Here is a 72,089-nt window from a genome sequence, read left to right on the forward strand (position 1 = left end):
CGACGGATGAACCCTCTGGAAAGATTTTCTCGTTAAATTTGAGGTAGTCTCGGAACTCCATGGCCGGAGCCCGCTTTCGATGGCATTGAACCTGGCAGCAAATCTGAGAGGGCCAGCTCGAGCGCTACTGGCAGATCTCCCTGAAGAGTATCGGAGAAATTACCAGGCTCCAGCTAAAGGTGTTGCACAGTCTCGATGGCTTTACAGCCCACATGGGGACAAATCCCATCACCTAATCGCCACCTGACTAGGCGAAAATGGTTAGTGATGAGGACCCTATGTGCAATCCTCCACGCCAAGTCCCGGAGACGACTATCTAGTGACTTACAACACACATACCACCACACATCTGGAGAGATGGCGGTTTGGCTAGTCGACGCTGCAGAACATGTTGCCCACCCTCCTCTTTGATCCCCGAAGGGCGTGTCGCCTTTGGCCGGTTATTGGAAAAGGATCCGGGCCAGTGGTGGCGAAAAAGAAACCCACCCCAGAACCTAACAAAAAAGGCAAAGGGAAACGAAGGATTCTCAAAAGCAACGAAAACACCTTTCAAAAGGAGAAGGCGCAGTTTAGTATGTAGGTGGACCAAATCAAGCCCACCGCTCAAGGGGGGTCTTATACAGAACGGTCCTTTTGACAAGGTTTGGTTTGCGCTTTCCCCAAATGAAATAAAAAATGATCCTCTCCAATCGCACCAAGGCATGATCCGGTGCAGAGATAACCGTCCCAGAGATAACCGTTCCAGGATACTAAAGGAGAGGAACAATAAAATAAAACGATTAACAACTGTAACCTTCCCAGGGAGGGAGAGCCACCTCCGACTGAATGTGTCGAGCCTTGCCTCCACCTGATCAGCCTTCTCGGCCCAAGTGGTGGCCTCCGGGGCACTATAACCTAGCCAGATGCCATTTACCCTGATCATGACATCTGACCAAGTAGCATCGAACGGGAGGATTGGCCGCGCCAACTCTTGGTCTTGGACTTGTTAAGGCTGGCACCAGTAGCCTCTTGAGAGGTGGCCAAAACTTTCGATAACGGCTTGAAGGAGGCGAGGTCCGACACAATACAAGTGACGTCTCGGCATACTGCACGCATTTAAATGTAGCCCCACCCGGTACATTGCAGGGTTCAAAACCCAAGCATCTGTCCAGCGAGGTACTGAGCGTTTCGCTGAAGAGAACATACAACAACGGGGAGAGGGGACAACCCTGACGGACTCCCCTTCGAACCGGGAAGGGACCAGAAGTTAATCCGTTAACAGTGACAATGCTCGTGACGTCCTTGTATAGGAACGAGACCCAACGAATAATCACTGAGTTCAATCCGAAGGTCTCTGAACAGGAAGTCGCGATCTACCATGTCAAAGGCCTTCTCCTGGTCCAAGGAGACCAGTGCACATAGCAAATCACGAGCTTTAACAAACTCGATCAAGTCTCTCGTGAACCACAGGTTATGCTGAATACACTTGCCTCGCACAGCACAAGTCTGGAGAGGACCTACAATATCCGGCATCACATCCGCTAAGCGATTTCCTTAAACTTTGGCCAGGATTTTGTAGTCCACATTTAACAGCGTTATTGGACGCCTATTTTTGGGTCCAAAGGGTCTCCCGACTTCGGGAGGAGAACAATATTTCCAACCCGCTGTGTTTGGCTCATGTAATTAAACTGGAAAGCGGTAGCGAAGACATCTCTCAAGTCCCCACCGACTGCCTCCCAGAAGGTCCCTATACAACTCTGCAGGGAGGCCATCGGGACCGGGGGACTTTCCCTTCTGCATCGCTGCTACCGCTGTACAGAGCTCACCAACGGAGAGATTCGAACCCAAGCTTATCGTTTTTACTATCAGGGGGGGGGGGGGGCTTGTCTATACCAGATAACAAGTCTTCCTGGAGATCCTCGCTAACAGCAGCCCTGGAGTACAGGTTCGAAAAGAACGACCTAAATACCTCTAAGACTGCCTGCGGGCTCTCCACGACGACCCCACCAGTATGACGCACTGCCCTTATTCTGCGGTCAACCACAGACTTGGTGTCGTTCCCGTAAAAACAAATAGTGAGCTTCTCGTCCGCATCAAGAAACTGGATTCTGGCACGCAGAAACACCCCAAATGCATGCAGATCAGACGATGAAGAACCATCCCTTGCGCTATTGCACAGGGAATGGAACTTTAATCTCCGTTGGTAAGCTCTCTGAAAACAATACCTGATTGCGAACTGCTTGATGAGGGACTTGACCTCGTCCCACCAGACTAACGTATTGGGAAAAGCAGGCTTGAGGGACTGCCATCCTCTGTACTCCTCGACAAATTGCTCCTTGAAATTTTGCTCTTTGACAATTTCCGTGTTCAGCCGCCAAAGTCCCTTTTCCACATGAAAGGACTCCGGCAGCTGCAAGCGCAAAACAACTGCGTCATGATCAGACAAAGGACATGGAATAATCGAACACCGAGATCGAGGAAACTTGCGCGGGGCATAAAACCTGTCGAGTCTGGATGAAACTCATCCATCTGGTTTATGCCACGTACAAGCAACCACCTGGGGATTTTGGGACCTCCAAACATCCAAAAGATCTCGGTGCTTGACAATCGAGCCTACCTCAATCATACCGGTGGTACAATTGGGGGACCCTTTCCTCAAACGCCTATCTAAAGCAGAATGAGGGACACAGTTGAAGTCCCCCGCCCAGGATACACTTTTCCCAAAGAATGAAAAAGTTTTGGGGACACCAAAATTACAGTCCCGCCAGATGCCCCTGATCCAAAGGAGGCATAAAGACCCCCCCCCCCCCCACACCAAGGACCAAAGATGAACATCACTCTCACAAGATATGTGGGTCTCCTGCAAAAGGACCACACACACTTGGAGCAACTTGCAGAACTGTAAAATCCGCCGCCTTTTGGGGTACCCCTCATCCATTCACATTAAGGGTGACGAGGGATAAGGTGTCTGGTGTCATAACCTGAGATGTTTTGATAATACGGGTCTTTCCAGGCCCTTTGCGGTGTTCCCCCTTTCCTCCGAGCGAGCAGAGTTGTTAGCTCCTCGTCAACATTGATCGACCTCCCTGTCAGTAACAGGAGGTCCACTAACGACCATCGTGTCCGGTATAGCGGAAGTGACTGCGGGCAGGGTGGAAGGGCCGCTCGAGTCAATGAGATCAGTGGCCTGTTTCGTCTCGTCTCGTCAAACCAATCGGAGGCTGTAGTGCAGTCCCCAATTGGCGAGTCCGAATCTGGGCCACTTAATGTCTCTTGCGCCGGTTGACTCGGGGCCCGACTAGTATCACCGATAGCGGGCGTAGCTACCGGTGAACCAGTACAAGCGGCATCCTGCTCCGCATGCCACTCCGCTAGTACCATCTCCGCCGTTTTGCTCCGGCAACTTCGATCAGGGACGAAGTGGGACACCGGGGCTCTAGTGTCGCACACTGGGGCGATGAAAGGAGCAGCAGGTGGTACGGTGTCAGAGGCCGGGACGGGGTCTGCTTCAACCACGCCAGTAGCCACTTCTGCGGCGTATGAGCGGTCAGGGCATAAACGGGCGAGATGGGCCGTTTTCACACACGAGTTGCATACGATATCCCCTTTACACTCGGCCAGGGTATGCCCAACCTGTAAACAGCGGCTACACCGATTGTTCGGGCACAACCTGGCCTCATGCCCTTCCAGCCCACACCTCCAACAATTGCGAGGCTGGCCCGCATATGCAATGTGGGCCCTGCAATGTGGGAAGTACAGTTTCTTGTCTTCACAGAAATCCACATGGACTCTCTGAGAAGGACGGGTTGGCCAAACCCACGGATGAAGTGGTAATTTTGTAGGAGCCACCCTCACCTGTTGACAGACTGAACACCCCCTTACCCTTTGTTCAATATTAGCATCCAACTTAGGCCAGCATAAAAAACTGCGAGCCAAGGCTTTCATGCTGCAAACCCCTGGATGTTCCCAATGGAGCTCATTTAGGACCTGCTCATGAAACTGCTTTGGAATTACAACCCTTGTTACCCCATAGCACACACCCTTGTTGACAAGATAACTGATCCCTTCTTTGAAATATGGCTTAAATGCCTCTGTCAACTGGTCACTCTTTTCTGGCCAACCAGTTAAAACCAAGTGATGAACTTTGCTCAAAACTGGATCGAGCCTAGTAGCTTTTGACAAATCCTCAGCTAATACTGGGAAGTTGTCATCTATTACATTTACAGCAAATACTTTACCCTCAATTTCTTCATTGCTAGTTTCCTTACTAGGTAACCCAGACAATGCGTCACAATTGGCATGTGAGGCAGACTCTCTATACTCAATTTCATAATCATATGCAGATAATACTAAGGCCCACCTTTGCATTCTAGCTGCGACAATAATGGGTACACCTGTTTTTGGTCCAAGAATAGCCAGTAACGGCTTGTGATCTCTAACGAAAAAAATTTTCTGCCATAAAGGAAATCATGAAATTTATTCACAACAAAGATAACAGACAAGGCTTCCCCGCTCTATATGGGAATAGTTTTTCTCACTAGGATTCATGGTTCTGGAAGCATAAGAAATTGGTTTTTTCGTCACCATTTTCAAACTCGTGAGAAAAAACAGCCCCAGGCCATACGATGAAGCATCGCATGCTTGTTTTAGTTTCTGATTTGGATCATAATGTTCAAGTAACTTTTCACTTGTGAGGCCTACTTTACATGCTTCTTCACACTTGTACAATTCCACTGAATACCCTTTTTCAACAGATGATGTAATGGACTAAGTAGTGTTGACAAGTTTGGCAAGAACTGATTATAATACTGGACCATACCTAACCATGATCTAAGCTGTGTTACATTGATTGGATGTGGGGCCCTGTTTGCTACAACCGAAGCCTCTACTTGTCTCAGACCCTCCCCCACTATACTCCAAACCTAAGTACACAGTAGTGGTCTTTAGGAACTCACATTTAGGCAATTTCAAATGAACATTGTCTGTACTAAACCTCTCTAGTACCATCTCTACGATGTGAAGGTTTTCATTTTCATTTTGACCACCAATTAGGATGTCGTCTTGTTTACAAAATTGCTTCCTTGCTTGCAAAATATTTTGGGCGCTGATTTAACACCATGGGGCAGTTTTAAGTAGGAGTACAGACCCTTGTGTGTGTTTATCGTGAGAAACTCTCGACTCTGCTCATTAACCTGTAGCTGAGCATAAGCATTTGACAAATCGAGTTTTGAGAACACCTTTGAACCAGATAATTGTACATACAAATCTTGGGTAGTGCTTTTTACGTGACCCGTCGTACGGGATACAAAACGTCACGGCCAAACGGCACTACCAAACCATCCCATTCTTACAAACGAACCTCAGGTCAAGCGAGCCAAAAAAAACTACATACGCTCACCGACCTGCAGAGACAAAACGCCCAACCCCCCACTGAAATATTAAAAAACTACAAAAGGACGACCAGCACGCAGCGAAACAAAACACCCTTCCCCAGCACACCACCGTCCAAAAAAGGCAGCCCTAGATAAACGGCGAAAATCGCCTTCAACCTGAAGGCGAATGTCAGACTTCACCGCCTCCAGGACTGCCTGCCAACTGGCAAATTTCCCCCTAAAAACAGCATCACATCTATTCCTCCAAATAAGTTTTTTTACAACAGAACAAACATAAATAATACGCTGCAACACAGCAACGGAACAAACTGGAGGATCTAATCCATACAAGACAAAACCCTGTCCTACCGACCAGGAACGGTCTCCCGTTAAACGGTCGGTCCAGGACTGAAACCACTCCCACAAGTTCAAAACAAAGGGGCAATGCCAAAAAACATGGGCAGTACTCTCTAAGCTGTCACAGCCGGTCCTCGGGCACAGTCCATCACCCAATCGCCAGTGATACCTTTTCAGATTGGTCACCAAGGCACCGTGTGCAATTCTCCATGCAAGGTCACGGAGCCTGCAACCATTCAGCCTTGAATGCACCGAACGCCATACTTCGACAGGATGACGTCCCTGTACAAAAATTGCATTCAAGGCCCTATCCCGCAATCTTGGGTAGTAGGTAATGTAGTTTGCTCATCCTCTACTGAAGGATTAATACTAACCTTATAGTCACCGCATATTCTTACAGATTTATCAGCTTTCGCTACAACCACAATTGGACTCGCCCATGTAGATCTATCAACTTTGCCAATAACCCAATTTTCCTCTAGTTTTTGCAATTCAGCTTGAACTGGATCTCTCAGTGCATAAGGCACTCTACGGGGCTTATGAAACACAGGTTTAGCATCAGGCTTAATTCCGATATGCGCTTCGTGACCTTTCAAACCATCATAGCTATCCTGGCATAAATAACTATGTTTACGTAAATCAGATCTAACCTATGCTTTGCACCAGACTCACTAGATGGTACTTTGTTGACACTGAAAACTTCATTCCAATTCAACTTAAATTTGCCTAGCCAATTTCTACCTAGGAGTGCTTTTGATTCCCATAGTCAACAACAAGAGGTTCTCTTGTATAAGTACACAACTTTAACTTTTGAATTTACAAGCAAAATGTGACTAAAATCTCTGTCATACATAGACTTCTACAAGGTTTACCATTTAACAACATAGTTTCAAAATAACCTCCTTTTGAAAGAACTAGACAAGGACATTATACTGTAAACACCCAAAAAGTCATCGTCTAATTGACTAGAGTTCCCCTCACCAACTGACTTCACAACACCAGGTTGTTTCGAGTGAGAGTCCTTTGGTAACTTAGACTTACAATACTTCGCAAAATGTCCTGCTTTCTTACACTTATGGCAGATGACACCCTTACGAGGACAGTCCTTGGCGTAGTGGCTGTCTCCACAACGATAACATGACACAGCTTTATTCATGCCTCTTGTCTCCCTGTCACATTGGTAATGCTTCTTGACAAATGTCCCAACTTTGTTCACTGATCCTCCATTGCTCTGACCAGGGCGCATCTCTTGAGCCTGTTTAGACGGCCATTTCCATAGCTGTTGCAAATGCGACAGGCATCCACAAAAGTCAGGTCTGCAGTGTTCAAAACTTTCTTCTTGCCAGATAAAACATTTCCAGTCTCTCGGTATACGAAGCAAACGTTTCCTTCGCATGGTCAAACTGGCCTACACCTCCAATAAATCCACTAGCGTTAGCCATACTGTTTATCGTAGGTCTAGTTGCACGTCCATAACAATACTAGAGAGCCGACGTATACGTACTCTGGGTACTACATACGTAATCACTGCGATGACTTCCGTCAACGTCCATCGACAAACGTCTTCCAGGACAATTGTAGAGGAATTATTCCATTGTTCTGTGGGGTTTTTAATCCCATTTTCGTCGCCAGTGTAACATATTTGGTGGCCCTTAATGAACTGGAAGAATCTTTTATTTACAATATGGAACGCCAATAAGGACAAATATATTACAGTATCATTGGCAATTAGGTGATGGACTGTGCCCGAGGACCGGCTACGACAGATTAGAGAGAGCTTTGAGAGGCCATCTCGCCCGTTTAATGCCCAGACCGCTCATACGCCACGAGAGTGGCTACGGGCGTGGTTGAAGCGGTCCCCGTCCCGGCCTCTGACACCGTATCACCTGAACGAAGTTGCCGCTCCGGCCGAGACTGCCATTCTGCCCACTGAGGCGGAGCTGGACAAAACGGCGGAGATGGTACTAGCGGAGTGGCATGCGGAGCAGGATGCCGCTTGAACTGGTGCTTTTTACGTGGTTCACCGATAGCTGCGCCCGCTATCGGTGATACTAGTCGGGCCCCGAGTCAACTGGCCCAAGAGACATTGAGTGGCCCAGATTCGGACTCGCCAATGGAAGACTGCGCTACAGCCTTAGTAGTTGCGGCTAAGGAATCCTCCGATTGGTTTGATGAGACAACAACAGGCCACTAATCTCTTTGACTCGAGCGGCCCTTCCACCCTGCCAGCAGTCGCTTCCGCTTTACCGGACACGATGGTCGCTAGTGGACCTCCTGTTCCTGACGAGGAGCTAAGAACTCTGCTCGCTCGTAGGAAAAGGGGAACACGGCTAGGTGCCTGAAAAGACCCGTATTGGGAAAACATCGCAGGTAATGGCACCGGACACCTTATCCCTCGTCACCCTTAGTGTGAATGCGATGAAGGGTACCCCAAAGGGCCTGTCGTCTACTATCGGGACGGCGTTCCCCGGATGAAATTAGGAGTGAGTTAGTTGTTAGGTGTGGGGTTGTGTGGTCGTTACATAATATGGGTTGGTTTTTTTTTCTCTTTGTGGTTTGGAGTTGGCTTTTTTGGGTTTGTAGTGTTTGTTTTTGTTTTGCTTCTGTTGGCCTTTGGGTCCGTGTCCTTTTCACGTCACGTTAAACGCTACGTTAGTGAGAGATTTGTCTTTGTGGGTGTCAGTTGGGTTTTTGCTGGTTGTTTTACAGGTGGTTGTTTGTGCTGGTTGTTTTACAGACTGGTCGGATTGTTTTTGGTTCCGTTGACCTTTGGTCCGTGTCCGTTTTCTTTGCACGCAAAAAGCACAGAGAGTACTGGCCATGTTTTTTGGCATTGTTCCTTTGTCTTAAGCTTGTGGGAGTGGTTTCAGACCTGGACCGACCGTTTAACGGGAGACCGTTCCGAGGTAGGACAGGGTTTTGTTTCATATGGGGTAGATCCTCCAGTTTGTTCTGTTGCTGTGTTGCAGCGTATTATTTGTGTTTGTTCTGTTGTGGAAAAACTTGTTTGGAGGAATAGATGTGATGTTGGTTTTAGGGGGAAATTTGCCAGTTGGCAGGCAGTCCTGGAGGCTGTGAAGTCTGACATTCGGCTTCAAATTGAAGGAGCTTTTCGCCGTTTATCTGGGCCGCCTTTTTTGGACGGTGGTGTGCTGGGGATATGTGTTTCGTTTCTCTGCGTGCTGTTCGTCCTTTTGTGGTTCTTTGATTGTTTGAGTGGGTGGTCTCTGCATGTATTTTTGGCTCTCTTGACCCGAGTTTCGTTTGTCAGAAGGTGGCATACTCCTATTAGAGGCTATATCAATCCGCTCGATTGTTCTCAAGAAAAGTGCCAAAAAGCAGCGGGAGAACATCTTTTGTGACCTGTTATCAATCATAATCTATTTTCTTGTGGCTTGCATGTTGAAGAGCATGTGGTGAGAAAATTTGGTCAATTGAGCCAATTTTAACACCATTAGGCCTCCCGGGAGCAGCGTACGAAATTTGTTTACCACTGAGTGAAGAGGTTTGTTTACAAGTGACGAAAGTTTCCGGATCGGATAGCAAAAAATCTTCACGGTCATGGTATGGAAAATTGATGGTGACATGAAAGGCCAATTTGTCAGCTATCCGGTGATGGGTAGCGTTTAGCTAGTGAAAACTTATCTAGACCACGTTACTTTAGTGATGATTCAGTGTGTAAGTCAGTGGGGCTTTTAATGGGCGTATGCTACCAGAATGGGCCGTGACGTTTTGTATCCCGCATGGCGGGGTCACGTAAAAAGCACAAAATGGACAATATAAACACGATACTGAAATATAACAAATGGATAAATGCGATGAAATCCTAACATGACTTCCCCTTGCTGTGACCCAACACGGGCGGTAGCTCACTATACCCACCGGACTAACAGTGCATGCTACCCTAGGCACGGTCACTTCGAACAGTAAATACCATGTACGGTGAATTGCGTGATAAAATGTTACACGTAAAGACACCCAGGGCGAAGAAGTGTTTACGAGGAGAGATTTTAGGCGTCACACTTAAATGGTCAATTTCACTCGGAAAGCTAAAAAAGCTGATGCTTTTATATGCTAAGGTATTTCTACAACCTCCAACTAGACAGAATTCTGACATTTGGTAAAAAAGGAGTGATATCGTTGATGTTTCTCGCAGCTCATTCGTGGTATACAACTTCACTAACTGAGGGACAAATCATTGTTTTGATTGGGAGTATACTAACAATGACGTGACATGGTCACCTGATGTCTGAGGAATTTTTCAGGAATGTCTGATATAGTTTTCCTAAAAGGCTGACTTTACCCATTTTTTCACGCATTTAACGAGTTAATTGCAGCAAAGTAATTGGAATCCGATAATTTCTCACATATACTGCATGTTGGACTTGGGGAAATGTATGATCCCTATTGTTTTGGGTCATATGAATATTTACAAAATATGACTTAATCTTGATATGCCAATATCTTTCAATCCATTCTTTAATTGGATAAACATTGCCAAATTTTACGACTTGATCAGTGTTTTGGGTATCCACACCTTATCTTTCAACATGATTCATTCATTACTACCTTTACAACAGTATACTTGTATACTATACTATAATAACACTACACATCTATAGTGAGGAAAATGTAGTCACAATTAAGGGTGCCCCATGGGCATATGTAATGTTTTGATATACTATTTTAATTATACTTGTATAATTGCATTTAAGGTGCTTTTTTTCTTAGCTCATCTGCATTATATTTTTTATCAGCTATATACCAGTTCATTATTATATCTACCGTTCATTATCTACATGTGACCAATTCCTTATTTTCAGTTTTGCATATACTTTTACCTTGCCATGATAACTCTAATTTGCCATTCTCAATACACTTGTTTCAACAGAAATAAAACTTCGATTTTCCATGTTCGGTGCTTTCAGTCCAGATTTTGCATTTCATCCTAATTGTTTGTTAACAAGTCTATTATTCACATTTCTTGTAAGTAGTCTATTCTTAACCAGTATTTGATTTAATGTTACCTTATTTCTAAGCATTGCCTCATTTGCGAGACTTATTTTATGCATAAATTTGCAATCTTGCTGCAGATCCTGCCAAAAACTTGTCACAATTCAATCCTTGGATTTTCACGGATTTTTCTACAAATACTATTAACACACAAATCAGTTGTCGTCATCCATATACAGCCATGTAATTAGTATTTCAATCAATTAACTTTCAATGTAACATTCAATATTTGTTTCTAAAAGTGTGTCATTACATCAAAATTTAAAAACATGTTTACAGCATGTATTTGTCACACAAAGCAACCAAAACTATAATGTTTAAAAACATGTCCTCATTTCCTTTGCATTAGTGCATGCAATGGATTTAAAAACATGCTTCAAGCATGAATTGTTTAAAATCCGACACAAAAAAAAAATGCTTCAAGCATGTACATGTATGAAACATTTCAAATATATGCTTCACGCATGCCATAGTGCACGTGAGGGCATTTCATACATGTATTGTTTCAAACCCCTCGCAAAAAACATGCTTTAAGCATGTACATGTATGAAACATTGAGTAATACATGCTTTAAACATGTATTTTCTGGAGCATGTAACGTAGCTCATTTACATGCATGTATTTTTCAAATACATGCTTCACGCATGCCATAGTGCATGTAAGAAGGGCATTTTCATACATGTATTGTTTCAAACCCCGCGCAAAAAACATGCTCAAAAATACGCATGCATGTAAAGGGTACTATCAATTTGTGTAAGGGTAGCCAACCCTAAACACATCACGAGTCTTGATTTATTCCCTAGCAAGTCCCTACATCTTTCTTATTATTACCACTGAACTGGAAACAACATAAACATACCTGATTAAAAAGATATGGGCGGAGAAAGTACACGACAGTTGTTGTTGGTATATGCAATGGCTTGATAAGAAAGCATGGGTGGTACATGAATAACTTCTCAACCCATCGGCAAAGAAACCAGAAAAAAAGGGGGCGCCGAATAACAATGACGGTTTGTGCCCCTGCACACTCCCCTCCCGAAGAGAATGTTGTCCCCAACAAATGAATCAAGTTGTGGTTTAATACAAAAACAATGTCTCAATCCACCGTAATCAAACCAAGCAAGACCAACTAATCTCACCTGAAATCAACACTGAATACTACAAGGGCGGGTACTCTAAAAGTAGGAAAACTATCCCTGAAACATAGTATCGCTGACTTTCAGAATTTATCCCTGAAATGTTGGTGAACCCAATCTATCATACTCCACACCCATGGGGGTGCCGTGCCCTCTGCCGAACAGGATACCTATGCTCATTTTCGCTGTTACTACTCATGGTGAGCAAAGGGACCCCAGACCCCTGATCAGACTGGATGGGACAGTGTCCTGGACATCCAGAAGTGGTATTGCATGGTATACACGTCAGTTCCTCCTGGTTGTTCTCATCGTTCTCATCCTGCTGATCAAGTTGTCTTGGGCAATCTTCCCCTGGCACATCTGGCTGCTCCAGATCCACGTTCTCATCTAAAGTCTATTGGGACTTCTGGTTGAATGTCTTCATTCAGAACCTCAGTGATAGGGACAAGAACAGCGTCTTCCACAATTCCAGACTTACCTCGTAAACCCAAGGGTAAGATCTCATCTCTTGCAAGATAGTCGCATGGGAGTAGCAGGGTTCTATGGACTACTCTTGACTTTCCAGAGTTGTTCTTCTCTCTGGATCTGGTAACTCGCCCTTCCTTTCTATCACAATATATGGTTGCTCCTTCCAATAGGGCCTGAGCTTGCCTGGGCCTTCATGTGCTCCCATATTCCGTAACAGTACTGGTTGCAGGACAGTGGCCCTTGCCCTCTTGTCATATTATTTCTTACTTGAGGCAGCTGCCTTCTCCACATGTGTGCTTTTTACGTGCAAAGAAACGGACACGGACCAAAGGTCAACAAAACCAAAAACAATCCCAGTCTGTTTAACAACCACCAAAAACCCAACTGAAAACCCACAAACAGAAATCTCTCACTAACCCACAAATGTATAAAATATAGCGTTTAACGTGACGTGAAAAGGACACGGACCCAAAGGCTAACAGAACCAAAACAATAAAGCTCCACAAACCAGCCCCGAAAAGCCAACACCAAACCACAAACAGAAAACCCCCAACCCATATTATGTAAGGACCACACAAACCCCCCACCCCACACATAACGAGTAACTAACTCCAAAATGCATCCGGGGTACGCCGTCCCGATAGCAGACGACAGGCTTGCGCATTACCTGCGAAATTTTCCCAATACGGGTCTTTTCAAGCCCCTAACAGTATTGCCCCTTTTCTTACGAGGGAGCAGAGTTCTTAACTCCTCGTCAACCTTGATCGAGTGGACCTCCCTGTCAGGAACAGGAGGTCCACTAGCGACCATCGTGTCCGGTATAGCGGAAGCGGCTGCGGGTAGGGTGGAAGGGCCACTCGAGTCAATGAGATCAGTGGCCTGTTTAGTCTCATCAAACCAATCGGAGGACTCCTTAGCCACAACTAATAAGGCTGTAGTGCAGTCCTCCATTAGCGAGTCAGAATCTGGGCCACTTAATGTCTCTTGGGCCGGTTGACTCGGGGCCCGACTAGTAACACCGATAGCGGGCGTAGCTACCGGTGAACCAGTACAAGCGGCATCCTGCGCCGCGTGCCACTCCGCTAGTACCATCTCCGCCTGAGTGGGCAGGCTGGCAGTCTCGGCAAGTTCGATCAGGGGAGAGGTCGGACACGAAAGGGGGAACAAAGCCTCCATCGGGGCGCTAGTGTCGGACACTGGGGCGATGACAGGAGCATCATGTGGTACGGTGTCAGAGGCCGGGACAGAGACCGCTTCAACCACGCCCGTAGCCACTCTCGCGGCGTATGAGCGGTCTGGGCATAAACGAGCGAGATGGCCCGTTTTCCCACACGAGTTGCAAACGATATCCCCTTTACACTCGGCCAGGGTATGCCCAACCTGTAAACAGCGGCTACACCGCTTGTTCGGGCACAACCTGGCCTCATGCCCTTCCAGCCCACACCTCCAACAAGTGCGAGGCTGGCCCGGGTATGCAATGTGGGCCCTGTGCCCATTAGCCCACAAGGTAGAGGGGATATCGGACTTGAGTTCAACTCTAACTCGTCTAGTCCCGGTCTTGACACCCATACATTCAAGGAATTCCGGCTCCTCGTAGCCGGTCACTTTCCCAAAACGCCCCAGTGTCCGCACAACAACCTGTTCAGACATGTCCAGAGGGAGATGGAGGACTGTCACCCACACCGAACTGTCATACGGTGTGACCTTCAGTCCCTCAACTCCCTCCAACACATGGACGCCTCGGACGCGGGCAGCCTCCGAGGTAAACCGTACATCAAATCAATTCATACCCCGGAGAGGTTTACGCTGAAGCGCGTCAACCTCTCCAGGGACCTTTAAACCAACAGAACGCAAAAGTGAAAAAAACTTGTACGGGGACAACCTTAGCCTCCCCCGAAAAATCAACAATACGATTTTGCTGTCACGGCGAGCCGCCATGACAGCTAGGGGTGTGGCAAAGCCACGCACCTATACACAAACCAAAACAAACCCAAAACACACAAACTACACTAAAACAAACTGTAAACTAATGAAGGGCCAACGTAAAAACACAATAAAGGTGTGGTCAACGAAAGGTGGAGAGCAGCCGAAAACACGTCCGCACTCCACGAGAACTCCACTGAACTGAACTCCACTGAACTGAACCTTCTCCACATTATGTGATGCCAATGAGTAAGCTTCAGTCATCTGTTCCTGCCATTGCTTGACAATCTCTGGGTAGCTTGAGGGAACTCCTTGAGTTGATGAATTCAGGGAAAACGCCAAATCAATCGGCAGTCTTGGGGATCGTCCAAAGAGAAGGAGAAAAGGTGAATAACCCGTTCACTCATGTTTCGTGCAGTTATAAGCATGGACTACTTTTTCAGTGAGTCTTTCCATCTCAACTTTTGTTCCTCAGGAAGTGATCGCAACATCTGGAGGAGGGTTCGGTTAAATCTCTTTACTTAACCATTACCCTAGGGATGATAAGGTGTTGTGCGGGAGGATGCCATGCTGGACAGCTGTTGGAGTCGTGCAAAGAACTTATTTACTGACTGTTTGACTTTCGTGGAGTGCGGACGTGTTTTCGGCTGCTCTCCACTTTTCGTTGCCCACACATTTGTGTTTTTTTACGTTGGCCTTTCAATAGTTTGTGGTTTGTTTATTGTAGTTTTGGCTGTGTTTCGTGCTTTTTACGTGCTAAGAAACGGACACGGACCAAAGGTCAACAAAACCAAAAAGAAACCCAGTCTGTAAAGCAACAACTGAAACCCATCAATCTCTCACTAACGCAGCGTTTAACATGACGTGAAAAGGGCACGGACCCAAAGGCCAACAGAAGCAAAACAAATAAAACACTACAAACAGGCCCCAAAAAGCCAACCCCAAACCACAAAGAGAAAAATTAAACCAACCTATAATATGTAACGACCACACAGCCCCCACACCTACCAACTGACTCACTCCAAATTTCATCCGGGGAACGCCGTCCCGATAGTAGACGACAGGTTTGCTCCAGCGTCTACGGAAGGCAGTGTCGGGAAGCCGTGCATGGTCCGCCTCCATGCGCAACCTGATGTCACTTTGCACGAGGGGGACAACATCCTCTGCCCTCCAGACGTCCCCATCGAAGACTAGGCGGCATCTGCTGTTCCAGATGTGTCTCCTGATGACAGCGGCAAACAACAGCGGATCCCTAACCCAGGTTGGGCACACAGGGGGCAACAAACCATACAAAACAAAATCACTACTAATGGCCCACTGTGTGCAACCAACAATACTAATAACGAAGGCGTGAAACCAATCCCACCCCAACCGGACAAAGGGACACTCCAGCAAAAGGTGTTGCATAGTCTCGATGGCTTTACAGCCCACACGGGGACAAATCCCATCACCTAATCGCCACCTGACTAGGCGAAAATGATTAGTGATGAGGACCCCATGTGCAATCCTCCACGCCAAGTCCCTGAGACGGCTGTCTAGTGACTTGCAACACACAGACCGCCACACATCTGGAGAGATGGCGGCCCGGCAAGCCGACGGGCACACAGGCGCGAGCATTGAACGAAACAATGGTGGGTATAACACAGAGGGGGCCACGTTCAGCAGAACATGTGGCCCACCCTCTTCTTTGATTCTACGAAGAGAGTCACCAATCTGAGTATAGACCCCAGAAGGGCGTGTCGCCTTTGGCCGGTTATTGGAAAATGATCCGGGCCAGTGGTGTCGCAAAAGAAACCCACCCCAGTACCTAAGAAAAAAAGCAAAGGGAAACGAAGGATTTTCAAAAGCAACAAAAACACCTTTCAAGGGGAGAAAGCGCAGTTTAGATGGTAGGTGGACCAAACCAAGTCCACCGCTCAAGGGGGTCTTATACAGAACGGTCCTTTTGACAAGGTTTGGTTTGCGCTTTCCCCAAATGAAATCAAAAATGATCCTCTCCAGTCGCACCAAGGCATGATCCGGTGTGGCGATCACCGTACCAGGATACCAAAGGAGAGGAACAATAAACCTATTTACAACTGTAACCTTCCCAGGGAGGGAGAGCCACCTGTGACTGAATGTGTCGAGCCTTGCCTCCACCTGATCAGCCTTCTCGGCCCAAGTGGTGGCCTCCGGGGCACCATAACCTAGCCAGATGCCATTTACCTTGATCATGACATCTGACCAAGTAGCATCGAACGGGAGGGACTGGCCGCGCCAACCTCCCAAATCGCAGCCCTTTGGTCTTGGACTTGTTCAGTCTGGCACCAGTAGCCTCTTGGAAGGTGGTCAAAATCTTCGATAAAGGCTTGAAGGAGGCGAGGTCCGACAAAATGTATTACCTACTCACCAAGGGCCATATAGATGGCCCTTGGTGAGTAGGTAATACATTTTGTTAATCATGAAGGTCATTTTCAGGACAATAGTTCATATCCCAAGAAGTGAAAGTTGGTTTCACGTCAAATGTTGATAACACTCGGTGGGTAGATACTCCCATTGTTATGCTTATGGCCATTAGCGCTAATGCCATATCTCAAGAAGAGAAGTTGGTTAACTGTTACATTTTAGTATGTGTATGAGTAATTGATTGCTATAGCTTTCCATATGTCAATTTGAAGCAATATTAGATGTTGTCACTATTTCCTTCACTTAATCATTCGCTCGTATTCAGGTCTGTATTTCTTGCCAAATATAGACTTGTTTTCACTATCATGTAAGATTAAAGACATGTTATTTGTATTACATTTTCTTTCTGTGAAAGACGTCATCAGTTTTTCTCTATTTTTGGGTCTTCCTTGACTTTACCGTTCAGGGCTTTGAATAAACACTGTTTCTTTCACTGCTGTTCTTACTTCAATCTGCAAAATCTTCCAATATAAGGTGCTAATTTATATTGAAACATAGACATTAATAAGCTTGAATACACATAACAAGTTCAATTAAGTCCTCCTTTTTTGGGGTTGCATGTGCTTAGAATAAGTCTGTTGATCTTTACAACAACAAAAAAGAATTAAAAAAAAAAGAGGAATAGTTCTTCGAATCCAAACCTGATTCCAAACTAGTACATTCATTATGTTTTATCTCAATTGGCATTACTGATGACTTTGAGAAAAGAACCCCCCCACCCCACCCTACCACTTTTTAAATTACTGCAAATTTGTAGGAGACATGCAGGTTTCAATCACTTCAACCCCCCTCCCCCACTGCCCCCAAATAATGTTACTTGCTGAAGCGAGGAAGACTAATTAATATATTTTCACTTATTACAAAGTAAATCTTGGTCTAATCCTACTCTGATGGCTTGCAACAACTGTGCAACTGATGGAGGTTGGCTCGGGCAAATTGTGCCAGAGATGCGCCTTGGGTCATCCTCGGCAAGAACAACATGTGCTCTCGTTGAGACTTGTCATCATCAAGCCCCCGTCTAAATATGTCCTTCATCAGCTCCTATTCATATGCTTCTTCTGCACTTTCCTTTGAAGCCAAACTACATTTGCTGATGTTTTATACTTACACAGGTTCCCCCTTCTCTTTCAGTTTGCTGTCGCCCTTTGCTTCTTCTGCACTTTCCTTTGAAGCCAAACTACATTTGCTGATGTTTTATACTTACACAGGTTCCCCCTTCTCTTTCAGTTTGCTGTCGCCCTTTGTGGTGTTGGTAAGTTTCTGGCCTTGTATGACAGAGGCCTGAAAGAAATAAAAATGAATCATAGGTTCAAAACATTACACGATGCACAGAATTTACCTAAATAGATGTCCATGAGTCAGTATCATCCATAAGATACAGTTACTCGCCCATATGCAAATCGCTTGGCTGCATAAACAAACACATGGCTGTGAAAGTTTTCTAGGGCTGATGTATGTCTCAAAGGCAGCATAAGGGATAAGTTCATGAATAATTGTGAATCTTAAAGGCCAGATTTCGTCTCTCAAACGACCATGTATTTTTATTTTCAATTTTTTGATTGGTTGAAAAAATTGCTAACCGAAATGGTTTTCCTTTTACATGGGTCATGGGCAAAAGTTACTAAAACATACATTTTTCATTTCTCATGATTTTCCTGTTAAAATTGTTAAATTAATATTTATATTAAGGCAAAAATATTAGAAGATTTTTTGTAACCGAACATTTGATTTCAAACTTTAAAAAAAATTCTCTTTAATCAGCATCATTTGCACCTGGCATTACCATTTACCGTAAATATCGCGTATTGAGCGCTATAACCGTATCGTTACCGAGAAACCGTTGATGAAACACTGTACCATGTATGTGCATATGTATATGTAGGACAGCACATTACGACATATGCAGCACAACGATCAGTTCGAATTCAACCATCACTTAGCGTACAACAGCAACAGTATTTTTCACTGAGGACGGTTTAAACGTTGCATTATTACCCAAAGATTCCAGTTTCTTGGATTCTCGAATAGAATCTGAGCCGATGTCTTGCAAGTGCCGTGGCACTTGTCAACGGGGTAAACCTACCAGGCGAGCCGGAGTTGGATGCCCGTGTAAATCGTTTGGTTCGTTTTGCAATTATCATTGCAAATGTGGCACGAAAAAAAAGACCGTGTCTCATCAAAGCACTTGAGGTAGGTGTTATTAAACTGTTTGTGTATTGATTCACAAACGCTTAAAGTCTCTACATAACTCCCTGCAATTTTGTACTAAAGAAAGATCTATTAAAAGTTAAAATTTGAGCTTATGAAACAATTCATTCAGCCATCGGTACTGGCATATAGGGTAGCCTGTAAGTATAACGGTCGTATATTGCAGTACACGAGTAATGCACGGTGACCAACGGATTCAAAGCCTGTGGAAATTGAGTTTGAGTTGTACCAGGGAGTTGTTATGTAACAACTCCCTGGTTGTACTGACTGGCTAGGCTATGCTACCAGGGAGTTGTTATGGAACTCCCCGATGCTACCCCTGAGGCCGTAGTCTGTGACATTATGAAAATTACGGGCATCCTTTCACGCACCAGTGATGTAAGCATAACGACATGCCATTTCCCCTCTAAATTTCGTATTAGGCTGTCGACTGACGTAACTGTGTTTTAATAATATAGGCCTAAGTGCTTGGACCACAAAACTAGCTGCGCTGGATTAAAGGCAATATTGTTGAATTTGTAACCTTGCAGTAGATTGCCGACCATACCCAAATTACAGTTTGTCAATGATTTTAGTCGGTGAAGTATGAAGTATACTTCATATGCCTAGGCTATAGGCATGTAACACAACAGTATGTACTGATTATAACTTTGAAACAGCTGCTAATCTTGAACAGCTTACACATTTTTTATGCAATCACTCTACAGGGTTTAATGAGGTTTAATTGCAGTCATCAGTAGTGTAATGATATGTTATTTAGATATCCCTAATACTGTTGTATTGCATCTTGACACTTACACGTACAGAAGCGTAACCATGCATTTCATTAAATTTTAAATGGTTTTACGTTTAGTTTTTTTCTTGTTAATTAAAGCCCAATTAGGCGAGTGTTATGTCAACAAACTTCAACATACCAAAAACTTTCTCTTACATGCCGATAGGTACTGTAGCCTGGTTTCAAAGCACATCTGATGAGGGAAGGACTGAAGAAGTTCAAGGGTCAGTTGAAGAAGCCATGGTTGAAAGCGCAGGCTCCATTTGCCATGAAGCGAATATTCAGGTAATAAATTATATTCATTAATATACATTAAACATTCACACACTGTACTCGCAAGTAAGAATCATATTTACAGTCTTCTGAACAAAATTTATAGAACAAGCCAGATCTGCTGGTGAAAGTCATATTGTCTTTTAAGGAGTAATTTATCCAGTATGACATAGCAACTTGGTATGCAAAATGGACAAAAGTGCAGGATTGTAAACCTGTATTGTACTTGAATACACACTGAAACATACAGTACTATTTGCAGTAGCATAGATAGGGCCAAGATTCATAAATCTTCAAATAGCTGCAAACAAAAATGAACACAAAACATTTATTTTCAGTATCCTATGAGATCCCCTTACTCTGTATTTCACTGCTTGCAGTAAACAATGTGTATCTCTGGTCATTGTTCACGTGTGGTACCTACATAGCCCAATTGTTTGCAATATATTATCCAAATTCTGTGATGTGTACTCTGTGGTGAATTGCACTAGCTGGTGATATTTAAAGTTACATTTTTGTTTACCAACAGAGGTATGTGAAAGGCTTGTCCAGAGAGAGGTTTAAGGATGTTGCAACGGAGCTTCTTCGAAGACAGCCAGATGCCTTGAGTGATTTCACTCCACCACAAACTACACAAGAAAACCAGCCTGCAGAGATTCCACCGTGGTGTAAGTGTACAAGTGTACCAAATGTAGTCAAATGCCAACAATCATTGAAAACAAGTGTTGTTGTAGGAGGATTGCTGCTTGCACAACAGAATCTCAAGCATTCAGAGACAATTGCTTGAATGCAAAAGTTTTATCTGTCAACATGCAAGTGCGCGAGGATGAACTGGCCAACGAAGAAAACAGATCAAACCGTCACTATATATAGGAACTATATTTACTGGAAGTTTGGACGTCTTGGCCGTGGCAACAGACTGGTCATCCCTGCTTGTTGTGTCATGAAAATAAGGCAGAGATTCCCATCAGCAGATGGGCAGTACAGGGGTTTTATTGCAGGAGACAACCTCCAAGATTAAACAAGTGGATTGTTGCCAGGCTCCAAATTAATTCATTTTCCAATTCCCCTTAAATTTACTGGTTGATTTACCTAAGAGACATATGCAGTTAAACCCCTAATGAAACCCCTTATCATTACCATCATTATATAATCATAAACACCTCATATCCACTTAAAACTATGAGATTAACAATATGTAACACTATTCTTGCTTGAAATGAAATAAAGTTTGCACTTTCATATTATGCCTTGATATGCATACATGTGACTCATATTCCAGTTATATAGGATTTGCATTTCTTGCTGGTAACATCATAACTTCAAACCTCCAAGTTCATGATATTGTAGGTGTGTGTTGTCTCCTTGGTAAAAGATAACCCTACTTTTAAAGGCCAAACCTTATGTGAGGTAAACATGGTAATATAGCAGGATGAATGTTAATGTAGACTGCCCTGGTAAGCAGATGGTCCTAAAATTGTTATACATCAAATGTCATATTAAATTCAACAGGGTTTCAATCTGAAAGTCTTTATTTGGATGTTGAATTGTTTATATTGTTATGCCCTTGGCAATTACATAGTCCCCATTGTTTTTGTTTCTTCATTGAGGTCAATCTTGGAATATCTTGTAAAATACATATGTTATGTATTTGAAATATTTGTATCTGGCACATTAAAAGTCTTAAATCAGGCTATTCCCATTATAGGAAATCTCTTTTAAAAAATTCATATAAGTATCTTGTTCATACTATGAAGCAATTGCTTTACATCTCATAGGTATTTTGTGTTTGTGAATATTTGTGAGTAGATTTCCTGTCAGTGGTGTTTCATCTTTTTCCTTTCCTTTTACATTGCACCTATTTGAAAATGCAACTATGAATGTTGATTTGCCTGAATATGCTATTATCCTTATTCTGTGATGTGAAGATTATGTGCCTCTATCATTCTCATTATACTGTATGGAGCTGCTTAAGAGTATAACAAGAGGTAACTTCACCAGTCACCTATAGATTCATTAACAACTTGGTCAGCAGTAATAACCAGCTCCGTATTTATTAACACACAGGTTTACATATTGAATATTCCTCTTATTAGGATTGTGTGTTAATAGTATTGATTTTAAATGTTATCATCTTAGCTAAAATTTACTGAACTCTTGAGTAAAAAGCAGTGAGCTTTTTCAAATTTAGGTGGTGAGAAATCGTCCTCATGTTTAACTGAACAAATTTTCATACATTTAAAGTCTGCAAATTGTCAGTGGAGAGAAAATGCAATATAGCAGATTTTCTTCTGTCCATCTTTTTCAAGTTTGCATGTTTTTACACTTGTTAATCTAGGCTTATGAAAAATAAATCTATATAGAAAGTTGTACCCATGTCTGTCCAAAACAATTACGTTGAAGGCCTTATGTTTTTCTCTATTTATCAGGGAGGACACTAACACTCAGTCATCCATACATTTAGGTCCAACCGTTCCTGCCAAAAACTGGGAAAGTACTAATTCCTACTAAAACTTGAGGACTAAGGAAGGTTTGCCTTGTTAGTACTAGACTTAATTCCCTTGCATACAGCTGCCCCACTTTTCACTCTAAGCCCCCTATATTTGACAGCAATTATATTGTAGGCATCAGGCTTTCCTCTAAATTATCATGGAGGACACTAAAACCCAGCGATCCATACAGTCCCATTCATGTCAAACCTTGAGAAAGTACTAATTCATGACCACAAAAGAGGGAGGCAGGATTGCTGGGAAAATTTGAAGAGTGGGCTAGTCATGGATTGGCCCAGCAGGTTCATGATATACTTGTACATTCCCCTATTATATCTCAGAGGACACTAAATACCAAACCTTGTCATATTTATTATTATTCTTAAAGTGGGGGGGGGGGGTGGCAGGGGGACCTTGGGGTGGTGCATTGACATCAACAATGTCATTCTAAATATCTTGCAAAAACTGCCCAACCTTCTCAAACCCCCTCTATTAAATAGCAAATCTCAAATGTTTCTAGCATTATCTGAGTGATAGCTACAAAAGTCAATACTGAAGAATGATAACTCAAGACAGATCGTTACTATTACATACATTAATGAATCTGTATTACTCTGCAACAACTGCATTGCTGCAATGTTATAAAAAAAATGGATCAATGAATGACTCATCAATACTAAGTTACACTGCCATAGCTCTGGATACAAAGGTTAGGGTATTTTAAAGGCCTATGCATTCTAAAAAAATATATAGCCTCATCTACATTTGACTGGGTTTGTGTGAGCCCATGGAACATAAGCCCAGAGCTGGCCTCAAATATCGGCCTCCAGTTTGACTAATGTTTTGTGTTCATTCTTATTTCAACTAATGTCGGCCTGAAGATAGTTAAACAAATTTTGTGCTAATTTAAATATTTAGCCTCTAGATTAAGCCAGACTTGGCCTCAATTTTTGAAATGATACAAACACTCATAGAACAAAAAGTTTGCCCACAGATGACTCCACAAGGTGTGACATAGAAACAACATAGACAATGTACTTTAATTCAAGAAAGTTGCTGTTGCTAAGATAAAAAGTAAGAACACATTTCCTAAATTCAATGTTTAAATCAAAAGATAAAAAATACAGTTTAAACCATGAAGTGATATTGAAGTGATGCCAAAAAATCAGGCAGAAGTTTATCACAAATTATATTGACAATTTTGAATCAATATTCCAAGGTCAAGGAGGCTATATAGAAAGATGTTTTCAGTTTGGCTCAAATGTCAAAATAGTTAACATGTTGACAGTCATTCTACAAGCCCCTTTAAGAATTACTCCAGGTGGAACATACAATGCACAAATAAAATGCATTACCCCATATGCCAGTGTTATTGACTTCTACAGTAGGTTTACAATACACAAGTACTGTAGTTTATGTTCAACCCATGTAGAATATATTAATTCCATGTAAACCATGAATGTGTGCATTAGAGAATCACAATGAATGGTTAATACAAAACAATATATCAATGTACAGAGAATATGAAGCTTATATATTTATGGGGGAAAGACAATGACAATAGTTGTTTAATTTTTGTAAAAACGTGACTTGTGCTCCTGTAGTAATTGAGTAATACTGGGCTTCAGAACATTCGCTATATTTGACTGCAGAAGGAGCGGACTATTTGATGCTAATGAGACATGTTGTGAAAGATGCCCTGGTGTTGTGGCTCTCATGGAAAATATTCTTCTCATGAGTTGGGGGATGTAACCATAATCCTTGGCTACCTTCAACCGTTCAGGAGCTGCATATTCTCTGTCTGAATGATAATTGTGGTCAATAGCAAACAACAGCATTCTTGTTACATAACCTTCAAATGAATATGAACATCGTTTACTAGCATACATCAACATATGGTTATGAAACGATTCGAGATTACCAGTATGCTTAAAGTTATTGTAATATGGTAATATATTCAAGAATCGTTTGTTTGTCATGGCATTTCTGAGAGCAGCATGAGGTGAAGAATCTTTCTTAAGCCATGGTTTATTCCTCTTCAATAGATCTATTTCCCATGATGGCACTTACCAATGGATCCATCTATTGAAAGAACCGTCATGCTCATTGACTTTATGATGTAGCATTGACCACCACAATGCCTTAAGTTTTAACACATCACCAGTACATTCCCTTGAGCAATGCCAGAAATGATTACCAATGGCTGGTATCCATAGACGTAGGTCTTCATTACCCTTCATTTGTGAAAGTGCAATGACCTTCTTAACAAAATTTTTGGCACCATGCCATACATCAATGCTATGCTCTACATTTTCATATTTCTCACAATTTTTGATGAGTGCTGTGGTCTGCACATGGGCATCAGTTACAACCTCAGTAACATTTACATTTGCCATTAAATAATGTAGCCCTCTTTCGAATGCTAGTCTTTCCATGTTTGTGCTTTTACCAACAACATCTACATGCAGAATTCTTTAACCACTAGTGTCCATGAAACTATATGTACAATATTGGGCCCAATGCCCTGGAGAATCTGTTCTCCCATCACCTGCAACACACAATTGCTGCTCCTTCCGAGATTCGAATAAACTGCTCTGGTGAGTCCGCCATTCGTCTTTTACAGATGGTGTAACATATATAGTCTTTGGACTTATTTCCAGATAAAACAACAGCTGAAGGAAACTGAATATTACCTGACAACATATTTGAAAAGCATGGCTGTGATGCAACACACTTACATGACCATTACTACAGCTCCACTTAAAAATAACTGCAGTACCTATGGGATTGGTGCTGTAAACAAGTTCTTCACTGCATTAAGAGATACAATGCACTTTGCAAAGTCAATTTCATCAGATGGGGTAGCTTCTTCTGAATGTGGATGAACTGACTCGTCTTGCAGCATTTGGCCACATGACCCTGTATCGAAATGAAAAACCTCAGACTCTGCTGTTTCTTCATCATCTGGTCTGTGGAAATATAAGTTCAAAGGAAGAGTTTGATGGACGGAACCATAGTGACAAACAATAAACATTTCTATCAATTCTCTCATAAATCTCACATAATGGTTTTTTAGCTGTATGGTCAGGTCTCTATTACAGGCATGTTTTGGTCACAATATGGTCCAAAAAAAGTGCATTGTATATTAGTATGACATGTTAACTTCAAAGGACGCATTGCCAGCAGTGGCATATGTAGCAATGATTTTCCACTTGGAGGAGTGACGGGGGGAGGGGGACACTGGTGGGGCACAGACCTCTGTCTGTATATCGGTGATGAATGACAAAGATATGTGTATTAATACTCAACAACCTTAGAACTGTCAGTCTCGAAATCCTTCATATGCTCTCCAATCCAATTTGCTTTTTAGGGGGCACAAATCTATTGTGGGGGAGAAGTCCCCCCCCCATCAGGTCAAGTGCACTGATTATCAGATTGTGCAGTCAATGATAAATTTGTTCAATTGAAATCAGTGTTTGCTGGCAATAACATATACAACTCTGTGCTATTGTCCTCTTGTTTACTTTTCACCACTAGTTAGGAGATGATTTCCTCATAGCTACAGTTTTTCTCAGGAACACACATTTAATTGTCAAAGTATTTATTTTCTCATGTAATACCAGATTCAGACCCATCTTACCATGTTTACACACAGCTAAGTGTTAAGAGTTTCAAGTCTATTGTGTGTTCGATCAACAGGAAGGAATTACTTCATTGTGAGAATAGTGACTTGTGGTCAATAGTTTGATTGGTGTATGATACTCATTGCAGTAAGCTAATTGTAAAGAATCAGTCAGCTGTAACTAATCCCAGTGTGGGTTCTCCAATTTTTTTTATGCTACCCTTCCCGATGATGATGGGCAATCTTAAAACAGAATCATACACGTTTTCCAAAATCACAAAATAATTATCATCCTATTAACACCCACACAGTGTTCTCAGTCAAAACATGTCACAGATTAGGTATTGCGTCTATTTGATCACGTTCAGAGTAAAATAAAAAGCGTTGGAATTAGGTTCTCTAAGGAATATAGGCCTAGATTTGTGTTTAGGGTTTGGATTAGTGATAATCGACACTCTTTCCTTAGTATTAGGAACTTAATTTTCCCCATTTTTCTCTGAATTTGAATGTCTTTGCAAAACTTGGTGAATTTTTTTTTAATAATAGTACCGAGTGAGAAGTTGTGTGTTTATTGGATTAAATATTTTGATTGGTCTGGTGGTGCAGGGTGGAATTGGTAAAACTGCACCCAATAATGAATAGGCCTACTCATCAAAGCAATTTACCTCGGCTTTGTGTGGCCGCTACCGTAATGTACAGTACCCAGCACTACTGTGTCTCTTAGTATTAACCTAGACCTTCAAATTTGGTTCTTCAAGTACAGTACAGGTTTACTTTCGAGTATACATTCAGATGAATTATGCTCCTTTGAGCTGTATCTGAACATATTCGCAGTTCTGTGTATCAATTCAAGTGTAATTCAGTTTTAATATTTGAATAGAGAAGGATTTATTCCCTGAAAATTTATATCACTATTTACAATAATCACCTAGATACACAACTTTCCTGCAGCCTACAGGTTGTTCAATACATATACACATAGGATATAGCTTCGCAGTTGTTTGGGTCCTAGCATAGCCTATTATCTAGGACCATAATAAAGCTAGCTAAGCCTATGTGCCCTAACCTAGTCACAGAAGCTAGGTCAAAGCCCAAACCTTTACTGTACTGTCATGTACTCCCAATCATTCATGGGACAACTGCTTACTGTTTTGAAATTTGCAGTAATGCACTTGCCCAATCATTTGGTTATGTGTGAAAAAGAATCTTACCTATTACATAAACGACACAGTCTGTCGCTGTGATGTTTCAGTAGGTGGTTGGCAACGACGACTTCTTTCCAGCTTCACCATCTCCAGATGAAGTTTCAAATTCTTTGTTTTGTTGTACCCAAGAAGGAAAAGAATCTAAAAGGTACATTCTTGTGCCCTCATGTTTGGCCGATCGAGACTATAAGCACGTTTCGCTGGAGGATTATCACTCGGAGGTCTTCCTCTTGGTCTTTTAGGAGGAGGTGTACCCGCTCTAACACTCTCCATAGCTATAACGGACACTGTCAGAAAAATTATACTGAGAGTGCATATACAGGTCTAGTACTAGTAGTGCTGAGATGGGTACACACAGTGTATATATACACTACAGTATGTACAATATCGTACGCATATAGGCTATCGAAACTTTTCGGCAACGGTTTCCGAGCTTGGTAGTCCAATAACCGCGCATGCGCAGTGAATTAATTGTACGCCTCCCACCAAAAATCACGATATCTGGCCTTTAAGTAAAACCATAGTAATACATTTCATTATTCATTGCTGCTGTAAATAAAAAGCAGTATGAAAAACTTGTAACACTATGTAATAACATTCAAAGGAAATACCTGAATTATGTGCAGTATGGGATATTTCATATCAAGCACAATATCCCTCAGTGCAATGTGGGCAGGTGAGTCCGGCTCGATTTCTTTTTCCCTGGATCCATCTTGCAGAGGTCCGTGTTGGCAGCATGCTGGAGAAACGCCATCTCTTACAGCCCATTCATGTTGTCCCACAACATGGTGGAGTATACCTCTCCAGTTGGCAATAAGGATTATAATAAAATAAATAGTTTCGTTGACAGGTCATTAGCAATTGGCTCTAGTAGTTTCTTTTATTACAATACATAGTCCTGGTTCATTGCAATATAATTAAGTCTCTAAAATACCAAAAATAGTTGTGCACTGCCCTTGGCAATACCAAAAGAGTTTTATGATATCCCCTATCCAGGGCATGAGTGGCCTGTTTCTTGCTTATTTTGCTGCCTGTGTGTGAAATGTACATAACAATGAGTATACTATATATAAGAGTATACAATACATTAGATATAATAGATATAAAATAATTATTAAGAAGAAGAAAACAAGTCAAACAATCATACATACCTCACTTAGTTTTTTGCCAATATTTTTGGCCCCGTGCAAAACATCAAAGGAATGTGAAGTTTCTTCTACACCTTCTGTAGATGGAGGGATGAAAAGAATACTGAAATCGGTAAGACATAAATACAAGAAATTATAATTCCTTACTCAGGAAGGCTATCTTCTCCATATTCGTAGGATTTGTTCTGCCTCCCTCTTGTCGACAACTTGAACATCCGGAATGTCACCAGTGTCGTAGTCCATTACAGTATATGTGCAATACTGGGCACAATGGCCAGGACTGTCGTTCCTACCGTCACCTGAAAAGGTAAAGATAGTGAGTTACAATGAAATATGCTCAGAGTAATGTGCAGAGCTGTGTAACAGCCATTTTACCACTCACCAGATATAATTACGGATTTTCCTTTCCTGGCAAGTAACAGTTCAGTCTGCAGCTGATTCCAAGTACTTCAATGGCAGGAAAGGTGTTCGTCCTTTGACAGTAGCTGTGGAGGGCAACGTGGCACATAGCCATGTTCATAAATCTGAACAACGTCTTTATCTTGGCATTGTTGTTCCCGGAAAGTATAAGTGCTGCTGATACTGCAATGTCCCCTGCATTGTTTCCTTTCAGCTTTGGTTGAAACCTCCATGTCTTGCTGACAATGTCCGTTGTCACAAATCTGGTAACAAAGACAAAAATAAAAATATACTAGTAATTAAATAAAATAAAAAAGATAACACCTTGCTCGCAACATTGACATTTAAACATACACATTTAACGACAGCAGCAGTACTAAAAATGTTCGTTGCCTGTGGGGTCGACCGGCATAATCTTCTGACACAATGCCGTGGTCTGGAATCTTCTAACAGTTGCAAAAGAGACTCCTTGTACGTGATGAATAGCAAATCTCCTGCACACGCCTCACCACTTGTACCCTCTTTTCCCCTATCATCTTCAGAATGGTCTGTCTCTTCCATAGATATTAGTTTTTCAAGATCTTAATCTGCCGGTTGCTCTGGATGACTGTTAAGAAGAATATAAATGCAATGAAGGTGCAATATGCTTCTTGTATTGAAAGTGGTACCAATGTGATATCTGGCAAATCTTCATTTCTTGAAATGTTAGATCCACATACCATAATGACCACAGTGGTTACAAATATCATGAAAACCAATAATGGCCTAATTTCTATTGATAAGTGGTGGTGCTGTATCTCAATGAATGTTGTAATGTGTAAACATTTTCTTAGAGTTGGTGGCTAAAAGCTATTGTAAACAATTGTGAAAACAGTAGACATGATAGTACATGAATGCTTCTCTAGTTAGAATACTGACAGACATACCTAAGGTCGAGTTCAGCACTGATGTCAGACAAACAGTCACCCTCTTCATCAGAGTTTTAGTCAGGATCAGAGTCTCTGTCTTCATCCTCTGTGAAGTGAACACTCAAACTGAAAGATGAAAAAAATTGTGGATTTCTAAAATCAAAGTTTAAATGTGGAAATGTAGCATAGTAAGTCAATATATCCTTCTTGTTTTACATTGTACATTTGGCATTGGTTTGCTTACAGCTGGGCTGACTGCCTACAGTTAACATGATAGTTTCATGATGTACAAACAAATCAATCAGTGAATAAATCACTTACTTGACTCAAGTGATACCTTAGAAGACTCGACCCAATTAGCAGGGGCAGAGACTTAACTGGATCAACTCGTGCATCTCAACTACAGGATATTGTAACACAGAATAGTGTATGCTACTTAAGCATACTCTCAACAGCCTCGGAACTGTAGCCATTACAGTTTATTGATGTTAAAATGCTCCCTATTCAGTTTATGCAAGGAAATATGTAGATGAACAACACAGAAAGACTCAAACTCGGTATTACAAACCTACTATAGCATTAAAGTATCTGAAAGCAAAGTTTTCATAATCTAATATGTCTGTTCCTTATTCTGCATACAGGATTGCTGAAACTGTTACACCCTACTATAAGGGCACACTACAACAATTATGGACAAAGTATGCAATGGTCTCCCCCCCCCCCCGGAAAGTCCCTGACAAATGCAAAATGAAACATTCATGGTTCCCCCTATTTTGTAAATATAAACCAAACATACTCGAGTTCTTGTCCCCTGTTCGCCATGAGACATATAGGTATGGTACGTTCATCTTCCTTGGCATCTGACACACCAGCCTTGGGTGTTGATGTTAACAGACGTGGTAATTGGTGAGGAAAGCTTCCAGGGTCAATTCTGAAATAAAATATCATTATGGAATATCAATACCTTTTGTGCAACATGGTTTTAAAACATTTCCATTTTATTCACATTTGCTACACTTGTAGCACACTTAATGTGTCTTTCTTCACTCTGCATGTAGTTAATTTACTGGCAAGTAACCAATATTGAAAGCTTGAAATGTATTTCAGTAAGAGGTTTCATTCAATTTCTGTTCGCAAAACATACACCATGTACATTGCCACAATTGAGCTAATATATAAACATTTTTTGCTACTTTGCATTGTACGCTTTATGTTAGAGCTTACCCGTCCAATTTCTGACTTCTTGAAGGTGTAGTTATCATTGAAAACTCCACTAAAAAAGTCAGTTTTCCTAAGTCCGTACATCATAGAAAGAAAGGTATTTTTGGGGAAGAAAGTAAAGTTTTTCAGGGGCCACAGGAAAGTAACAGCCCCACCAAAAGACATGGACATTTCTCCCATGAAATGAAGTAGGCGATATGGTTTCATAATACTCATTTTCTGTCTTTTAAGAAAAGTAATATTATTCGAGAATCTTATGTCCTAACTTTGAAATCGTGGCAGCATGTGATTTAGGGTAGGAAACAATCGCTTTTCAGGAGAGGAAAGTAATGTTTCTCAGGGAGGAAAGCAAGAAGACATTTGGCCTACGTAGTAAGAGTTAATATGGAGGTACTGAAGTAACTGTAATTTTTCATTTAGGAGAGAAAATAACGACTTCAATGAAAGAACCTTTATCAAGGGAGGCAAATTGGCTACGCTATATGGGAAGAGATATTTGTATAAGAATAAGAATAAGAAATTCCTACAGTTATCCCACTTGGGCCCTAGGCCTACTAAATTTCTTCTTCCCACATAGCCTACCCAATATGCTGTCATCAGCTTCCTCCCTGGAAAAACGATAATTTCCTCCTCATGATTTAGGAAGTAAGAAACGTTTGTACGGGAGGAAACTAACGGGAACCGCCAGAACGTAGGCCTCATGATTTTGGCTACAACATACGAAATCACTGCCATCATAGCCCATGCCTTGTTAAGTGACCTTCGTAGTGCTAGTAAGTAGTACTAGGCTAAGTACTACTATACTATTATTATAGAAATTAGTAAAGGCCCTACTACTGGTCTAAACGCGAAGTAGTATAGGCCTAGTAGTATAAGTATATACTGTATTGATAGTGGAAAGAGGTTCGGTGTCAGTTTCTCTCACCGATAATGAGAAGTAACGTTAAATCATGTAAACTAAAAATTTAACGTACAAATCTTGTCTTTGTTCACCTGTCGAGTAGAAATTGAGCGACTTGTGAATCACTCTTCACTTCGCCCCATCTTTGCCATTGATTCCCGAGAGGGACACGGGTGTCGTGGTATTTTTTCTTCTGGTCTTTCCGCCATTTTCTATTTTCAGGTGAAGTTAGGTTCTTCAAAGTTTTATATTTCCCTTTTCAGCGCTTCTCCATTGTTTAATTGTTTTTTTCACTTCGTCACCAGGTTATAATATTGTGTGCATGTAGCAATTATACGACACTAAATACTTGACGTACAGTAGGCTTACGTGTGTGTACACTTTACTCAATGTAATATCGCGTACCGACGCTAAGGGATTACCATGCCAATGAATGAGTCTATTTTTAGCGCCAAGTCATACATAAACATCTCTTCACTGATTGGTTGAATTTTAATAGGCGGTTTTGTAGAGCTGCATGTGATTAATACTTAATGATTCGATGTGTCAGGGAGACACTTTCTCAGAATCATATAAAAGCCTTAATTAAGCTAATTAACGTTTGCTGTGGGGAAAAAAGTATGAGAAAGTCTGTTTTGTCTTTGTGATAGTATCCTTACTATAATTTGGCTAAGCTTGTAATTGTTTGAAATCACTTTTCTCAGTCGTCTGCTGCTCGATTAGATTACAATTTTCGGAAAAGACATTTTTCGCCCTTATTGTCCTAAGGAGGTTTAGTTTGGGTATTATTGCCGCGTTTTGGTAACTTAAGAATAAATCATCTTGAAATATCCATTACAGATTGTTTTTCGCATCGTGAGCTTTGTGTTTTAGCTGATATTTGGTGAGTGAGTGATTGGTGAGTTGTGTGATCAGCCCTTCAATTTGCAAGTGAACATGTGCCTCAAACAGTGAGCGAATTATGTTATTCTCGGATTCGGTGTTTTTATTAGTAGTATTATCATAAGCAACAGCGTTTGTGTCTCTCAATCAGTGGATGCTCAGAGCTCACTCATGAGGAGCTGTTTGCAGAATGGATGTCCTCGGTTATTGCCATTTTTTAGCCATAACCATATGACTTTTCAAGAAGGACAGTACTGTAAATAGCCTATTAGGGTTAAGTGTTCTACTGAAAAATCTTGCATAAAAAGCTTTGTAGTTTTTCAATGGTATACACAGTATGCTATGAACAGTGGATGCTTAGTGATAGCCACAGTAAAGAGACAACATGTTACTGACTACTGTATTTAGCTTGACAGGTACCAAATTTCATCTGTTACATTACCTGAAGGCTTGGGGAATCTCTATAAAAATGCCACAGCTGCTTCTTGGTAAATTAACTAATGAGTTGTTACAACCAGGACATTCCTGAGCAACGATTTCATCCTTCTTCCCTAAATAGGTCTGGCAATGATCACAAAATCTGTGCAAAATTAATGGTGCATTAGAATCAGCAAATATTTGCACAAACTTATGGTATGAACTTGGAAGTTTATGTCCACAAGTTAGCAGAAAGCCGATCACAAGTAGTCAGTTTTCAATGAAGATGTGAAATGCAGATGACTGTTCGGTAGCATTTCCACTGCTCAGGTCATTACCTCGGTGAAAATTTCCATCACTAAATTCAGACTCCGGACTTCCGCTTTCCAAGTCTTCATCAGTGTTGCATCCTCTGTCACTGTTACCAATGCCTCCATCATCACCTGTTTCATCAGCACTACCTTCATCATCCGAACTATCCGTGTCAAAAGTGCAGGTAATATGTTGTTCAGTATCAACGTGATATCTGTCTTGTTCCACTTGAGCTACAACAAGATTAACAGGAATGAGTAGCAATCCCACTGTGTTTGTTTAGCCTGTTGCATGGCTCAACCTAATGGAATCAAAGGGAGGGAACACTGTGAGTTGGTTTCCGGTGTAAATAACCTGGCTTAAAACTTTGACTATAGAAACCTGTCATTAAAGAATATCGTGGGTGCAAATAAATGAATGTATTTATGCGACATGTTTGCTTTTTACGTGACCCGCCATGCGGGATACAAAACGTCACGGCCAAACGGCACTACCGAACCATCCCATTCTGACAAACGAAACTAAGGTCTAGCGAGCCAAAAAAACATACGCCCGCCGACCTGCAGAGACAAAACGCCCAACCCCCCCCACTGAAACATTCAAAAACGTACAGAAGGACGACCCGCACGCAGCGAAACGAAAAACCCCTCCCCAGCACACCAGCGTCCAAAAAAGGCAGCCCCAGATAAACGGCGAAAATCGCCTTCAATCTGAAGGCGAATGTCGGACTTCACCGCCTCCAGGACTGCCTGCCAACTGGCAAATTTCCCCCTAAAAACCAAATTACACCTATTCCGCCAAACATGGGGTCTACCCCATATAAAATAAAGCCCTGCCCTACCGACCATGAACGGTCTCCCGTAACACGGTCGGTCCAGGTCTGGAACCACTCCCATAAGTTGACTACAAAGTAACAATGCCCAAAAACATGAGCAGTACTCTCTAAGCTGTCACAGCCGGTCCTAGGGCACAGTCCATCACCCAATCGCCAATGATATCTTTTTAGGTTGGTCACCAAGGCACCGTGTGCAACTCTCCATGCAAGATCACGGAGCCTGTAACCATTCAGCTTTGAATGCACCGAACGCCATACTTCGGCAGAATGACGTCCCTGGACAAAAGTTGCATTCAAGGCCTTATCCCTCAACGAACTGTGAACGAGGGCCGGCTGTGACAGGTCAACAGGGGGCAACTCAATCAGAGCGGAGCAGATGACACGCACCACCCTGTTTGGAGTACTACTATGCGGTTCTCTGTTGCTAAACAGCGCCGGGACCCATCGACGCAGGTGCAAACCGCCCCAAAAACGTAGAAAATATGAACAAGGCAACCCTGGGTCAGTTACCGACGCGGAATAGGGTACACCGCGCCCGGGTACCACAAGATGGGCGAAACGAAACGATTAATAACAGTGACTTTCCCCAAGATCGAAAGCCAGCGGGTGCCAAAGTTTTCGAGTCTGCTCTGAAATACCTCAGCCCTCTCGTTCCAGGTGACATCACAAGGTGCATCGTAGCCGAACCATATACCATTAATTTTGATATTCTGATCCGACCACGACGCACCGAATGGTAAGTCTCTGTATCTCCAGCTACCAAGACGAAGGCCCTTTGTCTTTTCTGGATTTAACTTCGCCCCGGTAGCTCTCTCAAAAATAGATAGATCCTGCGAGAGTGCGCGAAAGGAGCCGAGACTCGAAACAATACATGTCATGTCATCTGCATATTGAGCGCATTTCACTTTGGCACCCCCTGGCACAACGAATGGAACAAGTTTGGAGTCCCTTTCCAAAAGACGAGAGAGGGACTCGCTAAACAAAACAAAGTAATGGAGACAGAGGGCACCCCTGGCGCACCCCCTCTCTACGTTAAAAACCTCCGAACAAAACCCATTTACGATAACAGAACTGAAACTTTGTTCATACAAAACAGAAATCCATTTACGAAAATTTGGGTGCAACTGAATCGTCTCCAATACATCCACCATGTCAAAGGCCTTCTGCTGGTCCAGAGACAAGTCGCGCATCAACCACAAGTTCTGCTGGATGCAATGACCCTTCACTGCACAAGTCTGGAGATCACCAACAAGATGCGGCATAGCCAGTGCAAGGCGGTTGCACAAAGCCTTAGCCAGCAACTTGTAGTCCACATTTAGCAAGGTGATCGGACGCTTGTTACGGGGATCCAAGGGGTCCCCAGACTTGGGCAGCAAAGTAATCATGCCCAGACGTTGACTTTGGTTTAACAGTCCGTTTTGGAAGGCGTCCTCGAAGACGGCTCTGATGTCGGGTCCTATTATTGCCCAGAAGGTTCGGTAGAACTCCCTCGGAAGCCCGTCCGAACCCGGGGACTTGCCATTCTTCATCTTCGAAAGCGCCTTCCAAAGCTCAACGGTGGTTATTCCGCCCCCCAAAATATCATTGACATCGTGGGGAACGGTTTTTGAGATTCCCCTCAATAAATCAGACTGTGCCGACAAGTCGAAATTGCCACGCGTAAACAAACTCGAATAATACTCTTTATATACGCGGACAATGCCGTGAGGGTCACTGACCACGGTCCCATCGGTAGCGCGCACAGACGGGACGCGTCTGTCACCCGCCGATGAGCTAACGGACTGGTAAAACCTCAGTGAAGGGCGCTCCTCGGCTTCCACCGCTTCGACACGGGCCCTGACGCGGGCACCGTGGTACTTTTCATCGAGATACGTCTGCAAAGCGATGACTGCCGAAGGGTCGCCAAACTTCACCTCCGCGCACAGCTTCGAGAATTTCTCTTCGACGCCGTGCGCGGGTCACGCAATACTGAATTGCGTAGCGTTTGATGCGCAACTTGATATTATCCCACCACTGGGATGTAGAAGCAAAGGCCGGCTTCAATGTTTGCCATCCTTTGTACCTGGTCTCGAAACCTTGGCGGAATTCTGCCTCGCCAAGAATCCGACAGTTAAGCTTCCATAGGCCCCGCCCGATCGGGAAAATGGAAGGCAAAACAAAACGTGCTATCACAGTGTCATGGTCAGAGAGCGGACAGCTGAGCGTCTCGCAACTCGAAAATTTAAAACTTACAGGCGCATACACTCGATCTATCCTGGAGGCATCTTCTCCGTTAGGCCTCACCCACGTATACACCGTACTACACGGGTGTATACGCCTCCAGACATCGGCTAAAAGGTGTGCGGAAGTGAATCTGTCCAATTCTGTGATCCCAGCGTCGGGACTAGCAGACACAGAAGCCCCGAGTCTGTCAAGACCCGAGTCTGGGACACAGTTAAAGTCTCCGACCATGACACATGGAGCACTACCAGGAACAAAGGAAGGCAGTGTGTTAAAAAAATCTCGTCTAGCAGAAGGCCGATTGGGAGCATACACATTGCAAAGGGAGATGTTACCCTGTGGATACTTGAAAAGAATGCAAACCAATCGGCCCTCGTGATCCGTCTCCACCCTAGTGGCACAACCCGCCTGACGAGGTGACAGGAGGATGACAGTGCCACAGGATGAAGACGAACCAAACGAAGCATGCAGCCCACCACCCCACTCATAGGCCCATAGAGGGACATCTTCCAAAATATGTGTTTCTTGTAGGCAAACGCAGTCGACCCAGTAAGCAAAATCCCGCGGGCCGCCGGTGGCCATAGGCGGCTCACTAGCGGCAGCGGCCAGCCGGTAGAGGACCACTGATGGACCGCTGAGGGTTGTATACATCGGGGCAATGCTTTGAAAATTGCATCATGGGTAACTGCCATGATTGGCGCCAAGATTGTACTTTTTAGTTTTTCGTTGTAATGCGCAGACAGACTGGCAGATATAGGCGCTACCGTACTGTTGTACGTGAAGGCAGTGAAGAATCGCTCGTATATCGCGTTCACGTAAAAAGCACTCTCCGTCTTGACAAAACAAAAGGTATATGTGACCAAATAAACGTAATTATAGTAGTCTAAAAACTATTTTTGTCAACATTTATTAGTTGCTAGAAACGTAAGCTGGCATTTAGAAGAAATAAATAATGTCATTCGCTTTTAGCCTTGGTAAGCGTAACGTTAGGCTAGGTTAGGCCCCTACTCCATAGGTTGCACATAACGTAGGCTATGCACATCCAGTGCACTATTTTGACTAAAGTCAACAGGCCTAGCATTTAGTGTGCGGTGACGGTTTACGTAGCCTATGTGTTAGTCGCCTAGTGTATGTAGTTTGTAGCCTAGTATAGGCCTAACATGTTTTGTTTTTTTAAGGTTTAAATTATAAGGCGTAGGCCTACCTACTATATTATGTTTCGTTGTGACTATTCCTACGAAAATTTTAGCATGAATAGGCCTAGGCCCAAAGTGTTATTTCAAAACCTGAGACCTAGCCTATGTTTAATTTTGTATTGCACACAATGACACAAACGTATATATATAAATTGCATGTGCACTAAAGTTTGTTCTTACACTGTCAGAAAACTCCTGACAAAATAGAGCATGCAATTTAAATTTATATGATTTAACAAGAGCCAAAAATTTAGACAACGTCAAAAGCGAATGTTGCCAATTTGATTGCAAATGCTTCTTGGATAAAATAGTAATATTAATAATGGATGGTTTTAGCAAGGGAAAACTTTTCATGGAATAAGCAAGGATTAGATAAAGCTACAGTACATAATCTGTCCAGCTCTCCTTACTAATGAGCACATGCTAGTATGCAGCTGGGCTCGAAATTAACGGTCGTCTGCTTGTCCCTGACAAGTGATTTTGGCTGGGACAATCATTATTTATTTTCTGGTTGTCAGCGGCACAACCACTTGCCTACCTACGCACTTACGCTAACAAACAACAAGCCTAAAAAACATACACAGGGCTCGACATTAACGATTGCCCGGGGCAAGTAAAACACACGAGCGAGCAAGCTCTCTCTTATTCTCAATTGCCCGAATGGGCAAGTGGTAACTCCGTTTGAAAAAAGGAACGATACATTACGAAACATTGAATCAACATCGACAGCAATCAAAAAATATTCACACTGCATATATAGCAGCGCCCCTCGAATGTACATTAATTTTATTCTTATAAATGCAAGTGGTAGTGATATGTGTTGTAACGATTTGTGAACCACTTAACGCATGCTTTATCACAAATTATGTATAACAACAAACAATGGCTGTTAACGCTTAGCGAGACCAAATATCATCATTCGCGAAATTCTGTATAGCATCCGTATATTTTGCAATAATAAAATTTTAGCACAATACTTTCGGATGTGATAGAGAATCGCGGTAAGTAACGAATCAGAATCAGTGGCAGAGCGTCCATACAGTCGGGGGGGGGGGCGGGGCGGATGCCCCCCCTGACGGACTCAAATGGACTGCTGGCGCCCTTTTCAGCTTTTTACTACTTTTCACTTATTCGCGATCGATTATTGACTTTTTTATTGCGCTCTCATCTACCTATTGACATTTGTCACATTTTGTTGGTGTAATTTTCTGACAAAATGGCGATGACACCTATTTATTCTTCATTTATCTGCAAATTAGCAAGGCCCGGGAAGGGTCATTTCCTGCTATCTAGGGAGTATCTTTACTCAAAAAATGTGTGTACGCTCTGCGTCAACCTGTGGTGGCGCTCCGCTTAGTGCCAAAAGCGACCATTCTCGCCCCCTCTGACCAATACCCCTAGCTCCGCCACTGATCAGAATGGTCGATCTATATCTAACATGGGCACACACACATGTTTGCAACACTTGATTATGCTACAAAATCTGTGATTGGCTGGTGAAAACAAGATATATTTTGTAGGCCCAGCAAATAATATTGACACATAAAAATATACCAAAATACTAAACATATTGTTGGTTGTACACAAAACTTTTGAAGGTCATATGGAGGTCATTTAAGGTCAAATTTATAAACATTGTTGGATCTACACGAAACTTGGTACATATAGGTAACATTTAGTGGCGAAAATTTGGATGGTCATATGGAGGTCAAATTACTGAACATTGTTGGATGTGTCATAATCAGGGATGTATTAGTCTTACGTATTTATACGGAAATCCGTTTTTTTTTAATTCCAATAAAGTTCCACAAAATTGTACGAATATCAAATACACAACGTGGCAAAACATGCCTGGCCCGTTGCAGCAAGCTAACTTCAATTTTCACTCATCGATCAACCAAAATACCATTTCCTGTTACACATCGCATTGCACTGTACAACATTGTGCCATGTGAACATCGTTGCGTACGTGCGAACTTCAAATCGCCATAGCTCATTTCTGTCCTTGAAAAACCTTGCCTAATTCACGTTGATTGGACTGCTATTTAATATCTTCGTAACTGCTGGTGCTCGACATAAGTTTCAAATTAACGCTTGTGATATTTTGAATAGTTTTCCGGGGTTTATTTTGGGCTGCACTTACATCCCTGCATAATCTATTTTTTACTTATAGATTGTCTAACATGGATATCTGTCTAAGCAATCGACAAAAGCGCAGACGGATTGTAGCCGAAGTTAATCGCCACATCAATAGCTTGACAGAGTCAGTTCATATTGATGTGGAAACAGATGTACCCATTGAACCAGATATATATCAACAGCATAACTTGGAATATGATTCATGTGCCGCCCACCCCAGTCCAGTGTCTGAGCAAGCGCACCTACCACCTGTTGCTCATAACTTGCATGGGGAACAGGAACATGTTCAATGTAATGATTCAGGATCAGACGTTAAGCATGAAGTACATGTACCAGCATCGGACCAGAGTTCCGATCATTCTGATGATCACTTGGCACCACCATTTGATTCTTCATCAGCATCTAGTGACTCCAACAATGAAACCGATTTGAAGGAGGAGTTAGTTCAGTGGGCAAACAATCATAACATTACACACACTGCAATAACTGATTTATTAAAGGTCCTTAAAAAATACCACCCAGAGTTACCTAAGCAGCCCAGAACACTCTTAGACACAAGTACCACTTATACAACTGTGTCTCTTTCTGGAGGACAATATTATCACTTTGGGGTGAAAGCAGGAGTAGTGGCCAAGCTACCTGAAATGGCCAATGTTGCAGAGTATCAGGAACTAACGATTCAGGTTAATATTGATGGTCTTCCTCTATTCAAGAGCTCGAATAATCAATTCTGGCCAATATTGGGCATGCTAACAAATTGTGACTTGAAAAAACCCTTTCTTATTGGCCTTTTTTATGGTCTAACAAAACCAGCCGACCTTCATTTTCTGGATGAGTTTGTTGCAGAAGCAAAGAAATTACAAAGTGATGGGTTCATGTATAATGAACAACACCTAACTATCAAAATATCAGCAATAGTTTGTGATACTCCGGCCCGTGCACTCATCAAAAATATAAAGGGACACAGTGGGTATTATGGCTGTGATAAATGTATCCAACGTGGACTTTGGCTAGAGAAAGTCACATTTCCTCAAACCAATGCAAATCTGCGGACCAATGCTTCTTTCATTGCCATGACGAATAAAGAACATCACCTGGGTACAACCCCACTCTCTGAATTAAACATTGGAATGATTACTGCATTTCCTGCAGATTATATGCATCTTGTTCGTTTGGGTGTTATGAGACGTTTATTAAAATTTTGGACAAAGGGTCCATTGAGAACAAGGTTAGGACCAAGAGTTGTTAAGGCAATATCAGTCAAATGTCTAGGGCTCCGCACCTACATCCCTTCTGAATTTGCACGGAAACCAAGAGATTTAAAAGACATTGATCGATGGAAGGCCACTGAATTTAGAGAGTTTCTACTGTATACTGGCCCAGTTGCTTTGCTTGGTAGTTTATGTGATGAGTTGTACCACAATTTCATGCTTCTCTCCATAGCTATGCTCCTTTTACTCAATCCAAGGTATTGCTTACATTATTGTCAGTATGCTCATGAACTATTGGTTTTATTTGTGCAACATTATGGACAGTTATACGGTCAAGATATGATCACATATAATGTACATGGACTGGTCCATCTTTCAGATGAGGTAAAGCGGTTTGGTTCACTGGATAACATCTCATGTTTTCCATTTGAGAACTACTTAGGACAACTGAAGAGAAAGGTGAGAAAGCCGTCATCACCATTAGAGCAAGTAATTCGCCGTATCTCTGAGCAAAGCCAGTCACATGAAACATCTGTCAAACCATTTGCACTAAGAAAGCCACATTGTGGAGGCCCTATACCAAGGGAAGTCTTAGTGTCTAGCGAATACAAGGAACTTCAGACAAATAAATATACATTGAACATTGCAGCAGGTAACAACTGTGTACAAATTGGTAGCCACATTGCACTTGTTCGTAACTTTTGCACAATAGACCAGAATGACTGTTGTGCATGAGCGATTTGCACGTAGGGAGGATTTCTTCCAGTATCCATTGCCATCAAGCCATATTGGAGTTTACAAAGTGTCACACTTGTGCAGTATACTTGAACATACACTTGTAAGAGACATACTGAAAAAGTATGTCATGCTTCCTCATCGAAATGCATATATAGCTATTCCTCTTCTTCATTGTTGAACATTAGATGACGGTTCTCTACTGTGAATGCTGTGCACCTACTGCAGGATGTTTGAATAAAAACTAATTAGCACAGTACTGTAAAGGGCAGGAATTGTAACTTCATATACACTCTGAAAGTTTCCATTGGATTTGTAATGGACCTTTACCATACTATGGTTTTTTGTTGATCCCTTCTAGTACAGTATGACGTCATATGCAATTGTAATCTTTACTGGACAAGGTGAAGTGGCATTAGTACCAGAAGTATGGTGTATTGGGACAGACCTCTGCTATTGGCCACCATATAAGACGATGCTTAGATTCGAAAAGGCAGTTCACTCTTGTCAGCCACCTTCCGAACAGTGGAGCAAGCATAAGATCCGGATTTTGTCAACTACCGGTGAGTAAACCTTAACGACAATACTATATGAACTTCATTTAAGCAAGTTGTCAAGCATGTTAAAGTAACCAACTCATCGTATCATCTGGGTGCTAAGTTGCTAACTATCCTCATAAGAGTGTACACGCCGCCCCCCCCCCCTAAAAAAATGATGATAATAATAAATTGTAAGTAGTTTGATCTAGTATCTTAAAAGTGTGGCTCTTTTGATTATCATGTTACAGATTCCTACGAGAAGGCATGCAGGCTGGTTAGAAAAGCAGAAGACACCTCAGATATACAAACAGATGCCAATGATAACCCAGCAAACCCACCATGCAGAAAGCGGAAAAGAAGGTATTGCAATTTTTTATTCCAATCCAAAGGGAAATGTAATACATGCATTCATACCAGTGTGCATGTGTATATATGTGTGATGCTTTGGTTGTGACATGATAGCTCAACCGTGCCTGATCAGGTCAAGATCATAAAAAGGCAGGCTAGTTACCTTTTTGCAATTTACAGCCAATTAAGTAGCTTGGGGCTCCTTACAGTGTGTACAGAACATTTTGATATGTTTGCCCGCTTCGTGTGTAGTGCTGTTTCTTTCTGGTGGTATTGTCGTCAGATGTCATTTGTGCCAAATGTTACATAGTTCACTTTGTAATGATAAATGAAGCTCAAAGAATATATTGTTAAGATATGATTTTACAGAATAAAAATCATAATTTATCAAACTAAACTATGAATATATTTTTAAACTCTGAATCACTCAAAATATAGGTTTAGAAGCAGCTTGAAAGGACTGGAAATTATCATGCACAGTATAGTGCGCAAAATGTTCCTCACTCAATATGCACCTACTATTAGTGGCACTTTGTTAGATAATGTCAAGTTACCTTTAAGAAAAGCATTGGCCTATTGGAACAGCATATATGTAATGTACATGTATACATTTTCGGAATTTATATTTTTCAGGAGCCGGTACATTTCAGACTCGGATGAATCTGACGACACTGTCCCAAATGAATTTGCTGAACCATCTTCACCACCACCTTGCCCAAGTCCATCGTTGCTTTCTTTACCATTACTACCTATAGTTCCACCCGCCTTGCCTCCTACCTCAGACACCAGATCTGTTTCACTGCCATTACCAAGCCACACACCATCTGGGACGACTATCTCCAGTCCAGATAATGACCGGGTACCATCAACTGTAGCTGGTATGTGTGATGATTATTGGTTCCTTGCTTTAGCAAAAGGAACCTATGTAGTCAAGTTGGCGTGTGTGTGTATGTGTGCGTCTGTGATTCCTGACCTTAGGTATGCTCTAACTCAATATGGGAAAGGTGCATGAAAGCCATACTTTTTCCTATAGATCCGCCATAGTAAGAAGGTGTGCCCTGTTGTTTTTGGTGCTCGCAAGGTTCACCTAAGGTCAGGTATCATGAGTTATGGTCAAGAAACCAAAAACGTGAACAATACACTAAGTCCCAGTGCCAAACATGGTTGATGCTTTTGGACAAGTTGTGAACCGGGTATGGGAATATTTTCAAACTTAACGGTCATGTGAACCAAGGTTACCAAAGTTCAATTAATGGTAAAAAACTAGTATTTTTTATTTTTACAATTTCTACACCATTTTAAGATCTCAAAGATACCTTCCGATCAAATATGTCACAGTGTTTAATTTTATTAAACCCAAAAAATAATTGCTTTTTCAATACTTAAAATAGGTTATGCATGATTTGCATTCAATCCATAGGTTCAACCCTGCCTCCAGCCATCTCATATTCTGTGGCAAGAAGATGGCCAGTAAACAGCACACCATCTAGGACAACTATCTCCAGACCATCAAACTCCTCTAACATCAATGCAGTACAATCCACCTCTAATTTATCTCCAGTTGGGCATATGTCTACATCAGGCACCAATGTATCTGGTAGGTGTGATTACTGTATATAGCTCAAGGAAACAAATTTTTCAAACACTCATGAAGCTCAACAGTGCAATTGTTTGCTGTTGGACTGGTGCTATTAATGTTTTCATACCAAATAAAGGCCTAGAAAACAGATCCTCCAAATGTGCATAAAGAGGCAAAAAATTATGTCTGGGTGGTACTGCACTTCTCATTCCTATATGTTCAAAGTGCAAGGCTAGGCAATCTGTTCTTCCGAAAAAGTACATGTACAGGTTAAAAAAAATCGACTTCATGCAGTGAAGTCTGAATTCTGCTGTACTGCTGGTAGTACCATAATGTTTTCATACAAAATATAGGTTAATCAACGGTCAGCGTGGGTTTATCTTTAGGCAATGCCCAATTCAGGGGTAAGTGGATCGCTTGCATAAACCCCCGATCGTTCGTTTTCCTATAGATAAACCCACTTTGACCGTTGATTAACCCCTAATTATACAATGTTAATGACAAAACAAGCTCTGTATATGTGTAAGGCAGTATATATCCCTCCCTGATCAACCCTCTTAATCAAACTGACACAAAATAAATATTAATAATATAACAAAATGCTTACGCAAATCAATAAATATAAGTGCCACATATATATTTCCCCAAATATTTGGTTGATATGTAGACTATATTATATGGTATTTTATGTACTTCAAATAAAAATTATGCTCTCCAAATAAAACTTCACTGGAGTATTTTTTGTTGGCTTGATTAAACTCAAAGCAATAGGCAGGGAGGCATGTATATTATATATGTAGAGTGAAATAGATTGTTTAGTATGGTTTAGGTATATTCTTCGAAGAAAATTTTAAGTTAGTCCGTTCCATATATATATATATATATATATATATATATATATATATATTAGTGTTTACACGGGTCCAAAAACCGGGAACCGGGTACCCGAGAGCCGTTACCCGTCGGGTACCCGGGAAAAAAAATTTTACCCTCGTGTATCACGATTTTCTAGAAATTACATATTAAATGCTATAATAAATGAATTATATTCTCTACTGACAATGTTTTCATGTTCAAAAACGTATGTTTAAGGTAAGGTATAAAACCTTCCTCAATAATTTCTATTTCCTTTTTTTCTGTCATAAACTTGTTAATTACTTAATATAATTAATATAATTAGTAGTAATGTTGTTAACATCGCACTGCCGCCGCTGCTTATGCTTGCTCTCCACGTCTATTGGATCAGACCATAACATATCCATTTAGGCTTTAGCTCAGTTGTTACTACTACTATCTATTATGCAGGCCCAGGGTTCGCATTAGCCGCGAGATTACGCGATTCGCGCAATTTGATCGCATTTGGAATACACGATTAGTAAAAAGCCATTTGCGATTATTATATTTTAGTCTACAATCCATAAACATGTCGTAAAATTCCTTGTCAGCCTTTCCTTCTATGAAATAAACGAATGAATAAATAATAATTTCTTCCACATGGTAGCCTAACACCACACTAAGTCAATGCATGAGAAATCTAGCTAAGCCTAACCATCTGTTTATTCGTTGAAATTGTGACGCAGTTATAAGATATCCATGGAACACATTCATTATGGCTGCATAACAACACACTAAGTCAATGGGGTAATCTAGCATAGCCATTTGTTTATTAGCTGAAATTGTGACGCAGTTATAAGATATCCATGGAATACTTCGTTATTGCTGTTATCTTCAACCACATGGTAGCCTAACACCACACTAAATCAATGGGAAAGGTCACCCGGGGGTCAACCAAATGACATTTTTGATTGGTGAGACCTGAATATAGCATAAAAACTGTAAAATTCAAACATTTTTTTGTTCACCCATTTTCTCCCCCCAAAAATACTACTTTCTTAACATTAATTGACTTTTGGTGACCTCGGATCACATGACCGTAAGGTTTGAAAATATTCCCCTATACCCTTTGCAACTTGTCCCAATATATCAATTGTGTCGCACAATGGCACTGGGAGTTACTACAGTTTTAATATTTAGGGTTTTTGGACCATAACTGACCTTTGGTGACTATTGTGGGCACCAAAAACAATAGGGCACACCTTCTCCATATGGCAGATCTATAGTCATAGTTTGGCCTCAATCCAACTTTCCCTTATTGAGATACCCAAGCAAGTGTCACAGACGCACCCACACACACACAGACACACACGCCAAGTTGATCGCATAGGTTCCTTTTGCTAAAGCAAGGAACCAAAAATGTTACTTTGCTTCATATTTGGAACAAAGGTGTATATTGGTAGCATGTATCATCATTTACTCATTATTTGTGAGTGGGATGTTGCCAGATAGAAATAGGGTCTATCTTCCCAATCTTTGCCAATCCTTCTGCCAAAACAACTGATGGCTGATGCTAAAGAAGTTGTTTTGTGGAGCATGAAGTAATAAAGTAAGGTGTAACCAAAGTCATTTTGAACTTTGTTTCATTTTCTACATACAATGTGTATGTAAGCCTAAGGTCTAGTCCTCTGTCTAGGAACTTGTCGGTCTTGGTCTTGAATTTCCAGTCCTGGTTTCGGTCTTGGTCTCGCTACCCTCTGACATCGGTCTCGGGCTTGTCTCTGATCTGCTGGTCTTAACTACAGCAATGAAAGATATATGTGCTAGGAATGATTTCATTCAGATCTGAACCATTGCTTGTTTTGGCATAGAAGTACCCTTTCAGAAAAATACTTTATGGTAAAGTACCTTGATCTACATGTATATAGTCAATTATAATTTATCTCTTATTTCAGCTTTGCATACTGTCAACTGTAGGTGGGCGGAACCTAAGAGAAGTCATCAAGAGGATGCTGCATGAACTCATGTCTAATGATGTCGCCATCAACTTCAATTGGACTGGACAGGGGGAAAAATGGATTTTAAAGAACTGGCACTGCGACCCATTCTAGAAAGTAAGTTAGTAATTTCCGATACCATCATTGTTGAAAATCAGATGCTGTCATTTGCCTGGCTACATGGTAATATTTGAGATCAACAACCCCCCCCCCCCTCCCCACACGTTAACTGACATAACCATTACACAATATAACTGCCCCAGAAACATGTTTAATTAGAACACACAATGATTGTTGTGTTTATACCTAATAACCATTTTGGTGGGGTCTCAGTAACACATACTGTGATCTGTATATATTTGCATAGGTGATATTACATGTTTTTGGCATGGTTATTACATGTTTTTGCATGAATGGTGCAGTGGGGCTTGTCATATTTGTATGTTTTAAACATGGTTAGCATATAAAGATATAGTACTACGTATTATTCTCATGTACAGAGGCTGTTCGGCGAAATAATTCAACTTTGACCTGCACAGGATGTGAAATTAAGAGGGAGATCTGCCACTACTTAAAAGGAGCTCCAGATCGTGATGGAGGCCGACAGGCAAGGAGGAACCTAAATCATGCTGAGCAGTAGGGAAATTGTGAGTAAAAATTGTAGGAAAAAGTAGGGTTAACACAAGATAAATTGGATGTCGGGTGGTGAAATGCCTATAGTCAATTATATCACTTTCTTTAACTTTATATGTACATCAATTGAGGCAATCATATTTGGTTTTGTTTATGATGGCCAGGTAACCTACAGGTTAGCATGTTTGCAACAGTGCTGGATTCGAGTCCCCTCCTTCCGAGTCCGAGTCACTGGTGACTGAGTCCGAGTTATGTTATGTGAAAAACATAAATTACGAATGAATAAAAATCACATGCGAAGTACCATCGTTTTTACCCTATTTTATTGAAGTGTGGTTGTAAGGGAAAAAAAATACAATACATGCTCATTGCATTTAAGTGTTTCCATCATTATTGAAGATAGACTGGCTCGATGCAGCCTCATAATTATTCCTCCGTGACTCGAGCCGGTCTCGTGCGATTATCGAGCCGAGTCCGAGACGGAGTCCGAGTCATTGCTTCTCGAAATCCGAGTCGCGAGTCTGACAAAGCGTGACTCAAGACCGGTCGAATCGTCCAGCACATATTTAATTACTGTAAATATATTGAATAACTGGTAGATGCTCCATGATTATTACTTGGACCTCATTGTTTTTGTTGTCCATGTGGGCGGAGCTTGTAATCATATAATATTCTTAAAATGTCAACATTTTGTTAAAATTTATGTCTGATGACCTTCATACTTGGTAGGTTGGTATTGCCACATGAAAATGAAATTTCATTTATATTCATGTATGTCTGATCAGCTTCAGTTTGGGTTTAGTTGTCTGGCAATAAGTACAATACAGGTATATTAAAATAAAAAATTCTGACTTTAATTATTTCATAAATTCTCATCAGCATCGGAACCACTAAACCTTTGGGTTTTCTGGTTCTTGAAATGTATCATCAATAAAAACAGATTCTTCGAGGACAAAATATTTTTAAAAAATATTACTGGTATGAAAAGCATGAAAAAAAAAGCATTTTCAAGCACACAGAAGAATTGCACCTGTTTCCAGATGCTTCAAAAGTTCTCAACAATGTGCATTGGGACTTTGTCACCATTGAGTGTAGTTTTCCTCTTCCTTTATCAGAAAATATGTTAATTGGACTATTCTTCTAAGGCAATATGTAATTGTAGTTTAACATGAAAAGACGTGGTGGTCGAGTATTTCTGAACATGCTGTATGCCACTGATCAGACCATGTGATAATTATTCACTTTTAACTGTTCACTTTGACTGATTGAATTGTTCACCTCGAAATGGTAGTTTTACTGATGCTTGTAATAAATTTCATGAAAATATTTTCCTTTTTTTTATCTTTTTATTACCTGATTAATAGTATAATTATGATTTCATCAATGATAACCCCATAACTTAAAGCCCCAAACTCAGTGTTGCTGTGACAATTTAGTGCATGGTCGCATGAGCGAACCAGCAGTAGAAAATCAGCAAGCTAGCTACCCCAAGGACACAATATAGTGGCTGGCCGCCATCGGACTACCTCCGAAGGACCATCAACAAATGGCCACCGGCGGACCGCTGGGTAGCCTTCAATGGACCATCAGCGGATGGCCGCCGGCGGACCGCCAGTGGGCCGCCTAAGGACCATCAGCTGAAGGCCGCCAGCGGACCGTCGGCGAGCCACCGGACATTTCGCCGGGGGTCCGCCGACGGCTAGCCGATGTGGCCGGCGGCGGACCGCTGAAGGACCGACCAAAATTTGCTGACTGGGGACTTCCATTGAAATACAATATTGGAAAATGCGACTGCGCTTGCGATGATCCCTCATGCCATTTGACATTCAAGGTGGCAACTGAAAATGTATGGGCCATGAGAGGGCAATGGGGCAAAACTACGCCGACGTCGATTCTGTAAGCTTCAAGCGCGCTCTAGTAGACGACATATCGTCGTCGGAGTCGTCACTTGAGGCCGACCTTTTCAGTGAGGGTTCCCCCATCTCGTCGTACCAGCTCTTCCCAGTGGCACGTTTCGGCTCGACGATCACCGAGCCTCCGGAGTCGCTGTCAGACATAGCCTCCGGAGACCGGACGACCGAGTCGTCGTCAGACAGAGTCTCCGGATCTGGCGATACCGGCGGCGGACTGGGGACGGAACTGGACGGGTTGATGGGGGAAGCTGGTGGAGACCCCGTGTCCGCTTCGCTGTGTGGTGGAGACGGTGCGGGCACGGGGTTGATGGGGGAAGCTGGTGGAGACTTTCTCGGTGCGGGCACGGGGTTGGGGTCTGCAACTACGGGGGAGGGTGAAGGAGGTGCGGAGAGTGAATCCTCACCCGTTTCCCCCTCCGTGCGTGGAGCTTCCTCCGGGGCAGTAGGTGCGCCAGAACTTGGCGCCTTTGCTTGACCCCCACTCTTTGTCATAAAGACATAAGAGGAGGGACAAGCGCGAAAGACATGTCCCTCCTTCCCACAGAGTGAGCACACGACTTCGCTTGGGCAAGCAGAGGTATCATGCCCAAGACGAAGGTTGCGCCCACACTTTTTATTTGGGCAGCCCTTGGCTTCGTGCCCGGTCTCCCCACACCTGAAGCAGGTACGGGGCTGGCCGGGGTAACGCACGTGAGCTTTATGCCCGGCAATAAAAAGGAAGGAGGGAATGTCCTGCTTGAGGTCGATCCGAACCTGTCGGTGCCCGTTCAACACCCCAGGGGCCTGTGCGTAGGAGCACATTTTAATAGCCTTCACAGCCCCGAACCGACCTAAAACAGTTACGACAAGTTCTTGGCGCACCTCTAATCCTACGTGGATGACAGTTACCCATACAGAACGTTCGTATGGAGTAACTGTCAAACCTTCAACCCCACTCAGCAACGTGACACCCTTCTGCCGGGTCACGTCACTGGTAAAACGTAGATCATACGTATTACGACCCTGGAGAGCTTGTAAAGCATCAACCTCTCCAGGCACAACAACACCCTTACTCTTTAAAATACTAAAAACTTGCACCGGTGGAACCGCTTGTTCACCGGTGAAGGTCAACTTAACAATTTTCGAATCACGGCGCGATGCCATGATACCGAAGGTGGCTACCCAGCAAACACAATAACGTTTTAAAAATATCAGGAAAACGTTTGGTCAAACGGTATGAAAATGTTTTGGAATAACGTTATAATAACGTTAAATGTTGAGTCTTAGAAATAGCGGGAAAACGTTTTAAAATGTTTTGTTCCAATATCATCACAACGTTTTTATAACGTTTTCATGATGTTTAGATGAAATATTTTAAAACGTTTTCCCGCTATTTCTAAGACTCAATATTTTACGTTATTATAACGTCTTTTAAAGACATTTTCATAACATTTGACTAAAACATTTTCCTGATATTGTCATATAACGTTTACCTAACATTTGATCAAAACGTTTACTTGATATTTTAATATAACGTTAATAAAATATCAGACGAAACGTTTGGAAAATATTATGTTAACCTTTATAGCAAATGTTATGATAACATTATTTCCAAATGTCATCAAAATGTCTTGGAAATGATCGGATGACAGCGACAATACGTTATTAGATATCCCCATAACCCCGCCCCCCCCCCTTTAGCTCACATCTGGGTCGTATGTGTCTCACCTCTTCCCCTGGCCATGCGCAGCTCGGAACTGACAGTAGGTACCCGAAAATTCTGGCAGCGGGATGCTAGGTCACTGTGGCGTGACAACCGGCGCTCTTGCGAACACAAAGGGGCGGTACTTGAGCTTGAGCTACTTGGTAGCTTGAGCTACTGGAACTACTTGGTGATTGTCGCTGAACTCCCACCCCGATTAGCGAGATAATAAGTCAAATATAGGAGACATTATTTGTGTTCAATGTAAACATGTTTATTTCTGACAACAAATACTAGAACACTAGAATATTACTAGAAGAGCAAATACAAAAACAGACAACAAAATCTGAGAACACAATACTAGGACGATGAGGGTTCAATCGCTGGAGTTGCTGGTCCCTCTTCTGATTCAACCTCAGATTCATACACCTGTGTGTTCCTCTTTTGTGCCACTTGTGATTTCTATAAGATATGGAGAACAATGGTAATATATTTTTATTAAAAATCTTATACATGCATGCAGTTACTGATGGTTCCATCTACACAAGGATGTGCTTAACACATACATCATCCTGTTTATTTAACATGAACAATTCCAGTTACCTTTCTCATGTAGTTGCTGCCTCCTGGCATATTAATTAGGGCATTTCTGAGAACTTATACACATAAACTGGTGATTTTTTTTAGCCTAACACACTGTAGCATAGGCGAATTTAAGGCCTAAAACTATATTTTTGTAAATCTTCAAACGATGCCAATTTCTGTTCGGATCGTTTTATACACAAACTGGTTAATTTTATAGCCTGACACCCTGTAGCATAGGCGAATTTAAAGCCTATACTTATATTTGAAATCTTCAAACGATGTCTTTTTTTATTCTCATCATTTAATACACATAAACTGGTGAATTTTATAGCCTAACACACCATAGCATAGGCTATTTTAAAACATATATATATACATATACTCAGGGTTCGCAGGTTTCTTCCGGGGGTGGAAAAAACCGCGGAATAAACCGCGGTTTTTTCCACCCGGAAGAAATAGGTTTCTTCCAGTTTCTTCCGGACAAAACGGAAGAAACTCATTTTTTGGGGAAAAACTGTTGATAAAGTTTCATAACAACCTGCAATGATTTCTATTTATGTAATAAATGGACAAGAAGCACTATAGTGTTATCTATGTAGTCTATATCTAGGTTTGGAGCACATGACCTGCTTCCAGCATATACTGTACACAATATAGTACTAGGCTACTTGCATCGGTCAATTCAGGGAACAACTATGGGCAAACAATATTTTGCAGACCAGAATGGTCCTGATCATAACCCAGTTCTTAGTTAAAACTAGTTTCTGAGTGGCGGGGCAAGTGTTCCCTGGAAACTAGTGTAGGCCTACTACAATGCACCCTCATTACTACAATTACATTGACCACTGTGGCTATATTTTGTGGAGATTGAACTCAAGACATGAGGGTTACAGATTCGACTGGAAGTTGTAGTGTGAAATGAGGGCTGGCTCGTGGCCAGCTGTGGTTAAAGGGTGTGTAGACTTGCGCAAAAAGAAACGTATAATGCCGGTAATCTGACCTACTTTCGAATGAGGTGTAACAGAAGTGTTAGACACCACCATCGATCACAGAAAATACACACACAGCTTGCTACCATCGGTAATTATACACTAGTATAGTCAGTACATACAGCTGCGATCAATACCCACAGCACAGTCTATATAAACAATGCAGCGATGGACATCTCAGGTCCAGCTAAAGATAACAAGGTATCACGTTTCATTACTGTAGTGACACGAACAAAACATCACTTGCAAGCAACGGAAAGTTAACTTTTCAGATGGCCGCACACGGTTTGAGGCGAGTCTTCAATGTCTTTTATTGTGGATGTTTGTTCTTTTTGCTGTTGGGATGACAAGTCCTCCTGTTAACTACTAGTTGTAATTTAGGGAGTTAGAGAAATTAAGCTGTTGCCTAAATCTAACAGATATTGTTCGACTATTTTCTTGGTGTTCATTGTATTAAATCCTCCGTGCATGAGCCAATCCAGGTTAATCATTCATACAGTATGGCCAGTTATGCAATTCTGGTTGATAGGGGATCGCGAGATGATAAGTAGTCCTTCAATATTGTGATTTATAAGCAAACATCTTTTGGTGTAGAAAAACAACCAAAAATTATAATCAAAACAAAAATATCATATTTTGATGGTTTCAATGGTATGCATTTCAGTCAGATGATGGTGAACTATTTGTCTCTTTATCATGTATGTGGGTTGTGCTGCCTATATGCCAATTTTCACAGTTTCTTCCAGTTTCTTCCGGTTTCTTCCAGTTTCTTCCGGAAGAAACTGGAAGAAACCTGGAAGAAACAGGTTTCTTCCAGTTTCTTCCACGTCCCCGGAAGAAATAGGTTTCTTCCGGAAGAAACCGAACCCTGCATATACTATCCCCCAAAAGGGCACCTTGATTCCACGACAATATGGCGTATCGCTTTGCGATGATGCCTTTGACAGCATGTTCTGTCACATAAATTTAGCACACCCACATCTAACATTTTGCCTCAGGGTGCTATCTCCCCAAGTCCAAATCTGAGGGGGTGGGGAATGGTGGTTACTCCAGATTTGGCCGGTAAAAAAACGGTATTTGATGATAATTTTTCAGAACATTTTGCAGATATCACTCTTCTGCTCTGCCATGCAGAACCAAGTGCATTAAGTTTGTGCCGAGTCATTTGTTTTTCACAATATTGTTCCACTCACATCTACACAAACACTAAGTGCTTTAGAGACATGATCTTGTTTATTTCATTAATATAAACAATTCCAATTACCTTTCTCATGTAGTTGCTGCCTCCTGGCATATTTGGGGCATTTCTTAGAACTTCACCGATTTCAAACAAGAAATCGCTCCTCTTCCCATTTTTGATGCATTTCCTTAGTGCTTCTGTACAAATGAAAGGAAACAAGTATTAAACATCTGTTTGAAAAAAAATTGGCTAACATATTTTATACATACCCGTACCCATACTCATGAGTCGGTACTGGTACCCATACTCACAGTTTCATTTTCCTTGGACCTGTACTTACAGTATAGGCCATTACCCATACCCGTACTCATGAGCCTGTACCCATGAGTCCAGCACTTGTAGTGCTGTTTAATATGTATGCAATGTAAATTTTATGACACATAAATATACTCAGTGACAGATCGATATATTTTTGTTTGTACATGTAAACATGGGGACACTATGGTATATACACAGTTGGATGACTTTTTCAGGTTAATTTCAAAACTTGCCAGTGGGAGAATATCGGGCAACCTGGAACCAGGGTTGTTGATTTTTTTTTTTTTAAATCAGATTTTTTAAATTTTGCAATAATCAAAAGTTCAATTTCCTCTCAAATGTTACCTAAATCTTCCAAAAACACCTACACCCACCCATATTACATACGAGCAGTCAGCCCAATGCTTTAATTTGATTTCCAGACAATCAACGGAAGTCATGCTGTCTTGTATATATTATTTCACAATTAGGCCCTATATCCCCCACTAAGGGGCCAATGATACCAATTTCCCTTTGTTGAACACAGACACTTGTTTGTACCCAATGAGCTACTTCACAACCATAGTTTATGCAATCTACTGTCTATACACAGGAAGTTAATTTATTCATGATACTCCACCCCAGTAAGGTTTGATTGGGGGATTATAGGGAATTGTATTCTATTTGGTAGTTGACACTTCACTCTGAATATGGAGTACCACAGAAGAAGTGTGCATGGGCTCATACTGGGCTATATATCTTTAAGTGCACCCAATTCAGTATTATCCAAGCTCACATACTTCATTGAGTCTCTATCAAACAGGTCAACTAGAGGGGATTCTTGCAGGCAATTTCTAGAATTGTTCAATTTGTTTTAGTACGATGGGACACATGCCATACCAGTGTGACAGGATTTTTCTCACTGAAAATACCTCCCACCCCCGGGGGGAATAAAACAGGTTTAATACAAGTTCATTTGTTTGATAAAAGTTTCAATAAAGTTCCACTAAAGCAAGAGACTCTGCTCTTTCCTTTCTACAATCAAGACTATTTGCTTTGGTATTTAATTATACGAGTTTCATTATTGCAGTTTAATCAGTGCCATGGGCTATATATTACATATATATGGGACAGATATTACTGAGATTTACTGAAGTTTCTTTGATACTTGATTGAGACTCTACTTTAATACGAATTGTTTGATTTCAGAGATTAAGCTGACCACAATTCAACTTTTCCTGCCAAAAATTAGAAAATTGATATCTTCCTTGGCTGGATATATGCTACTGAATACAAATGGTGAAAGTTGCATCTGATATACTCTTTTACAATGGATTACAAGAGGATGGGACAGGATGTTACTCTGTCTACATAAACAGTGGTTAAGCTGCTGTGAAGCTGACCACACATCCTGCTGAAGATTACATAATAATAGGTGCACAAACAGGTGTAGGGTTTTGGTTGTAGAAAGTTACACTAGAGGTTACAGTGTGGATGATCTCCTGGAACTAATAAGTTGGAGGTTTCTGAGAGGTGTGATGTAAGAACTTCCTGTCTGTGCTACTAGCTAAGATATTGTAAATATGTTCCTAGGGTAAGGAGAAGGTGAGATAACAGTAAAATGCTCTCTGTTACAATTGTTACAGGAAACTCAGTTAGATGATGCTCCTGTTTGGAAACAATTATATCGATGTCAAAGCAGATAGAGAAAATTTGTACCTTTGAACCAAGAAAATTATGTTCTAACTCATTCAATTTATCTGCAAATGTTCTGGTTAAAAATAAAAGGGCTGGGACCATTTAATAAAAAAACAAAGACATTAGCTTCTTCTATACTGTATTATTCAATAGGAAATTAGTGTTACATATCACTGGAACATTTTAAGCTACGCCTGACATGGACCAATTTCTTGACAAATCTTGTACCGATACTCAAAAAAAGTTATAAACAAACTCAAACAAGTCATCTACAACATGAATGTTCTGATTGCAAAGAAAGGGTCCGAACCATTTTCAGAAAGGTAAAAAATATAAAACTGACAAAGAAATATGCACATTATTAAATCGAGCCCTAACTTTTGGCGGCCATTTAAGTCGGCTGTCTGAACTTAGCAACAATGGACGTTGTTGGCTCGATGTAATATTGCGTGCACCTGTTTCCAACAACATGTACAGTACCCTAACCTATAACAGTAAAACCAACTTTTTTGTTTATTTTCTGTACTAATAATCAAATCAAACAGTTAAAAAAGGATTAAAAATAGTGTGAAATATATCTAAACCCTAACCTGTAATATAATCACCCACATTTTCTTTGCAAGGTTTAACCAAAAACAGGTAGCCTATGCCTGGCCTACACATTATTAAATAACAAGCCCCAATCTCTTTGGTTTTCCTGTACAAAAAGTAGCCCTAGCCTATATACATTTTCCTAAAATGTTGAAACTTTCACAATTAATGTCTGCTAAGCTGATCTATAAAAGGGTGAACTTTGTTTCATACAGGTACTTTTTAAGCTTGAAAATTCCCTCTGATCCTCTTACGTGTCGAACTTCGCAGGGTCCATCATACAAAATACGTGATAACGTGCATATCGTGGTAGGGTAGGCTAGGCCTATAACGTTAGTGGTACACCTTACGTTAATGCTATAAGCCTATACTATAGTACGGTAGGCTGATTTTGCATTATTTATGAAAAATACAATGAACTTACCTAATTACTTCTTGTTTTCGATAGACTTACTCCTAACTCCTGATGAAAAGTATCAAAGAATCTGGATAATTCACAGACTTGAATGAGTAATTCTTACTGCAGTAACTAGAGCAGTACGGGCTTGAAGTTGAACTTTGAAGTTGAAGGCAAAGTTGGCAAAGTTGATGGCAAATGAGCAAATCAGCGTAACCAGCGGCACATGCCAAAAAACGCTAGATTTGCAAAAGTAAAATCCCAGAAAACGCTAGATATAGATATTAATGCACATATGTAATGTAGCCTACTACCTCCATCACAAGTTGCACTTACTTATATGATAGACATTGTTATGAATATGATTATTTTAAACAAACTTCAAGTCATAATGGCTCAGAATCATAACAAAACAACTGAAGAATCAACAAAAATACAACACATTCAGACGATTCTCGTCTCAATCCGCGGTAAGGCTGTGTACGTAGTGTATACATAAACTCACACAATGGCCCACAGTTCCGCTCCTCACGTTTACTACATGCAAGCGTACGCATCAGCTGTACGTACGTTCTGCATTATTCATTTTAAATATATCGACCGCGATAACATTGTGTAAAAGTAACATATAAATAGCGGTTCAAGTGTGTTGCAAAGCGGGAATTTCACCTCGAATGTTTCGGATACGGTCATTTTTTTGGGAACCATCAATTTTGATACGAAAAAACGTACGCTAGGACACCAGAAAAGTCAAAAACACGCTAAAGCTAGTGTAAAACGCTAAAGCTGGTAACACTGGTGGTAATGGTTTTAAATTTAGCGCGTATACGTCGTACGTACGAGATTTTTTTTTAACCAATCAAATTCCTGGAATTCATGCATGTGACACTAAGTTTGAAACTAAGTTTGAATCTTTTTATTTCTATTACGGGATTATGAAAGAACATGCTCCATTAATATTAACCCTTGGGAACCTAACCGAAACCTATAATTATAACTTATTTTAAACGTATCTGTGATTAACCACGGTAGTCTAATTATTATAAACGTATCTATGATTAAACACGACTGCAAACCGTGGCCGCTTCAAGTGATGCTCAGTGGAGCGTGACCTGACGGTCTGACGTCACTCCCTAATGCGGATAAGGGTTATTATAAACGTATCTGTGATTAATCACTATCACGTGATCTACCACAGATACGTTTATAATAATTAGACTACCGTGATTTATCACGATAGTCTAATTATAAACATTATGATATAACGTTTTAAGAAAACATTATTGAAACATTTTAAAGATATTTTGTAATGCAAAACGTTATAAAAATGTTTTTAAAACGTTTTTAATATAAAAGTTTGTGAACCTATTTGAATCAATTTGAGGATGCAGGCAATGTTTGTTTTTAGTTTTTTTTTAATTTTTTTATTGCGTATGTACCAACAACGCATAATTTTATCTGATTTCATTAGGAAACTAGATATTTGAACAACATTTTGATATAATGTTGTAGGTAAAACATTTTTAAAACATTTTAAAAACATTTTCTTACAAATGTTATTGTATAACGCATTGAAAACATCATGATATCACGTTTTAAGAAAATATTATTGAAACATTTAAAGATATTTTGTGATGCAAAACGTTATAAAAATGTTTTTAAAACGTTTTTAATATAAAAGTTTGTGAACCTATTTGAATCAATTTGAGGATGCAGGCAATGTTTGTTTTTAGTCTTTTTTTATAATTTGATTGCGTATATACCAACAATGCAAACTTTTATCTGACTTCATTAGAAAATATTTATATGATATTTGAACAACATTTTGATATAATGCTGAAGGTAAAACATTTTTTAAACATTTTAAAAACATTTTCTTACAAATGTTATTGTATAACGCATTGAAAACATTATGATATAACGTTTTAAGAAAATATTATTGAAACATTTTAAAGATATTTTGTGATGCAAAACGTTATAAAAATGTTTTTAAAACGTTTTTAATATAAAAGTTTGTGAGCCTATTTGAATCAATTTGAGGGTGCAGGCAATGTTTGTTTTTAGTCTTTTTTATTTAATTTTATTGCGTATGTACCAACAATGCAAACTTTTATCTGACTTCATTAGAAAATATTTATATGATATTTGAAAAACATTTTGATATACTGTTGTAGGTAAAACATTTTTAAAACATTTTAAAACATTTTCCTCAATGTTATTGTATAACAAATTAAAAACATTATGATATAACGTTTTAAGAAAATATTATTATAACATTAGGAAGATATTTTATATAGCAAGACGTTTTAAAAATGTTTTTAAAATATTATTATTAACATGCAAGTTTATTAGCATATTTGAATCACATTTGATGAAGTGCCATTGTTTTCGTAGTTTTAATGCATCATATACCCACAATGCATATTTCCATTTAATTAACGGTAGAATATATTTTTATGATATTTTAACAACATTGTGAAATAATATTGAAAACAAAACATTTTTTAAACATTTTTAAAACATTTTTATGTTATAAAATAACATCATAATAACGTTATATAAATATAATATAGAAATGTTTTGTTACAACGTTTCTACGACCTTTTAAAAATGTTATGATAATGTTATGTGTTTGCTGGGTAGGCCACAGAGGAGTAACAAAAACAAACTATAAAGACAGGTTTAAACTTAAAACGATATACGATAACTATATACGACAAACGCACACACCCGCCTGGCGGGAAGTATAGCACAGTACAGTAAGGTAAGGTAAGAAAGTAGCTGTATCAGATGGAGAGCGAGAGCGAAACACGTCTGTACTCCACGAAAGCCAATTTATATGTTTATGTTTTTATGCATTTATGTTTCATTGCCTTGTACAGCATACATTGACTGTATTTGGTATCTAAGTATCAACCATGTCTCATTTGTAGCTACTGCAATCAGTTCCTTTTTATGACTGACATATATAAATCACCTTCACATCTCTTCACAAATAATTCATCCTATAACAATAACTGCTGCAATCCCTGGCAAGGTTTCTCCTGAAGTGTTAACAATTTGACATGTTTCATAACTTCAAAGTTAATTCAACTTGAACTTCAAACTAAATTCACATCTTAGCTATTTTTAATGTCAATCACTTTCACTGAGCATTTTCCTCATTAAACAGCAGTTGTTAACTATTGTTGAAAAATTAAACTAGTACAACTATGTAGTTGTACTGGTTTAATTTGTCAACAATTTCGAACCATGATATATCCTCATAGAGCTTTGCCTAATTTGCTTCTTCAACAAAACTAACAACTTACCAGAGCAAACACTTGCACTTTTACTTGCTTCTTAGCTGTCACTATCACTGTCAGACTGAACCTCTTGGATCCATTTCTTAACAGTTTGCCTTGGTACCTGTTGGAATCAGTTTTGTAGAATACATTAGACGAAAATGATAAACAGCCTTACGTAAACCAACATCAAGACCAATAACAAAATAATGGACTATTTTCCGCCTGAGCTGGTCATTGACTGTCAACATTTTGCAGAAGAGATTGCGATCTTCTTCAACAATTACAGTTTTGCCTTTTGATGCAGGAACTGTAACTACCTTCCTAATGTCACTGAACGTTTTCAATTGCTGTTGTTTGATTGGGGCAAAGAAGTCTGTCGTATCCGTTGTCAACCTCTCTTGAAGAAACTTTGCAGCGCATCTTCAGGTCACTCTGAATATCAACTGCTGGCAAATACCCAAAGGCTAACTGGACTAGTTGGTCGTTATCACTAGAAAATGGATCGATTAACCCCTGTAACGTATTGGTGACCTTCACTACATCATTTTCATCACGCTGCAAACGTCCTGCATTTTTCTGATGCCATGTACCTGTATTGTTCTTTTTACGTGTAAAGAAAAACGGACACGGACCAAAGGTGAACAAAACCAAAAACAATTCCAGTCTGTTTAACAACCACCATAAACCCAACTGAAAACCCACAAACAGAAATCTCTCACTCACCCATAAATGTATACAATGTAGCGTTCAACGTGACATGAAATGGACACGGACCCAAAGGCCAACAGAACCAAAACAATAAAGCTACACAAACCAGCCCCAAAAAGCCAACACCAAACCACAAACAGAACCCCCCAACCCATATTATGTAACGATCGACCACACAACCCCCCCCCAACACACACCTGAAAAATAACCCACTACAAAACTTCATCCGGAGTACGCCGTCCCGATGGTAGACAACAGGCCTGCGCATTACCTGCGAAGTTTTCCCAATATGGGTCTTTTCAGGCCCCTGGCAGTGTTCTCCTTTTCTTACGAGGGAGCAGAGTTCTTAGCTCCTCGTCATTGATCGAGTATTGTTCATACCTGCCAAGTCACCACATGCAGTAAGGTTCTTTGCTCTCTCTGGTGCAGTTAATGACCATCTCTGTACTGCTCCCTGCTTTAGGCTAAACCCAACAATCCCTTCATGTGTTTTTAGTGTCCCGGTTGTATGTCTGTTTTATAGCCATATCACAAGCTACTTGCCCAAAGGGGTTTGTTGTGGATGCTTTTTACGCTCAAAGAAACGGACACGGACCAAAGGTCAACAAAACCAAAAACAATCCCAGTCTGTTTAATAAACACCAAAAACCCAACTGAAAACCCACAAACAGAAATCTCTCACTAACCCACGTGAAAAGGACACGGACACATAGGCTAACAGAACCAAAACAATAAAGCTCCACAAACCAGCCCCAAAAAGCCAACACCAAACCACAAACAGAAAACCCCCAACCCATATTATGTAAGGACCACACAAACCCCCCCACCCGACACATAAGAACTAACTAACTGCAAAATTCATCCGGGGTACGCCGTCCCGATAGCAGACGACAGGCTTGCGCATTACCTGCGAAATTTTCCCAATACGGGTCTTTTCAAGCCCCTAACAGTATTTTCCCTTTTCTTACGAGGGAGCAGAGTTCTTAACTCCTCGTCAACCTTGATCGAGTGGACCTCCCTGTCAGGAACAGGAGGTCCACTAGCGACCATCGTGTCCGGTATAGCGGAAGCGGCTGCGGGTAGGGTGGAAGGGCCACTCGAGTCAATGAGATCAGTGGCCTGTTTTGTCTCATCAAACCAATCGGAGGACTCCTTAGCCAAAACTAATAAGTCCTCCATTGGCGAGTCAGAATCTGGGCCACTTAATGTCTCTTGGGCCGGTTGACTCGGGGCCCGACTAGTATCACCGATAGCGGGCGTAGCTACCGGTGAAACAGTACAAGCGGCATCCTGCGCCGCGTGCCACTCCGCTAGTACCATCTCCGCCGTTTTGTCCTGCTCTGCCTCAGTGGGCAGGCTGGCAGTCTCGGCAAGTTCGATCAGGGGAGAGGGTCGGACACGAAAGGGGGAACAAAGCCTCCATCGGGGCGCTAGTGTCGGACACTGGGGCGATGACAGAGGCATCATGTGGTACGGTGTCAGAGGCCGGGACAGGGACCGCTTCAACCACGCCCGTAGCCACTCTCGCGGCGTATGAGCGGTCTGGGCATAAACGAGCGAGATGGCCCGTTTTCCCACACGAGTTGCAAACGATATCCCCTTTACACTCGGCCAGGGTATGCCCAACCTGTAAACAGCGGCTACACCGCTTGTTCGGGCACAACCTGGCCTCATGCCCTTCCAGCCCACACCTCCAACAAGTGCGAGGCTGGCCCGGGTATGCAATGTGGGCCCTGTGCCCATTAGCCCACAAGGTAGAGGGGATATCGGACTTGAGTTCAACTCTAACTCGTCTAGTCCCGGTCTTGACACCCATACATTCAAGGAATTCCGGCTCCTCGTAGCCGGTCACTTTCCCAAAACGCCCCAGTGTCCGCACAACAACCTGTTCAGACAGTTGGCAGTTGGCTTTTGGCTGCAGTTGGCTTTTGGCAGTTGGCTGCAGTTGGCTTTCGTGGAGTGCGGACGTGTTTTCGCTCTCGCTCTTCATCTGTTACAGCTGTTATTGTACTGTGCTGTGCTATACTTCCCGCCAGGCGGGTGTGATAGCTTGTGTTCGTGTGTTTTCCCCAGTTCGTATATCGTTTGTTGTTTCACTATCCTGTCTTTTGTTTGTTTTGTGTTACTCCCCTGTGGCCTAGCCACCTTCGGTATCATGGCATCGCGCCGTGATTCTCGGATAGTTAAGTTGTCGTTCACCGGTGAACAAGCTGTTCCACCGGTGCAAGTTTTTAGTATTTTGAAGAGCAAGGGGTGTTGTTGTGCCTGGAGAGGTTGATGCTTTGCAAGCTCTCCAGGGTCGTAATACGTACGATTTACGTTTTACCAGTGACGTGGCCCGTCAGAAAGGTGTCACGTTGCTGCGTAACGTCGAGGGGATGACAGTTACTCCATACGAGCGATCCGTATGGGTAACTATCATCCACGTAGGACTAGAGGTGCGGCAGGAACTTGTCGTAACGGTTTTGGGTCGGTTCGGGGCTGTCAAGGCTGCCAAAATGTGCTCCTATGCACAAGCCCCTGGGGTGTTGAACGGGCACCGACAGGTTCGGATCGACCTGAAACAGGACATTCCCTCCTTCCTGTTTATAGCAGGGCATAAAGCCCACGTGCAGTATCCCGGTCAGCCCCGTACCTGCTTCAGGTGTGGGGAGACCGGGCACGAAGCCAAGGGCTGCCCAAACAAGAAATGTGGGCGCTGCCTTCGTCTTGGGCATGATAGCACCGCTTGCCCAAACGAGGTTGTGTGCTCACTATGTGGGAAGGAGGGACATGTCTTTCGAGCTTGTCCCTCCCCTTATGTCTCTAGGACTAAGAGTGGGGGTAAGTCAAGTTCCGACGCACCTACTACTTCACGAGAGGAGGGGGAATCTGGTGGGATTTTACCCTCCCCTGCACCTGGTTCACCCTCCCCCGTCGTTGCAGACCCAAACCCCGTGCCCGCACCGAGAAAGTCTCCACCAGCTTCCCCCATCAACTCGTCCAGTTCCGTCCCCAGTCCGCCGCCGGTATCGCCAGATCCGGAGGCTTTGTCTGACGGAGAATCGGTGGTCATCGATTCTCCGGAGGTTCTGTCTGACAGCGACTCCGGTGAATCGGTGATCAGCGAGCCGAAACGTGCCACTGGGACGAGCTGGTACGACGAAATGGGGGAACCCTCTCTTAAAAGGTCGGCTTCAAGTGACGACTCGGACGACGATATGTCGTCTAGGGCGCGCTTAAAGCTTACGGAATCGTCGTCTTCGTAGTTTTGCCCCACTGCCCTCTCATGGCCCATACACTTTCAGTTGCCACTTTGAACGTGAATGGCATGAGGGATCATCGCAAGCGCAGTCGCATTTTCCAATATTGTAAATCAATGGAGGTCGACTGCGTTTGCCTGCAAGAAACACATATTTTGGAAGAAGATGTCCCTCTATGGGCTTATGAGTGGGGTGGTGAGCTGCATGCTTCGTTTGGTTCGTCTTCATCCTGTGGCACTGTCATCCTTCTGTCAGCTCGTCAGGCGGGTTGTGCCACTAGGGTGGAGACGGATCACGAGGGCCGATTGGTTTGCATTCTATTCAAGTATCCACAGGGTAACATCGCCATTTGCAATGTGTATGCTCCCAATCGGCCTTCTGCTAGACGAGATTTTTTTAACACGCTGCCTTCCTTTGTTCCTGGTAGTGCGCCGCGTGTCATGGTCGGAGACTTTAACTGTGTCCCAGACTCGGGTCTTGACAGACTCGGAACTTCTGTGTCTGCAAGTCCCGACGCTGGGATCACAGAATTGGACAGATTCACTTCGGCACACCTTTTAGCCGATGTCTGGAGGCATATGCACCCGTGTAGTACAGTGTATACGTGGGTGAGGCCTAACGGAGAAGATGCCTCCAGGATAGATCGAGTGTATGCGCCCGTAAGTTTTACATTTTCGGGTTGCGAGACGCTCAGCTGTCCGCTCTCTGACCATGACACTGTAGTAGCACGTTTTGTTTTGCCTTCCATTTTCCCCATCGGGCGGGGCCTATGGAAGCTTCACTGTCGGATTCTTGGCGAGGCAGAGTTCCGCCAGGGTTTCGAGACCAGGTACAAAGGATGGCAAACATTGAAGCCGGCCTTTGCTTCTACATGCCAATGGTGGGATGAGGTCAAGTTGCGCATCAAACGCTACGCAATTCAGTATTGCGTGACCCGCGCACGGCGTCGAAGAGAAAAATTCTCGAAGCTGTGCGCGGAGGTGAAGTTTGGCGACCCTTTGGCTGCCATCGCTTTGCAGACTTATCTCGATGAAAAGTACCACGGTGCCCGCGTCAGGGCCCGTGTCGAAGCGGTGGAAGCCGAGGAGCGCCCTTCACTGAGGTTTTACCAGTCCGTTAGCTCATCGGCAGGTGACAGACGCGTCCCGTCTGTACGCGCTACTGATGGGACCGTGGTTAGTGACCCTCACGGCATTGTCCGCGTATATAAAGAGTATTATTCGAGTTTGTTTACGCGTGGCAATGTCGACTTGTCGGCACAGGCTGATTTATTGAGGGGAATCTCAAAAACCGTTCCCCACGATGTCAATGATATTTTGGGGGGCGAAATAACCACTGTTGAGCTTTGGAAGGCGCTTTCGAAGATGAAGAATGGCAAGTCCCCGGGTTCGGACGGGCTTCCGAGGGAATTCTACCGAACCTTCTGGGCAATAATAGGACCCGACATCAGAGCCGTCTTCGAGGACGCCTTCCAAAACGGACTGTTAAACCAAAGTCAACGTCTGGGCATGATTACTTTGCTGCCCAAGTCTGGGGACCCCTTGGATCCCCGTAACAAGCGTCCGATCACCTTGTTAAATGTGGACTACAACTTGCTGGCTAAGGCTTTGTGCAACCGCCTTGCACTGGCTATGCCGCATCTTGTGGGTGATCTCCAGACTTGTGCAGTGAAGGGTCATTGCATCCAGCAGAACTTGTGGTTGATGCGCGACTTGACCGACTTTGTTATTGAGCGTGATCTGCCATGTGCATTGGTGTCTCTGGACCAGCAGAAGGCCTTTGACATGGTGGATCGCGGTTTTTTGATGAATGTATTGGAGACGTTTCAGTTGCACCCGGTTTTTCGTAAATGGATTTCTGTTTTGTATCAGGAAAGTTTCAGTTCTGTTATCGTAAATGGGTTTTGTTCGGAGGTTTTTAGCGTAGAGAGGGGGGTGCGCCAGGGGTGCCCTCTGTCTCCATTACTTTATGTTTTGTTTAGCGAGTCCCTCTCTCGTCTTTTGGAAAGGGACTCCAGACTTGTTCCATTCGTTGTGCCAGGGGGTGCCAAAGTGAAATGCGCTCAATATGCAGATGACGTGACATGTGTTGTTTCGAGTCTGGGCTCCTTTCGCGCACTCTCGCAGGATTTATCTGTTTTTGAGAGAGCTACCGGGGCGAAGTTGAATCCAGAAAAGACAAAGGGCCTTCGTCTTGGTAGCTGGAGATACAGAGACTTACCATTCGGTGCGTCGTGGTCGGATCAGAATATCCAAATTAATGGTATATGGTTCGGCTACGATGCACCTTGTGATGTCACCTGGAGCGAGAGGGCTGAGGTATTTGAGAGCAGACTCGAAACCTTTGGCACCCGCTGGCTTTCGATCTTGGTGAAAGTCACCGTTATTAATCGTTTCGTTTCGCCCATCTTGTGGTACCCGGGCGCGGTGTACCCAATTCCGCGTCGCGTCCTGGTGCGGTTGGAGAAGGCGATTTTTTCATTCATATGGTCTGGTGGTACAGAGCTTGTCAAGAGGGCGATATTGTACCAAAAACTGGAGAAGGGGGGACTAGGGGTGGTTCATCTGGGAAGTAAGTTAATTGTTTGTTATTTAAGCAATTGTTTGTAGCGGTAACTGACCCAGGGTTGCCTTGTTCATATTTTGTACGTTTTTGGGGCGGGTTGCACTTGCGTCGATGGGTTCCGGCGCTGTTTAGCAACAGAGAACCGCATAGTAGCACACCAAGCAGAGTGGTGCGTGTCATTTGCTCCGCTCTTATTGAGTTACCCCCTGTTGACCTGTCACGGCCGGCCCTCGTTCTCAGTTCCTTGCGGGATAGGGCCTTGAATGCAATTTTTGTACAGGGACGTCATCCTGTCGAAGTATGGCGTTCGGTGCATTCAAGACTGAATGGTTGCAGGCTCCGTGATCTTGCATGGAGAATTGCACACGGTGCCTTGGTGACCAATCTGAAAAGGTATCACTGGCCATTGGAGTTGGCAGTTGGCATTCGTGGAGTGCGGACGTGTTTTCGCTCTCGCTCTTCATCTGTTACAGCTGTTTTTGTACTGTGCTGTGCTATACTTCCCGCCAGGCGGGTGTGATAGCTTGTGTTCGTGTGTTTTCCTCAGTTCGTATATCGTTTGTTGTTTCACTATCCGGTCTTTTGTTTGTTTTGTGTTACTCCCCTGTGGCCTAGCCACCTTCGGTATCATGGCATCGCGCCGTGATTCTCGGATAGTTAAGTTGTCGTTCACCGGTGAACAAGCTGTTCCACCGGTGCAAGTTTTTAGTATTTTGAAGAGCAAGGGTGTTGTTGTGCCTGGAGAGGTTGATGCTTTGCAAGCTCTCCAGGGTCGTAATACGTACGATTTACGTTTTACCAGTGACGTGGCCCGTCAGAAAGGGGTCACGTTGCTGAGTAACGTCGAGGGGATGACAGTTACTCCATACGAGCGATCCGTATGGGTAACTATCATCCACGTAGGACTAGAGGTGCGGCAGGAACTTGTCGTAACGGTTTTGGGTCGGTTCGGGGCTGTCAAGGCTGCCAAAATGTGCTCCTATGCACAAGCCCCTGGGGTGTTGAACGGGCACCGACAGGTTCGGATCGACCTGAAACAGGACATTCCCTCCTTCCTGTTTATAGCAGGGCATAAAGCCCACGTGCGGTATCCCGGTCAGCCCCGTACCTGCTTCAGGTGTGGGGAGACCGGGCACGAAGCCAAGGGTTGCCCAAACAAGAAATGTGGGCGCTGCCTTCGTCTTGGACATGATAGCACCGCTTGCCCAAACGAGGTTGTGTGTTCACTATGTGGGAAGGAGGGACATGTCTTTCGAGCTTGTCCCTCCTCTTATGTCTCTAGGACTAAGAGTGGGGGTAAGTCAAGTTCTGACGCACCTACTACTTCACGAGAGGAGGGGGAATCTGGTGGGATTTTACCCTCCCCTGCACCTGGTTCACCCTCCCCCGTCGTTGCAGACCCCAACCCCGTGCCCGCACCGAGAAAGTCTCCACCAGCTTCCCCCATCAACTCGTCCAGTTCCGTCCCCAGTCCGCCGCCGGTATCGCCAGATCCGGAGGCTTTGTCTGACGGAGAATCGGTGGTCATCGATTCTCCGGAGGTTCTGTCCGACGGCGACTCCGGGGACTCGGTGGTCATCGGGTCTCCGGAGGCTCTGTCTGACAGCGACTCCGGGGGCTCGGTGATCGTCGAGCCAAAACGTGCCACTGGGACGAGCTGGTACGACGAGATGGGGGAACCCTCTCTAAAAAGGTCGGCCTCAAGTGACGACTCGGACGACGATATGTCGTCTAGAGCGCGCTTGAAGCTTACAGAATCGTCGTCGGCGTAGTTTTGCCCCATTGCCCTCTCATGGCCCATACATTTTCAGTTGCCACTTTGAACGTGAATGGCATGAGGGATCATCGCAAGCGCAGCCGCATTTTCCAATATTGTATTTCAATGGAGGTCGACTGCGTTTGCCTGCAAGAAACACATATTTTGGAAGAAGATGTCCCTCTATGGGCTTATGAGTGGGGTGGTGGGCTGCATGCTTCGTTTGGTTCGTCTTCATCCTGTGGCACTGTCATCCTTCTGTCACCTCGTCAGGCGGGTTGTGCCACTAGGGTGGAGACGGATCACGAGGGCCGATTGGTTTGCATTCTTTTCAAGTATCCACAGGGTAACATCTCCCTCTGCAATGTGTATGCTCCCAATCGGCCTTCTGCTAGACGAGATTTTTTTAACACGCTGCCTTCCTTTGTTCCTGGTAGTGCACCATGTGTCATGGTCGGAGACTTTAACTGTGTCCCAGACTCGGGTCTTGACAGACTCGGGGCTTCTGTGTCTGCTAGTCCTGACGCTGGGATCACAGAATTGGAAAGATTCACTTCGGCACACCTTTTAGCCGATGTCTGGAGGCATATGCACCCGTGTAGTACGGTGTATACGTGGGTGAGGCCTAACGGAGAAGATGCCTCCAGGATAGATCGAGTGTATGCGCCCGTAAGTTTTACATTTTCGGGTTGCGAGACGCTCAGCTGTCCGCTCTCTGACCATGACACTGTGGTAGCACGTTTTGTTTTGCCTCCCATTTTCCCCATCGGGCGGGGCCTATGGAAGCTGAACTGTCGGATTCTTGGCGAGGCAGAGTTCCGCCAGGGTTTCGAGACCAGGTACAAAGGATGGCAAACATTGAAGCCGGCCTTTGCTTCTACATCCCAATGGTGGGATGATGTCAAGTTGCGCATCAAACGCTACGCAATTCAGTATTGCGTGACCCGCGCACGGCGTCGAAGAGAAAAATTCTCGAAGCTGTGCGCGGAGGTGAAGTTTGGCGACCCTTCGGCTGTCATCGCTTTGCAGACTTATCTCGATGAAAAGTACCACGGTGCCCGCGTCAGGGCCCGTGTCGAAGCGGTGGAAGCCGAGGAGCGCCCTTCACTGAGGTTTTACCAGTCCGTTAGCTCATCGGCAGGTGACAGACGCGTCCCGTCTGTGCGCGCTACTGATGGGACCGTGGTTAGTGACCCTCACGGCATTGTCCGCGTATATAAAGAGTATTATTCGAGTTTGTTTACGCGTGGCAATGTCGACTTGTCGGCACAGGCTGATTTATTGAGGGGAATCTCAAAAACCGTTCCCCACGATGTCAATGATATTTTGGGGGGCGGAATAACCACTGTTGAGCTTTGGAAGGCGCTTTCGAAGATGAAGAATGGCAAGTCCCCGGGTTCGGACGGGCTTCCGAGGGAGTTCTACCGAACCTTCTGGGCAATAATAGGACCCGACATCAGAGCCGTCTTCGAGGACGCCTTCCAAAACGGACTGTTAAACCAAAGTCAACGTATGGGCATGATTACTTTGCTGCCCAAGTCTGGGGACTCCTTGGATCCCCGTAACAAGCGTCCGATCACCTTGTTAAATGTGGACTACAAGTTGCTGGCTAAGGCTTTGTGCAACCGCCTTGCACTGGCTATGCCGCATCTTGTGGGTGATCTCCAGACTTGTGCAGTGAAGGGTCATTGCATCCAGCAGAACTTGTGGTTGATGCGCGACTTGACCGACTTTGTTATTGAGCGTGATCTGCCATGTGCATTGGTGTCTCTGGACCAGCAGAAGGCCTTTGACATGGTGGATCGCGGTTTTTTAATGAACGTATTGGAGACGTTTCAGTTGCACCCAAATTTTCGTAAATGGATTTCTGTTTTGTATGAAGAAACTTTCAGTTCTGTTATCGTAAATGGGTTTTGTTCGGAGGTTTTTAACGTAGAGAGGGGGGTGCGCCAGGGGTGCCCTCTGTCTCCATTACTTTATGTTTTGTTTAGCGAGTCCCTCTCTCGTCTTTTGGAAAGGGACTCCAGACTTGTTCCATTCGTTGTGCCAGGGGGTGCCAAAGTGAAATGCGCTCAATATGCAGATGACGTGACATGTGTTGTTTCGAGTCTGGGCTCCTTTCGCGCACTCTCGCAGGATTTATCTATTTTTGAGAGAGCTACCGGGGCGAAGTTGAATCCAGAAAAGACAAAGGGCCTTCGTCTTGGTAGCTGGAGATACAGAGACTTACCATTCGGTGCGTCGTGGTCGGATCAGAATATCAAAATTAATGGTATATGGTTCGGCTACGATGCACCTGGTGATGTCACCTGGAGCGAGAGGGCTGAGGTTTTTGAGAGCAGGCTCGAAACCTTTGGCACCCGCTGGCTTTCGATCCTAGGGAAAGTCACCGTAGTTAATCGTTTTGTTTCGCCCATCTTGTGGTACCCGGGCGCGGTGTATCCAATTCCGCGTCGCGTCCTGGTGCGGTTGGAGAGAGCGATGTTTTCATTTATTTGGTCGGGTGGTACAGAGCTTGTCAAAAGGGCGGTAATGTACCAAAAACTGGAGAAGGGTGGGTTAGGGGTGGTTCATCTGGGAAGTAAGTTAACTTGCTTGTTATTTAAGCAGTTGTTTGTAGCGGTAACTGACCCAGGGTTGCCTTGTTCATATTTTGTACGTTTTTGGGGCGGTTTGCACCTGCGTCGATGGGTCCCGGCGCTGTTTAGCAACAGAGAACCGCATAGTAGTACTCCAAACAGGGCGGTGCGTGTCATTTGCTCCGCTCTGATTGAGTTGCCCCCTGTTGACCTGTCACAGCCGGCCCTCGTTCACAGTTCGTTGCGGGATAGGGCCTTGAATGCAATTTTTGTACAGGGACGTCATCCTGTCGAAGTATGGCGTTCGGTGCATTCAAGGCTGAATGGTTGCAGGCTCCGTGACCTTGCATGGAGAATTGCACACGGTGCCTTGGTGACCAATCTGAAAAGGTATCACTGGCGATTGGGTGATGGACTGTGCCCGAGGACCGGCTGTGACAGCTTAGAGAGTACTGCCCATGTTTTTTGGCATTGCCCCTTTGTTTTGAACTTGTGGGAGTGGTTTCAGTCCTGGACCGACCGTTTAACGGGAGACCGTTCCTGGTCGGTAGGACAGGGTTTTGTTTTGTATGGATTAGATCCTCCAGTTTGTTCTGTTGCTGTGTTGCAGCGTATTATTTATGTTTGTTCTGTTGTAAAAAAACTTATTTGGAGGAATAGATGTGATGTTGTTTTTAGGGGGAAATTTGCCAGTTGGCAGGCAGTCCTGGAGGCGGTGAAGTCTGACATTCGCCTTCAGGTTGAAGGCGATTTTCACCGTCTATCTAGGGCTGCCTTTTTTGGACGGTGGTGTGCTGGGGAAGGGTGTTTTGTTTCGCTGCGTGCTGGTCGTCCTTTTGTAGTTTTTTAATATTTCAGTGGGGGGTTGGGCGTTTTGTCTCTGCAGGTCGGTGAGCGTATGT

General features: G+C 42.7%; 1 protein-coding gene and 4 long non-coding RNA genes across 6 annotated transcripts; 2 read left to right on the forward strand and 3 right to left on the reverse strand.

Moving 5' to 3' along the window:
• Nucleotides 1–18,479: 18,479 nt before the first annotated feature.
• LOC139985077 (uncharacterized) lies at nt 18,480–22,786 on the forward strand. The gene is made up of 3 exons (XR_011799276.1): nt 18,480–18,883; nt 19,843–19,961; nt 20,479–22,786. It is a non-coding gene; the product is annotated as an uncharacterized lncRNA (long non-coding RNA).
• A 98-nt stretch (nt 22,787–22,884) lies between these two features.
• Nucleotides 22,885–28,406, reverse strand: LOC139985078 (uncharacterized). Its single transcript, XR_011799278.1, has 3 exons — nt 27,877–28,406; nt 27,272–27,552; nt 22,885–25,407 (listed from the first exon to the last, which is right to left on the reverse strand). It is a non-coding gene; the product is annotated as an uncharacterized lncRNA (long non-coding RNA).
• Nucleotides 28,407–28,415: 9 nt separating this feature from the next.
• LOC139985079 (uncharacterized) lies at nt 28,416–33,562 on the reverse strand. Of its 2 annotated transcripts, XR_011799280.1 has the most exons (5): nt 31,916–33,562; nt 30,517–30,651; nt 29,739–29,846; nt 28,796–29,419; nt 28,416–28,490 (listed from the first exon to the last, which is right to left on the reverse strand). It is a non-coding gene; the product is annotated as an uncharacterized lncRNA (long non-coding RNA). The 2 variants fall into 2 exon arrangements; XR_011799279.1 differs by having other exon boundaries at nt 30,517–33,562.
• Nucleotides 33,563–37,217: 3,655 nt separating this feature from the next.
• On the forward strand, nt 37,218–49,514 carry LOC139954742 (uncharacterized). Its single transcript, XM_071954661.1, has 8 exons — nt 37,218–37,357; nt 39,878–41,513; nt 42,151–42,352; nt 42,577–42,688; nt 43,310–43,554; nt 44,097–44,273; nt 47,045–47,203; nt 47,587–49,514. The coding sequence occupies exons 2-7, from the start codon at nt 39,888–39,890 to the stop codon at nt 47,107–47,109; spliced, it is 2,427 nt and encodes an 808-aa protein (XP_071810762.1). The 5' UTR covers nt 37,218–37,357; nt 39,878–39,887; the 3' UTR covers nt 47,110–47,203; nt 47,587–49,514.
• Nucleotides 49,515–51,562: 2,048 nt separating this feature from the next.
• Nucleotides 51,563–57,266, reverse strand: LOC139985178 (uncharacterized). The gene is made up of 3 exons (XR_011799331.1): nt 57,078–57,266; nt 54,152–54,264; nt 51,563–51,775 (listed from the first exon to the last, which is right to left on the reverse strand). It is a non-coding gene; the product is annotated as an uncharacterized lncRNA (long non-coding RNA).
• Between the last annotated feature and the right edge of the window lie 14,823 nt (nt 57,267–72,089).

The sequence above is a fragment of the Apostichopus japonicus genome, chromosome 17, assembly GCF_037975245.1.
Source record: "Apostichopus japonicus isolate 1M-3 chromosome 17, ASM3797524v1, whole genome shotgun sequence".
In the NCBI taxonomy this organism is placed as follows: domain Eukaryota; kingdom Metazoa; phylum Echinodermata; class Holothuroidea; order Aspidochirotida; family Stichopodidae; genus Apostichopus; species Apostichopus japonicus.

Coding starts and splice junctions, on each gene's coding strand:
- LOC139954742 (XM_071954661.1), top strand. CDS start 39,888: ATGGATATCTGTCTAAGCAATCGACAAAAGCGCAGACGGATTGTAGCC. Junction 42,353..42,576: donor CCGGATTTTGTCAACTACCG/GTGAGTAAACCT, acceptor ATCATGTTACAG/ATTCCTACGAGAAGGCATGC. Junction 44,274..47,044: donor ATCAGGCACCAATGTATCTG/GTAGGTGTGATT, acceptor CTCTTATTTCAG/CTTTGCATACTGTCAACTGT.